Here is a 60,948-nt window from a genome sequence, read left to right as displayed (position 1 = left end):
TCAGATTTTTTTTCGGTTCTCCCTCTCAGATTGTTTTTTGGGTTTTGTATCTCGCCTCTCTCTCTCTGTCTCGCCTCTTCTTCTCCATCTTCCTCTCAGATTTTTTTTTTTTGTTTTTTATCTCGCTGCTCCCCCTCCCTCTCGCCTCTTCTCCCTCTCCCGCTCGGCTCTTTCTCTTCCTCTGCCACTCCCTCTTGCTCTATCTATCTCTCACTCGCTCTATCTATCTCTCTCTCGCTCACTCAATTATGGTGGTTGTGGTGGGCGGCGGTCGGAGAGAATTACAGATCTGCAAATTGCAGTGGTGATATATATGGCTCATGACGGTTGAGAGCGGCAGCGGTTGTCGTGTATTAGAGCGGATGGTTATGGTGGTAGATGGCCATTGGAGACGGTGGTGTGAGGTTAGTATACGGTGGGAGGTGGTTGCATCTAGGCCTCTTTGATGGTGCTAGGGTTTTGGTTGGCGGCTAGGGTTCGGTGGATTGAAGTTGGCGGCGGCGGCTGCGAATTTGTTGACGGCTAGGGTTCAACGACGGCTGAGAGTTGTTTTGCGGCTAGGGTTTGTAACAGTAGACCATAGTAACCTATAGTACACCGTAGTATACTATTGCACAAGTATGCTATTATAACCCGTAGTACGCTACAGTACACCGTAGTATACTACAGTATTAACAACAAATAAAATCAAAAAAAATATTTAAAAATATTTAAATTGAATTTAAAAAAATAAAAAAAAAAATATTTTTTTCGTAATCTTCAATATTATGAAGAGAATTTTTTTTTTAATTGTTTAAAAATTGCTAAGATGGAGAAGTAGAAAGAAAAATAAAATTAAACGTGTTTTGTATAAAAAAATATTGGTTGGAAAAATAAAAATATATTTAATGCACGAGGGCATTTTTGGAATGAATTTTATGAAGGATGTGTAGCAAATGTTTAGTTAAGGTTGTCATTTAGTTCTAATAAGGTTTGTCACTAGGGACCTATATCTTAAGGCCCCTTAATATAACACACCCTATAAGTAGGCATTTAAAGTAAACACCATAAACACCTTATTAATTTAGAATATGAAAACTAAATATATATTATTCGAGAGGGAAATTGGAACGAATTCTCAAATTATTTAGGTTGTTTTCACATATAATTAATCCTTAATAAGTTATAAAAATATATAATAATTCTGATAAAATAATTATATATTTAAAAAAATCAAAAAGTTTAAATACATTAATAAATTATATCATATACAAATTGAATAAAAAATCTATCAAACCTATTAAATTTCTATTTTTCATATTGTAACTAAATAAAGGTGTTCGACTTAATTTAAGAAAATAATATGAAATTTAAACGAATAAATTATTTTTGCACAATATCCCCCTTATATTGCAGAGCACAAAATCCCCCTCTGTTATGATAAAATGCATGAAATCCCCTCTATAGTTAACGGCGTTAACTTTTAACGGAAAAAAAGATTTCATGCAAAGTAAAAAATAAAATACAAGAGAGTTTTACGCAAATAAAAAAACATGGGGGTTTTATGCTGTTTAATTACCCTAAGTATATATATATATATATAACAGAATTAATTTAAAATATAGCCTGGAAAATGAAAAGGAAAAATAGAAAACGACAAGAAGGAAAAAAGGAGAAACAGTGAGTCGACTCAGTGTAAACGCATCCATTCCCCATTCCATTGTTACGCTACTAATTTCTGTCAGCTCCAGGACAAAATTCCTGTCCTTTTACCACTCTACTCCATCTTGGCCGTACACGTGTTCTCGACAATCCCCGGCCGTCCACTTTTCTCTCACCACATCGCCGCTCTAGTAGACCGGCACACACTGTATCAATATCCTTTGGGGCTAACTTAAACATGGTGCAAAAAACAGCTCACATTAACTTCAGCTCCCACTCCATCTGAACCGTTAGTTTGTTCCATTGATCCTAGGGTGAACTCGGTCGATTTTGAGGCATAAATGAACAATGTACGGGTCGAAGCGATTTCTAGAAGGCCAAAAATCACGAAGGTCGATTTTCGTCTCGATTCGATCGATTGATTCTGATTTCGGTTTCTAGAAGCGGTTTCAGTTTTATTCGTTTCAACTTTGGTTTTCATCATATATAAATAGGGTAAATTACAACCACACCGGATGTATGGTCAAATTACAAAAACCCCCTCTTGTCTGGGTAATTACAACCATTCCTCAACTATAAAACTTCTTACACGTCCACACTTGCGGCTTCAAAATTAGTGGAATCTTCGAGATTATATGGAATATTATCACTTTTGTACCCATTTTATCCCATTCGAACTCCACATTTTAAAGCAAGATGATCATAATATGTGTTTTTTGGCTTGTATATATCAGACTGTATTACATCATAAACTGTATTTTACACAAAACAGGTACAAACTAGAGCACATTCCACGAAATCTAGATAATTATGTTAAATTTGACACCATAAGGGTAGAAGTTTAAGAAAAAAAACATAGTTGAGGGGTAGATGTAATTATCCAAACAAGAGAGGTTGTTTCGTAAATTGACCATACCTCAGGGAGGTGGTTGTAATTTACCCTATATAAATATGTAAGGTGAACACAGATGGAGCAAGTTTTGTAGAATTTACACCTGGTGAAATACACTATGTGATTTTATATCATAGATTTACACATTAATTAATACACACATCCATGTGTGCGTGCACTTAATGAGTAATTATTTATGTAAATGTACGTCGTACGATTTAAAACCACATAGCGTATTTTCACCAGGTGTACGATCTCATAAGCTACTTCTACTCGACCCAACCATATTATTCTTGCACCGTATATTTGAAGCGGAAACGAGGCTAGGCGAAGTTTGATAATAACTTCACAATTTTATAAATGATCGAATAGATCTATTTAAAAATGAAGATCAAATTGATTGGACGCTTTTAATTGGACAATCATACCAAATTAATAAATATAATCATATTTTTTAATATATTTAAAATAATAATAATAATATAATACGATGAACCATCATACTTGTATAATAAATTTCAAAGTTCAAATTACTCATCATATATATAATAAATATCAATTTTTTCCTAAAGAAATTTACTATTAAACAAAATTTAATAGATTTATTCATATGATGTTTTGATTGAAACCCAAATTATAATTGATTTAAAACATATATGAAATAAATGTAGGGTGTAAATGAATCGTTTGTTTAATTTAAATTAAAATGAAAAATATCAATCAGCTTAAAATCATTTCATCTAACAATATCACATTCACATCAATAACATAAGGGTAAATTACAGTCACTTTCCCAAGATAAAGTTAAATTACGAAAAAAACTCCTTATGTTTGGGTAATTACAATCACTCCATCAACTATAAATCTTCTTACACGTCCATCCTTGCGGTGTCAAATTTAGTGGAATCTTTTAGATTATGTAAAATATTTTTCATTTTGTACCCATTTTACCCCATTCGAGCTCCATATTTTGAAATAAGACGTGTCTCTTGGCTTGTAAATATCAAATTGTTGTGCATCAGAAACTGCAATTTTACACAAAATGAGTACAAACTGCTGAACATTCTACGGAATTTAGAAGATTAAGTTGAGTTGAACAGCATAAGGATGTACGTGTAAGAAAATTTATAGTTGATGGTGTGTTCGTAATTTGACCATACCTGAGGGGTCGTCGTAATTTACCCATAACATAAACACAATTTTAATTTTTAAAATTAAATAGAAAAGAAGAAACTGGAGTTGAGGTGGCAATTGGCAAAGGCATGTTTGGGTCGAGGTACAAACAGCCCAATTGTTCCCTTCTGGCAAAAGCCATCTAATCTGCTTGCAGCACTCTGCCCAAACCCCAGCCGTCCGATTCAACTCGCTCCCACAGCCACTCATATGGATGCGCACACAGACAATTACTTCAGTGGGACCCACATTTCGGAGCTATTAAAAAAGTAGCTCACACACCATTGTTGCTGCCAGTTTGCCCCCACTTTTTCGTCTCTCTCATCAGTCTTCTCACTTTCTCCATTTGGTAAAAATAAAATATAAAAAAAATATTCATTTGCCCCCTCTCTCTCTCTACTCTCTCTCTCTACACTCTCTCTCTATACTTTCTCTCTCTACACTCTCTCTCTCTCTCTCCTTCGCGCACTGGGACTGGGTAAGCTGCTGCTGCTGGTGGCTGCTGCTACTGCTTCTCTCTCGTCTCTTTTTTCCTTATGAAGTAATTTTTTTAATTTACTTTCCTTTTTTCAATTTCACTATTTTTTTTTTCATGATTGTGTAATTGCTTTGTTTAATCAAATATGCAGACTGATTTAAACTATAACTGCTCTCTGCTCCTGGAAATGATTATTTATTGTAGACGAAGTGATTAATGAAGCATTGGAGTAAGCGAAGTTCCTTTTTTGTAGCTGCTATTTTTGGAGAAACAGAAGATTAAATAAAAATCCATGGAATTATTGGCTGATTTTTTAATTTTTTTTAATTTTTTTTTTCCGAAAATGTGATTTAGGAATTGAAAAATCGAAAAAGTAGTATTAGCGTTGGAAATTGGGGGAAAAGAAGATCTCTCTCTCTCTCTCCTCTTTCTCTCTCTACTTATTTTCCATTCTTCCTTTCCTGTGCAATTTTTATGGGTTATGGTGATTTCTGAGGTGTTTCCACGTCATTGAGGATGGGCAAAGCGACGTCGTGCAGTGTAGACCTGCGTTTTTTTGGGTTTTTTTTTTTTTTTTGGGGGGGTAAAACATTTTCCCTAGATGGGGGGGACCATAACTGCCTCCATTAACTACCATTATTTTTTTTTTAATTTATTTTGTGATTGAAGAGTGAAAAAAGCATCTGGAGCTAAAAAAAATCATTTTCTTCTTCTTTTGGTTATTAAATCAACAATTTTTTTTATGGTGGTTTAGTTTGGTTGGAAATCACTGAAAGATACAAATAAAGGCTTGATTTATATTTATTATCAATTTTTATAAAACAGATTGAGAAATATTTTTTGATTTCGTGTTTTTTTTTTTTTTTTTTCGGAGTTCTTAGTCGATTGAAGTAGTAGTGTGTATTTGCTGTCTTTATTGTAGAAGAGAATTGAGCATGTCGGTGATAGATAAAAGGAGTCTTTATTGTACTTGGAAAGTGTTGGTTATATACTAGTAGCAGTGAACAGTTAAAATCTTTCTGTTATAGATCTGCTGTATTAAAGACGGCTGAAGATAGAGAGAGAGAGAGACTATAGTTTCTTTCCACTTTCTTTTCTTTTACCAGAAATTAATGTTTTGCTATGAATGACATAGTATGAAAGGCTTTTGTTAGCTGGTTGAGCTGTAATTAAGAGTCTTTCTGTTTATCTGTTGTTGTGATCATTGGGAGAACGATAAATTTTAGAAAAAGAATCTGAATATCTTTGCTGCGGAAATATTGACTGAATCGAGCTTTTAAGTTGAAGAATGAGTGGTTATTGCTGTGATTTATCACATCATCGTAAGTGTTCGATTCACTTGTAGCCGTGACTTGTGGATTTAGGGGTTGAGTACTCTGTACTTCTGGTAATGCTAAAATCTTGATTTTTAACCCTTAGAAAAGTATGTGAGTTAACTTTTCACTTTTATGATTTGATAATTTCTTGAATCAGGGAACTGTAGTTTCTATGCTGGGTGATTTCCTCTCGCATAAGCAGCCTAATGTTTTGGATATTTTTTCATTTATTTGATCCTTCTAGAAAACTTGTGCTCGGTACTCTACTTGTTATGTGGGATTGCTTCTTCGATATTTTTTTTCCTTCCAATGCATATTTTTAATGGCGCTCCGATTTTGCATTTTGCAGTTCTTGTCTCTAGTTTATGATGCATTTGTGGTACAAGGATAATTAACAGAGCCATATAAACCGTACGTATTTTCTGAGATGGATTGGAATGCAAAGTGGGATTGGGAAAACATTGTTGCCTTTGGTTCAAAAGCATCCGAAAGTCCCAAGAAGCTGCAATTAGTAGACTGGATGATTGTGGACGATGGAGAAATCGATGCCGGATCTTTCAACCCCTCCATGTGTGGTGGCGGCAACAACAGCGGTGGTGCCGCCTCTGGCTCCGACGGTGGGCATGTTTCTTCTACTAAGAGCTCGATATCAGCTTCTACAGACTCTTCCACAAAGGATGTGATGCAAAGCTCAAACTTCAGGCTCATGACTTTCGACGGCTTTCCTGAAAATTTTAGCAACAAAATCGAGATGAAAGAGACTGAGGTTTCTGGTACTTATCCAGTTCTCGAGGCTTCTGTTGGATCCGTCGAACCATTAATCGGTCTCAAGCTCGGAAAACGAACATATTTTGAGAATAGCGGTGCTGGAGGCAATGTTAAGAGTGTTTCTTCTTCTTCTTCTGTGGTGCCTAATACATCCACCAGTTTGTTGAAGAAAACTAAGTCACCATGTCAAAATCTGCCTGCACCACGCTGTGCAGTTGATGGCTGCAATGCTGATCTTTCAACGGCTAAAGATTATCACAGAAAGCATAGAGTTTGTGACGGCCATTCCAAATGCGCAAAGGTTATTGTTGGAGGCCTTGAACGTCGTTTTTGCCAACAGTGTAGCAGGTTATTTTTTCAAAAGAAGAACTATATTCATAAATTAGATATCACTGTTTGCCATCTCATATGTATTTCTGACACATGATCTTATTAGCCAACTATATCTTCCAAGATGAACTGCTAATCCCTGCCCGTTTTCCCACAAATGCACACAAATATCAGCAAGTCTGGACAATAATAAAAAAGTTGATGTCTTTTTTTATTTGAAGGTTCCATAATTTGTCTGAGTTTGACGAGAGGAAGCGCAGTTGCAGAAGAAGACTCTCTGATCATAATGCACGGCGTCGGAAGCCACAGCAGGAGACTATCCAGTTTAATTCGACAAGGCTCTCATCATCGTTCTATGGTATTTTAAACAATTTAATACTCTTAGAATATGTTTTGCTACATTCCCGATTACCTGTATTGGAATATGCATAAAGAAAATGTACGCTTTTTTAATCTTTAAGTACTGATCTTATGATGAACTTATGAGGTCCATTTTGGAACCTTTTTTCTCCAAAAAAACTAATCATACTCATCTTGCATAATCAGGTGCTTGACCTTACTGAACCTTAGGGGGATTGTTTATGTTTGTTTACATTGTCTAGCACTATTTCTGTTAGAATACAGTTGGAACGGTTCGACAAGAGAAAAAAAAATCACTATTTGTGCTGCTAATAATTTGGTCTGCAAAAACTTTTTCATAAAGGCAGTAGTTTACATTTAGCTTCTTCCTGTAATTGTAAGATCTTCATAGTTCATTTTTGTCCGTTTATACAAAATGCCTCGAAGGTACAACACTCTCGTACCGAAACTCGAAAGAGGTAAAAAACTATTGGAGTAAGAAAGGCGATCAACAGTGGGTGATTTCTGTTTATGGTCTACAAGAAATCAGATTCTAAGTATGATACACTAATAATGTTTCTATTTCCGAAACCGAAACCCGAAACCCGAAAACCTGAAACAAATGGAGTAAGAAAGGCGATCAACGGTGGCTGATTTCTGTTTATGGTCTACTCGAAATCAGAGTCTAAATTTGATACACTGATAATGTTTCTATTTCCTTTGATAAGGTACAGGGGGAAGGCAGCAGACGGGTTTTCTGTTGAACAATGGTCCACTTATTCAGTCTGGAAATGCTGCTAATACCACATGGGGCAACACGTGTAACTCCAAGTTCACCCTAACAAAGGGTTATCCTTTCATATCTAATGGAAATGGTGTTTCTGAGGAGCAAATGCATATGCCAGGAATCAAACTGCCACATGCCACAAATATGCACGGTAATACATCCAATGAAACTTTTGGCATCGAATACTTTTGGGCTAACCTAAACGTATTATGTTATGTCCAGATAGTGTTTACTGTTACGTGATTGTTCATTTTATCATATCGATTTTATCGCTACACTCCTGTTGAAAATTGTTTGCACTGTCACTTATAGACTAGACTGAAGTTACTTAGTATTGACTGCCACTACTATAGATATCTTATTGATTAGGGGTTAATTTGTTGAGTTTTTGTTTTTACTTGAACAAGAAACTTTCGGGGCTATTCCATTTTGATGGATCTAGGTAAAATAATATTGATTACGAGTTGGGAATAAATGTTATCCTAAACAGCCGTGTGAAAAGTTAAAAAAAACTCGAGATTTGGGAGATACATGCTGTCACACGTTGGCATTTGCTGGTCCTTGATTCAAATTGGGATAACCGTGGATAGAAGATTTCGTGATTTCGTGTTGTTAACTGCACATGCATAAGCAAAATTGATGAAACTGAAAATTGCTATGACATATGGAACAACAGCCTGACTGACTGCTCATGGCTGTGAGATTACGCGCTTTGTATTTAAGTTGAAATTGGAATTAAATCGAAACTTATGTCCTAGGTCTATGTATAGTTTCCTTAATTGAATTTAACACATCGACTATGGTACATTTTTCACTTATTTGCAGTGGGAGTGTTTAAAGTTAATGTGAATCATGAGATTTGGACCAATAATCTAGTTTCTTTTCGATTCCAGGTTCGAAGGGATCACATATCTCTTCCCACTTAGATGCAGCAATGGAGTACCGCCGTGCTCTCTCTCTTCTGTCAACTAATTCCTGGTCTTCGTGTGGACAAGAATCCATGCCACTCCACAATCATAATAATAATAATAATAATCCCATGATGCACGAAAACGAGACCTTTGTAACTCAGCCGATGATGCACACAATTCCAGAAGGTATTCCACTCTCTGCTTCTGGTTCGGAATTCTGGCTCAGTACTGCTGGACATCAATCAACTCACCACCACCGTACCAACAGTAACAACTACGACGAAATCCAGCTTTCGGTTACACCGTACGAGCCCGACTTCTATTCTAACATCTTAAACTGACTACTATTCACTATTCGGAAAAATTATGTTCATGACTTATTAGTTGTGTTGTCTTTTTTTAACTTTATTTATTGTTGAACTTTGGAAGAAACTATGGTTGCTTAGTGGTAAATGGATAATAAATTTCTGACATTATTCTAGATATTAATTGTTTTTATTTTAATCTTGGTGAAATTTGATTGATGAATTTGATATGATTCCTCACTTCATTAATTAGTCATATCAGTAAATAAATTATAACTATACATTTTCTACACTGATTATTAAATTATTTTTCTCTTGAAATTGAAGGAAAGTAATTTTTTTTTTTATATATTTAATTTGCACTTTGCAGTGTTCCATAGACAAGTTTAAAGTTTTATACTGTCTTATTACTGTAAAAATTAGGGTAAATTACAAACACCCCCCTGAGGTATGGTCAAATTACAAAAAAACCCCTCTTGTTTGGATAATTACATCTACCCCCCTCAACTATGATTTTCTCTTACCTTTATGGTGCCAAATTCAACATAGTCATCTAGATTCCGTGAAATGTGCTCTAGTTTGTACTCTTTGTGTAAAAAATACAGTTTCCGATGCACCACAAACTGATATATACAAGCTAAAAATCACATATTATGGTCATCTTGCTTCATAATGTAGAGTTTGAATGGGATAAAACGGGTACAAAAGTGATAATATTCCATATAATCTCGAAGATTTCACTAAATTTGATGAGTTGAGGGGGGTGGTTGTAATTATCCAAACAAGAGGGGTGTTTTTGTAATTTGGTCATACCTCAGGGGGGTGTTTGTAATTTACCCTAAAAATTATATAACTGTATGTTTCTTCTTACTAAACGACTATCTTTAAAGTGAAGATTCAAAGTAAACTAACACTTTAATTTCCTTTTATTAAATGATATTCATTAGTTTTAAGTTATTATATTAAAGATTCCAATTTTTCAGTCACCTCTGATACAAAATACATAATAACATTAATATTACTAGTGTAATTTTTGGGGAAAAAAAAACTTTGGAACTTTCAAAAGTTATTTTATGAAATAAAAATCGATTTATTAAATCCCCCATGTGAAGAAACAAAGTAAGAAAAACACATAGTCAAAGTAATATATTGAATGGTCCCACTACTACATAGGGATGGGAAAATTGAATTACAATAATATTGGGCCCAAATATGGAGAGAACAACTGGAAACAAAGGTCTCACATTAAATATTTGCATCCACATCCCCTAAACTTTGACCTTTCGGTAAGTAACCCCAAATGTTTAACTTTTTGGCATATATATTCTTCAATTCATTTTTCCGTTGGCAGTCGTTAATTTTGGGGGTAGAGTAGAAAATTATCTTATATATAAAAGAAAAAAACGCTGGGCAATCCTAAAATGGCCTAATGATATTTTTTTAATTATTTATTTTTAATATTTTTTCTCTAATAATTTCTAGCTATTATTTTTAACAATTATCAAAATTAAAACTAACACGTGAAGAGTTCTACCTTATTGCTACTTATGTAATTATTTATTTTTAATATTTTTTCTGTACTAATTTTTTAATTATAATTTTCAACAATTATTGATCTCCTAATTTTCATCGATATATCTCAAATCTTAACAGATAAAGCTAGAATTCAATATGCATACTACAACATTATTAAATTTTATTATATTAGTGTACTATATTTTCTTATTATGTATTAAATTGATTATTTTTTTCACAATTTAAATAATATTTCGTGCATCGCACGGGGAAAACTGCTAGTATATATAAATTATAAAAAAAAGCTACTTTGCAAATTAACATTTACTCTAAAAGGGGTTTTTTTAATAGTTTTTTTTTCATAATAAGTTCATAACTGCAAGTAGCCTAGTAACATAATTGGTTTTATTTTTTTTTATTTTTTTGGTTATATCATCTACAAAAGTTCATCATGCCATATATGTAAATGTAGTATTGATTCGTTAAAAAAATGTAATACTGATTAATTGAATTATAAAATTTGATATGCGTACGTTAAAAAATAATATACATTACCCAAAGATGAAATTGGATGAAAGAAGCATCTTCCAACAAAACAAAATTAAAATAAAACGAAAATAACAATAATATATATATATATATATATATAATGCAAATTACTATATTATGTTCAACTTTAGGGCAAATGTGTATTTTCCACCAAAAACTAACGGAGAAATGGATGGAGGGGCTCTATATGTTAAAAGGTTAAACGTTTGGGGTGTGACCAAAGTTCAAAGGAGGTCGATGCAAATTGCCCGACATGTCATATTCAATCTTTCAGACACAAACATGTCGTGTGAACAACAACAAAAAACAAGACACAAACTACCAGGAAGGACCTAAAACTCCAAGATGCTCTTCGATTCATAGGTACATATAAACATCGGTGATTTGGTACGTACAAGTAGATCTAAGCACCAGGTTATTTCCGACTCGAGATATCTAACATTTTTTTTCTTTTTTTTTTTACGGTCCCTAAATAAGACGGTGTCTCAATTCACATACTCACCTCGAACACAACTGTTTCACTTGAAAATAATCGATTGCAAGAAAGCAACCCGAAAACCCACAAGACAGACAGACTTTACTCGAAGAGCAAATTGAATTCAAACTAATGAAGACGAAAAGAGAATTATGCCTCCAAATGATGTTATATCACACCACTAAAATGTGAGAGATACGACAAGTACACAATCCTAGATAAATAAACGATAACGAATTCAAAATCTAGCAGAACAATTCGGTGGACACACACACACACACGATGCAAACTCCATTAGGACAAAGACCATAAGATACCATTTAGGTTAAATACAAACAACTCGACGTTCGACACAAAACTGAAACAAAGGCAAAGTTTGACTTGACCAACCGCTGCAACAGGAAGACGACAACTGACCGACATTCAGACACCCAAACTGAGGAATTCTGGACCACAACTCTGGACCTTGTCAAACATTCCTAGTACTCACTGGAACATTAGACAACAACAATTAATAAACAAACTTGAAGCGAAAAAAAATGCACAGGCAAGCACTCCATGAATCGAAAGAAGAAAGTCAAAATAATACGAGCAATTTTGATAAATACTTGCACAAGAGATGGAAATTTTGAGTATTTATTGAGTTTGTTTTTGCTACATAGATACAAAGCACTGAAACAAATGAAATTCGAGGGAAGTTGTGTACAATAAAAAGGTATCGCACAACAGACCTGATCGTTTTCATCAGCTGCTTCGTGTGGGGATTTGTTTGTCTCGGAAGGCTTATCAGCACCGCAGTTCTGTCTGTTGCACTTTGTCCTGAAAGGATAGTTTATATTGTTGCATTTCTCACACTTCCAGCTTCCCTCCGGCATGTCTGGTTTTTAAACAATATTATTATAAGTATAATACTTACCGGAAAGAAAGATTGGATCTTTATTTTTAAGTGTAAAGGAAAATAACTATTAGGCCTCGTTTGGTTGCCAAGATAAGATTAGCCAAGATAAATTAAATAATCTAATGAAACCCAATTGTATTATTGGACCTTGGAAGATCCAATAAAAAACATGCCTAAAAAGCAAGATAAGGCATGATAATATAATATTTACGGGTCGATCCGGCAAGTTATTGGGGATACCAAACATCAAACAAAGTCCCACTATTTAGTTAATCATCGCTAATCTCCCCAACCAAACGAGGCCTAAGTGTATAATACTTACTGGAATTCTTGACTGATTTCGCAACCTGCATAATTATTAAAGAAAAATTCAGAGCACATTTTGAAACTACAGAGTGTGAAATTTCTATTAAAAGGCACAAAATCAAACCTGGGATCCAGGCTTAGGTGTATTGCACTTCCTCATGTTGCAAACTGTTCTAAACGAAAAATTCATATTGCCACACTTGGGACATGACCAATCATTATCGCGAGTTCCATCTAAAAAAATCGTAAAATAATTGGTTATCCATAGAAAAAACGAAGATTAAAATATACAAGAGAAATCACATACCGCCAGATTTCTTCTGAGGTGTATCCTCAGGAAAATATGCGGGCCTTTGACCCTGCACTCAATAACAATCAGGCAGTTAGTCAAGTAAAGTACACCATATAAAAGGACTCGTTAACTATAAGAAACATATTTTCTATTTTTTTGCAAAAGACAAAGCTGGAACCTTTTTTCCAGGAACATAAACTTGTAGTAACTTTTTAAAATAGAAACATACCATAGCAGGGCTCATCGGCAAAGCCAAACCATATCGATCGACGAGAGGTGGCACACGATACATCCCACCTACAAAAACATAATGGGACATTCAATCAAAAAAAAGAGAGACTATACCTGTAGACATTGTTGTTATACCGAAAATCGAATCGTAAACTGTGTTGTTAAATTTACAAATCGCTAATCGTAACAAATCATGAATCGTAATAGTTTGAACTTTTATTGAAAATTGTTATAAATTTAAATATATGTGCGTATTTAATGTTATAATCAGTAATAACACTTAGCAATGGCTAAACAGTGAAAAAGAGTTGAGAGTTGTAAGAGAAAAATTATATCTATAATTGGGTTTGACGTGTAAAGAAATATTTTTGACTTTTTTTACCAAGTATTTTCATAAAAAAATAGTGTGATTCAAAAAAAAATCTTATTTAATTTATGCTTTATAAATATTTTAGCTTATTTGATTTTATGTTAAACGAGATTTTATTTTTAACATAAAAAATAATATACATTTTGAATCATAAAAATCGTATAAAATCGCAGCAAATCGTTAAAAAACAACATAATTATGTCAAATCGAATTTTCTTAAGATTCAAATATGGAAACGAATCATTCAATCGAATAGTAAATCGTAAAACTTTGATACCATGCTTGTAGATGCCATATGAAGAGAAAAAAAATCTGAAGGATGGACATTAAGAACTGCGAGCATGCATTTTGAGAAATTAAACGCTGTTATAGGTAAATTGGACCGAAGAAAATAAAGAGAGAGATCATACCATTTCCCATCATTGATCCATTTGCGTAAGAAGGAGGGGCAGATAAATGCAAAGGCTGATATGGGCTGCCACCAGAAAGACGACCTCCATAGTTGTAATGATACGATGAGCCCCCAGAAAAAGGCATATCGTATGGAGGCATAGAATTTCTGTTGAACAGAGAAGAGCCATACGGAGATACACCCATGTACATTGAGGGTGTACCGGAGCCTACATATGGAGCTGCAGATGGGTAGCCCTGAAGTGCTTGCATTGGTCTGTGAGCAGATTTCTGAAATAATATCACATAAAATCTAAGATACTCGCGAAAAAACAATTGTACATGAACAAGTACAAAAAAAGAAAAAAGAAAAAAAGAATCTTCCAAAAATAGTCAGACCCTGAATCGCAGATGCTATTATTAATATAACTATAATGATGGGAGGAAATAAGATCGAGTTTTGATGTGATATTTGTTTTCTTGACAAAGATGGAGAAGATATCATATCGGTATTCGTGAAACAGTACAGAGAATATCAAATGAACCTCTAGCTAAAATATAACTTATCAAGAATACCGTACAAGGTAAAATTAACGATCTTAATTGCAGGAAAAATGATACAACCAGCCTTTTGTTTTGCAAATTTATGACTAAAGTACATTAAATTCTTACAGAGTTGTGATCCGCGGGTCTGGACTGGGTGCAGTTGCGCATATTACAAGTTGTCCTAAATGAGAAATTCACATTGCTACAGCTTGGGCACGTCCAGTCATCTTCCCTGCGGCCACCTACAAACCAAACAGGGCCAAATAAATACCAGAACCAAGGTACAAATATTAAATAGAAAATAAAGCATATCTCAGATTTGCGAGTTTCCATAATCTCGTAAAATTTGAAACATCATATTCCAAATCTTGTACCGATTAATACCATATAAGAAGGGAAGGAACTTTTGTACAGTGGAGGGAGATCAATATTCAATAAATGAAAAGATACGATTTCAGAACGGGAAATCCTATAGGCAAAACTCCATCATGCAGCGGCATAATCCGTTAGAGAAAAATATTGGACCTAAGCTTCCGAATAGTGAAATCTCCATTTTCGTTCTTTTGTACTAACATAAGAATCTAAAATACATATCATGAAATGCAAATGCATGTTTCTGCAGTCACATGGGATCTAATTGCACCGGAAAATAGATATATACCACAATATTTATAAAAAAAATCTTCAGACGTGCACAAGTTTCATTAGGAAATATTTACAAATAAAGATGACTGATTTTTCATGACGCAAGTACAAGAGCAATTCACATGCATATGTCAGTAGTCAAAAAGTTAATCCTCGAAACTCGACATTTCACATGCGTAAAACACTCGTCCATAATCCATATGTCGAAAATCATGCATATTTTCTTAAACGAGAAACATTAATCGACAAATTTATAATATCAACTGTTATCCGGGAGTTCTATCGAAACAAATAGATGCGAAACAGCCATATGAATTTATTCAACACGGAAACGAGAGATGTGCAAGAGACGGATTAATATAACTTTTAAAATGAAAATTAAATTCACAAAAAGAAGTGCATTTAGGTCAGGAAAAACATAAACATGGTAATTGATGAAAAATATACCATCTGTCCTCGCACGTTTAGCAGCTGAAGAACTTCTGCTGTCTACCTGTAATGCAACAAAAATAATTCAACAAATAGTACCAAAAAAATAAAAAAATCAAAAATCAAAAATAAATAATAAATATTCAAATTTCAATGCACAGATCTTTGTTTCGACTACATCCCACATATAATTTTACTCCAGAACACCAATTACCGACGTTTCAGAAAGATCAAGGGCGAAAACACCACATGTAAGAAGCGAAAATTAACAGTATAAAAAAAATCCAAACCTAATAAAATCAACGGAGAATTTAATAGAAATCAAAATTACCTGAGACATATCGTAGCCCAATTTAGAGGGAAATCAATCGAAATTTGAGAAAATCTTTTGTATAGTTTCGAGGGCTTGATCTCAGGCGAGAGAATTCGAAATTAGGGCACAGAGATGAGAGAGAGAGAGAAAAAAAGGGAGAGAGTTCGGCGATTGAATTTCGTTAAAATTGTAATAAGAAAATGAGTTTATTGCAATCAGAACCCTATGTTTGATTAAGAAATATTTGTAGGTACTTATGAAAAGAAAACAAAAATAAATTGCAAATATAAAAATAATCAAAATTAATTAAAAAGATTTTAAAAATAATTAGTTGATTTCAGATTTTTTTTTAAGTTGATTTATGGGGGAAAAAACCGGAAAAAAGCTAAAAGAAAAAGAATAAAAATTATTTTTTATTAGAATTTTTTTATTATTATTTTTTAACTAGCATTTTCCCCCGTGCGATGCACGGGATATTATTTCAAAGTGAAAAAGAATAATCAATTTAATACATAATGAGAAAATATAGTACACTAATATAGAAAAAAATAATAATGTAGTATTATAAATGTTACATATTAAGATTTAACAAATCGAAATTCTATCTTTATCTCTTACACGGAATATTATTTCAAAAGTGAAAAAGAATAATCAATTTAATATATAATGAGAAAATATAGTACACGAACATAGAAAAATTAATAATGTAGTATTATAAATGTTACATATTGAAATTTAACAAATCGAATTTCTATCTTTATGTCATAAGATTTGAGATATATTGATGAAAAATAGGAGATTAATAATTGTTGAAAATTATAGTTAGAAAATCAGTAGAGAACAAAAATATTAAAAATAAATAATTACAGATGTACCATTAAGGTAGGATTCTTCACGGTTTAGTTTCAATTTTGATAATTGTTGAAAATTATAATTATAAACTAGTAGAGAACAAAAATATTAAAAATAAATAATTACAGAAATTCCAGTAGGGTTTTTAGGGTTGCCCAGCGTTTCTTTCTTTTATATATAAGATAATTTAATAAATAAAAAATAAAAAATTAAAAAAATAACATTTATATAAATATAAAAAGTGATGAGAACTTTGTGGTGTAAATTGATTAGTAGGGAGAGATAAATTTTGAATATGAAAAAAACTGGACCTACTACCGATATTGAAAATGCCGATGGATTTACTCTTATTTAGAAAAAAAAAAAATTTAGAGGGATTATCAGCGGTAGTCTCTATTAATTATATTGATGAAATGTATTTTATTTTTTAATTTTATAGTTTCACAATAAATCACGCATAATGCACTCTATAAATAAATTTTCAAAGCTAGTAAAAGTAATTTAATATTTTTAGGATGTAAATTGTCTAACTCAATTTTTTTTATTTTTACCAAGGGTTCGTTCGGCTCTTTTGGCCAACTCGAGCTCGATGTCACGGACTTGTTCCCTTAACAAGGAACCGTGCGGCCTTAGCTCCTTCTCGCCCCTCCCGATAGCTAAGTCAGCCTCTCCCGAAAGTGTTGCGAATGCTAAGTGATGAAAAACGAAAGAAGAACTTAAGAAGATAAGAGAGTTTGTAGGAAAGTACTTTTATTGGCTAAGTGCTTGTTGGATTTCTTGGATGGTTACAAATGATGACCCTACATCTATTTATACTAGACCACCTCTTTAATGGACGATGGAGATCTATTTGATCTAACGGTTTGGAGTGGTTCACTAGAACACTCCAAATAATTCCTACAAAATATCTACAAGGGAGGGTTCTAGAATATTTTCTAGAATCCTCCAGGTATCTCTACTCCTCTATACATTTGGGCCAACTTGGGCCTAATCCTATTTGGGCTAAATCTTGGGCTTCTTAACCTCCCAACCCAAGGTAAATTGGCAAGTGGTTGGGCCAAATTAGCGGGCCGTGACATCCTCCTCCGCCTAATTCGGCGACGTCCTCGTTGCCTCGAACAAGTGGAGACGATCTTGAAATTGCCACAAGTCTTCCTTAGTCTCCCACGTTGCCTCGGACTCGGGTAATCCCTTCAACTTGATGAGGTATTGAATACTCGATGGAACTCCCCTACGTCGCTTCAATTGTCGGTCGACCACTTCCTCGATCTCCTTATCATATGACTTAGTCATGATGGGTGGTGCTCGGTGTGACTCTCCTCGGCTCGGGTCTTCCATGTCTTCGTGATAAGGCTTCAACATACTCACATGGAAGACCGGGTGGATTTTCAAAGAACTTGGAAGTTCTAAGCAATACTAAACTTTGCCGACCTTGGCGATCACCGGGAATGGTCCTTCGTACATCCGCACAAGTCCCTTGTGCATGCTCCGCAACGCCTTGAATTGTTGGGGCAATAGTTTCACCATCACTTGGGCCCCAACGTCAAATTCCCGAGATCGTCGTTTGTCGTCCGCCCACTTCTTCATTCGTCGCCTAGCCTTCTCAAGGCACGCCCGGGCTAAGTCGGCTTGTTCCTCCCACGACTTAGCCATCTTCAATGCTCCGGGATTCCTTCCATCGGTTGCCGTAGCCAATGTGTGTGGCGTAAGAGGTTGTTGTCCCGTCGCAAGCTCGAATTGACTCCTCCCCGTGGCTTCGCTCCGCTGCAAGTTGTAAGAAAATTGTGCCACGTCGAGGAGTTTCGCCCAATCTTTTTGATTGGCTCCCATGAAGTGCCGTAAGTAGCACTCGAGTAGGGCGTTCACCCTCTCCGTTTGCCTGCGGTTTGGGGGTGAAAGCTTGTCGAGAAGCAAAGCTCGGACCCCAAAAGCTTGAAAAGCTCCGTCCATAATCGCCTCGTGAAGCGTGGGTCTCGATCGCTTATGATGCTCCTCGGTAGTCCCCAATACTTGACGACGTTCTTGAAAAAGAACCGGGCTGCCTCCTCCACAGTGCAGTCCCTCGAGCAAGCTATGAACGTCCCATACTTTGAAAAGCGATTGATCACCACCATGATAGATCCGGACCCCTCAGATGTCGGCAATGCACTTATGAAATCCATTGAGATTGACTCCCATGGTCGCTCGGGGATGCGAGTGGTTCAAGTAACCCTGCTGGCTGTTTATTCTCCACCTTGTCTTGTTGGCACACAAGGCAAGTCTTCACGTACACATCGACAATATCCCGCATGTGGGGCCAAAAGTAGGCCGTCTCGAGCAACGCCATTGTACGCCTTTGGCCCGGATGCCCCGCCCACTTGGTGTCGTGGCATTCCTTAATGAGGTCCTTCCTCAAGCTGCCCCACTTCGGAACGAAGAGTCGTTGTCCCTTCGTGTAGAGTAGGCCGTCCTCTACCCAAAATTGCCTCGTCTTGCCCTCCTTGACGAGTCGGATTAGCTCCTTGGCCATTGGATCATGTTCGAGCCCTTCTCGAATCATGTCGACCAAGTTCCCTCTGGATGAGCTAATAGCTGCGAGTTCGGCCTTTCTACTCAATGCTTCGGCCACAACATTTGCCTTCCCCGGTTTGTACTCCAAAACGTAGTCGAACTCCGCCAGGAAGTCTTGCCACCGTGCTTGCTTTGACGAGAGTTTCTTCTGCGTTTGGAAGTAGCTCGTGGCAACGTTGTCGGTCTTGACCACGAACGGCGTGCCTAATAGGTAGTGTCGCCATACCCGAAGGCAATGGATGATGGCGGTCATCTCCTTCTCTTGGACCGTATAGCGCCGCTCCGTCTCGTTGAGCTTTCCGCTCTCGAAGGCGATCGAATGCCCCTCTTGCATCAAGACCCCTCCAATGGCAAAGTCGGAAGCGTCCGTGTGTAACTCGAACGACTTCCCAAAGTCCGGTAAGGCGAGGACCGGCTCTTAGCTCACTGCTGCCTTTAAGTCATCGAACGCTCGTTGACAAGAGTTGGACCACTCCCACGTCTTATTGAGCAGGTCGGTTAGTGGTGTCGCTCGTGCCTAGTACCCTTTTATGAACCGCCGGTAGTAATTGATTAAACCAAGGAAAGAACGTAACTCGATTACCTTCGTCGGCGGTTCCCAATCGGTGATAGCCTTGATTTTCACTCCATCCATTTGGAGTCGCCCGTGCCCGATGATATGCCCCAAGAATTGGACCTCCTCCTTGGCAAACTCGCACTTCTCCTTCTTCACAAAGAGCTCGTTCTCCCGAAGTACTTGGAAGACGGTGCGAAGGTGGTTGGCGTGCTCCTCCATGGTATCGCTATAAACGACGATGTAGTCCAAGTAGACCACCACGAACCGATCTAAGTATGGATGGAAGATCTTGTTCATGAGAGTGTAAAATGTTGCCGCGGCGTTGGTTAGTCCGAACGGCATGACGAGCCACTCGTAAGAGCCGTATCGAGTGATGCACGTTGTCTTTGGCTCGTCCCCTTCGGCAATGCGGACTTGGTAGTAGCCCTTTTGCAAGTCCATCTTCGTATATATCTTGGCTTTACCAAGTCTATCAAACAAATCGGTTATCAAGGGAATGGGGTACTTGTTCTTCACGGTTACCTTGTTAAACGCCCGGTAGTCCACGCACATTATCAAAGAGCCATCGTGCTTCTTCTGGAATAAGACCGGTGCATCGTAAGGTGCCTTCGATAGTCGGATCTTCCGCGTCTCGATGAACTCGTTGAGTTGCTTTCGGAGTTCCTCGAGCTCCGGCGGTGACATGCGATAGGGAGCCATGGCGGGTGGCTTGGCTCCGGGTTCCAACTCGATGGCATGATCCACCTCCCTCCTAGGTGGAAGCTTGTCTGGTAAAGTCGGTGGCATCACGTCTTGGTTGGCTTCCAAGACGGTTTGGATGATCGGTGTCACGTCCTCCTCTTTATTGACGGGCGGGTTGTCCTCCTTTAAAGCGGCTACGAATGTCGGCTCGCCTCGTCGAACTCCCTTGGCAACTTGCATGGCCGACAGTTGCATTGGTTGCGTTCTTTCTTCCTTTGTGGTGCCGTTGGTGGCCGGCACCATACAAGGTGTCCCCTTATCTAAGATACAAACTGAATTAAAATAAGGCATCGGGATAGCCATTACCTTGCGGAAGAAATCCATGCCTAGCACCACCTTGGCCCTTCCAAGTGTCTAAGTGTAGCTCCATGTATCGTGCTACACCGTTGAGTGGTTGTGCCTTAGCGTTGACGGCTTTAAGCCAACCGCCCGTTTGGTCCACCGTAGGCCACCCTCTTGGCCTCGTCCTCGGTGATAAAGTTGTGTGTCGCTCCTGTGTCCACCATCACCTTTGCTGGGGTACCGTTGATGCGGGCTTCCACGTACATCAGCCCCTTGTTCGATGTAGCCGGGATCGGATTGGCATTTAAGGCGTTCAGAAGTTGGAGCGATCCCATGTTGCCTAGCCCCTTGTTTGTGCCTTGCTCGGCCTCTTGTTGTTGTAAGAATGCCGACAATGACCCCATCTTGGGACATTGACTCATCGCGTGCGGACCCTTGCACACGAAGCATCCTCCCTTAGGCACAAACGACTTCTTCTTCTCCTCAAGTTGTTGGCGCGAGGATGGCTTGTCTCCTTCCCTTGAGGTTGACGCTCGCCTTGGGTCTCGGTTATCTCGATGGTCCCGACCATGATTGTCCCGTCTCTCTCCCCCACCTTTAGTCGGGTTCCACTTCTCCTTTCGCAATGAATCTCTCGGTTGGTATTCGGTTAAAGACTCGGCGGCGGCAATAGCTTCATCGACGGATTTAATGTCTCGTCGGTGGAGTTCTTGCTTGGCCCAGCCTTGTAACCCATCGGTGAAGTGGAAAAGGAGATCCTCCTCGGAAAGGTTTGGAATTTGAAGGGTGAGGGTGGTGAACTCCTTCACGTTCTCTCGGATTGAACTTTGTTGCTTGAGTTCCCTCAACTTCCTTCGAGCCTCATAAACGACATTATCTGGGTAGAAGTGTCGTTTGAGTTCCCTCTTGAACTCCTCCCATGTATCGATCCGGCAAGTGCCTTTCTCGATATCGGCATGCTTTCTACGCCACCACAACATAGCCGTGTCGGAAAGAGAAAGGGAATCAGTTCTTACCTTAGTCATCTCGTCGACTAAACCGATACCCTCGAAATATTGCTTCATCCTCCATAGGAAGTTCTCAACTTCCTTGGCGTCCCTTACGCCGTTGAATCCTGTTGGCTTTGGGCAGTCCACCCTTGGACTTGAAGTAAAGCTAACACTCCCATTAGTGGCGGCCTTTTTGCACAAGGCCAAGTCGTCGCGCATCCCCTCGATGCTCTCTTGGAGGGATTGGATGATGGCCTCCAATCGATCCAAACGTTCCTCCTGCAACGTATCATTGTCTCTAAACAAATGGAGTTGCTCGGCGACGTGATTCTCCAACACTTCCGCATCGTGCTCGAGCTTCTCGAATCGTTCGCTAAGCTCCGCTATGGCGACGCTATTCTCGAGCCTCTCAAGTCTTTCGCCATGATCTGTTAGCACGACATCATTAACGGTACTCTCCCCACGAGCCTTGCTATGGTCCTCCTCCTTCTTGTTGTTTACTTGGGCCTCTCTGCCACGTCCCTCGATTACGTACGTAATGTCTTCGACGTTCGTCATCGCTTGAGAATTCGATCAACACTAAGCCCTAGCCGGGCTCTGATACCACTTGTCACGGACTTGTTCCCTTATCAACGAACCGTGTGGCTTAGCTCCTTCTCGCCCCTCGCGATAGCTAAGTTAGTCTCTCCCGAAAGTGTTGTGAATGCTAAGTGATAGAAAACGAAAGAAAAACTTAAGAAGATAAGAGAGTTTGTAGGAAAGTACTTTTATTGCTTAAGTGCTTGTTGGATTTTTTTGGATGGTTACAAATGAGGAACCTACCTCTATTTATACTAGACCACCTCCTTAATGGACGGTGGAGATCTATTTGATCTAACGGTTGGGAGTGGTTCACTAGAACACTCCAAAGAATTCCTACAAAATATATACAAGGGAGGGTTCTAGAATATTTTCTAGAATCCTCCAAGAATCTCTACTCCTCTATACATTTGGGCCAACTTGGGCCTAACCCTATTTGGGCTAAATCTTGGGCTTCTTAGCCTCCCAACCCAAGGGAAATTGGCAAGGGGTTGGGCCAAAACTAGCGGGCCGTGACATCGAGCTCGAGTCCATGTTGCCGAGCTCGAGCTCGAGCTCATCGAGCCAATTTTTTTGGCTCGAGCTCGAGCTCATTTAATTTTTTTTATAATTATTTAATTTTTTTATTATTATTTAATTTTTTTATTAAAATCATTTGATTTTTTTATTAAAAAATATTTATAAGAAAATAAAAAAAAGTTATAAAATAAATAATGAACTCTAGTTAAATATATTTTTTATTTTTTCTATTATTATTATAATATATTATATTATTATGAATTATTTAAATAATATAGATTTGTTTCTATTTAATTACTAGAAATATTTATTATTATAGACTATTTCTTATTTAGTTAATAACAATAAGAATACGAATAAGAATATATATATATATATATATATATATATATATATATATATATATATATATATATATATATATATATATATATATAAAGGCAGCTCTCGAGCTGTCGAACAATTAATTTTGGGCCCGAGCTCGAGTTCGAGCCTTTGTCGAGCCGTCTCGTCGAGTTCGCGAGTCGGTTCGGCTCGTTTACCACCCCTACAGGTCTATATGTAATATGAGGTGCTATTGGAATTACTGAAATACTCCTAGGGGTCCTTTTATTTGTAGCATGTCAAATATTTCCACCCAGTTTTAAATTGGAACGTGCAGAACGAAATTCACAACTCTCATCTATAAATACATACTTCCCCGCCCGTGTGTGGTCACAAATTTTTTTTTTTTTTTTTTTTTTTTTAATTTGAATACCGTAGAAACGACGATTATTGATCGGAGTTCCGACTGCCGACTACTCCTTGGCCATTTGTGGCCCCAAAGTTGGTAGTTCCTTTCCGCGTAGTATTTTTGGATTGTATTTACTGTGCGCATTTGACATTTTAATTTCTCCAGGCGTTCGTAATTTCTGATTTGTTTCATGTTACAGTTGCGAAACTCCGTTCTCGATCTTTAAGTCAATTTCAGGGCGATCTGATTTTCAGTGTAGGTGAAATTGTCATTCTCGTTATGTATTTTTTTTTTTTTTTTTTATATTGTTTCTGGTTGTGGTGAATTTTCCAAAGAATGGCACAAAGGGTTACAAATGAGGATCCTACCTCTATTTATACTAGACCACCTTCTTAATGGACGGTGGAGATCTATTTGATCTAACGGTTGGGAGTGGTTCACTAGAACACTCCAAAGAATTCCTACAAAATATCTACAAGGGAGGGTTATAAAATATTTTCTAAAATCCTCCAAGAAACTCTAATCCTCTATACATTTAGGCCAACTTGGGCCTAAGCCTATTTGGGCTAAATCTTGGGCTTCTTAACCTCCCAACCCAAGGGAAATTGGCAAGGGGTTGGGCCAAAACTAGCGGGCCGAGCTCGAGCTCATCTTGCCAATTTTTTTGGCTCGAGCTCGAGCTCATTTTTTTTTTTTTTAATTTTTTTTTATTATTTAATTTTTTTATTAAAATCATTTGATTTTTTTATTAAAAGTTATTTATAAGCAAATAAAAAAAATTATAAAATAAATAATGAACTCTAGTTATATATTTTTTTAATTTTTCTATTATTATTATAATATATTATATTAGTATGAATTATTTAAATAATATAGATTTGTTTCAATTTAAATACTAGAAATATTTATTATTACACATTATTTACTATTTAGTTAATAATAATAAGAATAAGAATAAGAATAAGAATAATATATATATATATATATAGGCAGCTCGCGAGCCGGCTTGCGAGCTGTCGAACAACTAATTTTAGGCTCGAGCTTGAGCACGTCTGAAGCTCGAGCTCGTGAGCTCGAGTTGGAGCCTTTGTCGAGCCGGCTCGTCGAGTTCGCGAGCCGGCTCGGCTCGTTTGCCACCCCTACATGTCTATATGTAATATGAGGTGCTATTGGAATTGCCGAAATGCCCCTAGGGGTCCTTTTATTTGTAGAATGTCAATTATTTCCACCCTCTTTTAAATTGGAATGAAATTCGTGCAGAACGAAATTCACAACTCTCATCTATAAATACATACTTCCCGGCTCGGGTGTGGTTACAATTTTTTTTTTTTTTTTAATTCGAATATCGATTAAGCGACGGTTATTGATCGGAGTTCCGACTGCCAACTACTCCTTGGCCATTTGTGGCCCCAAAGTTGGTAGTTCCTTTCCGCGTAGTATTTTCGGATTGTATTTACTGTGCGCATTTGACATTTTAATTTCTTCCGGCGTTCGTAATTTCTGATTTGTTCCAGGTTACAGTTGCGAAACTCCGTTCTCGATCTTTAAGTCAATTTCAGGGCGATCTGATTTTCAGTGTAGGTGAAATTATCAGTCGTTATGTATTTTTTTTTTATTTATATTGTTGCTGGTCGAAAATCCTCCGCGATTCCTAATTTCTGAATTGTGTTGCTTTCTTCCTAATTTCTGATTATTTTTTTTTGTTTAATTTAGGTTAAAGTTGTGAACTCCGTTTTTGCTATTCAAGTCAATCTGTGATTTTGAGTGTATGTTGAATTTATTCGTTAATGATGTAATTTTTATTTTTTATATTATTTCTAATTGTAATATCTTGGGTCGATTCCTAATTTTTGAATTCTTTGGATTTCTTAGGGGATGTTTGGTTATGTTTTCAATGGGAATTTATAGTTTTCAAAATTTCTGATAAATAAAGTAGATTATTGGTTTTCGTGTAGAAAATGGGAATGTGTTTGGATTAAGGTGTATTTTTAGTTTTATGTAGGTGTAGAAATGAGAATATATTTGGTTGTGATGAATTTTCTCTACGAAAGTACGTGAACAAGTAGACTATAATGATTGATGATGATGATAGTGATTATTATTATTATTATTATTATTATTATTATTATTATTATTATTATTATTATTATTATTATTATTATTATTATTATTATTATTATTATTATTATTATTATTATTATTATTATTATTATTATTATTATTATTATTATTATTATTATTATTATTATTAGGGTAAATTACAAACACCCCCCTGAGGTATGGTCAAATTACAAAACAACCCCTCTTGTTTGGATAATTACATCTACCCCCCTCAACTATGATTTTTTCTTAGACCTCCACCTTTATGGTGCCAAATTCAACATAGTCATCTAGATTCCGTGAAATGTGCTCTAGTTTGTACTCTTTTTGTGTAAAAAATACAGTTTCCGATGCACCACAAACTGATATATACAAGCTAAAAATCACATATTATGGTCATCTTGCTTCATAATGTCGAGTTTGAATGGGATAAAACGGGTACGAAAGTGATAATATTCCATATAATCTCGAAGATTCCACTAAATTTGATGAGTTGAGGGGGGTGGATGTAATTATCCAAACAAGAGGGGTGTTTTTGTAATTTGGCCATACCTAAGGGGGGTGTTTGTAATTTACCCTTATTATTATTATTATAAATAAAGGAGGAAACCCTTGCGTGACGGTATCTCTATTAGAGTAAGAGACCTACTCGAACTCCTAACTCTTCTCCTTTTTTTTTTCTTTTTTTCCCTTTTTGTGTTGTAATTTTAGGGTTAATCGCAAAAAGGCCCATGACAAGGGCACTTAATTAAAAGATGGACATTCAACTTTTTTGTCTTTCAAATAAATCCAGTTCATTCAAACTTATTTGCAAATAAGGAAAATCCTTTTATATATACCAAAATTATCCACAATTCATTGAAATCCAATTTAACTCCAATTTCATGATTTACACCCCAATTTAGCCAAATTTCATCAATTAACCAATTTCAACCTAATTTCAATTTCGACCCGCCGGGGACCGCCGGTCTCCGGCGTTGAATTTTTTTTTTTAATATAATTTTTTTTTTTTTTTAAAAATATTTTAATTAATATTACTGTCTTGGCTGTTAAATTACTGTCTCCGGCAGTTATTTAACTGTCGAAGACAGTAATTTAACTGTTAATTGATTTTTTTTTTTAATTAATATTATTGTTCGGGAAAATAATCTCCCAAACAGTAATTTAGTAGCCAAGACATAATATTATTTAAAATATTTTTTTCCAAGAAAAAGAAAATTCAAAAAAGAAAAAGTCAACGGTGGTTGACCGGCCGTAAAAAAAATTTTGAAAAAAAAAAGAAAGAAAAAAAAGTCAACGCCGGAATCTGGTCGGAAAAAAATATTTTTCTGAAAAAAACAATTTGGGGGTTGATGTGATATATTTATTTAAATCCGGGGTCATTGTGTAATATTAAGGAAGTTAGAGCTAATGGATGAAATTGATAAGAATTATATTATGGAGGGTATTTTAGACTAAAGACATGGATGGGGATGGGTTTAATTGAGAGACTGATTTTTTTATGGACCAAAATGCATTTAAGTCCCATGTGATGGGTCTTTTTGCCATTCGCCCTTATTTTTAATTAGTTTTACTTATTTATTGGAAGCCCCTTTTCATCTTCAAATATATCCAAAAATATCCAACCAGTGTACAATGGCTTAATTTCACTTTATACCCTTGAAATGTAGCTTTTTGACACTTTGCACCCTCGAAACTAATTAATAGCAATTTCCACCATCGAAACACAATAAATAATGCATAATGCACCCCAAATGAATTTTCAAAGCTAGTAAAGGTAATTTAATAATTTTAATATTTTTTTAGGATGTCAAATCATTTGTTTTTATTCATCAATCATTTTGTAGTTATAAATTGCAAAAATAATAATACATCAAATCAACGTATTTAAAAATTAATACTTGTTATCGGAAAAAAAAATATTTGGGTACTACAAGCTTTCCCCATTTACCAACCTGAAATATACGGTTGGGTCGATGAGTTACCAATTTAGCGAAAATATTATTATAAATATTTATACATTAATTAAAAATTATTTTTTAATTTTTTTCGATTTTTTTTCGAACTTTGTTTATTTTTATTTTAAATTAATTAATTAAAAATTATTTTTTTTTCAAAATATTTTTTTTCCGATAAAAAAGTATTAATTTTTAAATACGTTGATTTGATGTATTATTATTTTTGCAATTTATAACTACAAAATGATTGATGAATAAAAAAAAATGATTTGACATTTGGCATACATAAAAAAAAAATACTATTGAAAATATTAAATTACCTTTATTAGTTATGTGTGATTTATTGTATTTCGACGATGTAAAGTGCTATTAATAAATGTGCTATTTCCAGCCTCAAAATATCTTATTTCACCTGCACCAAATTAAATATATTTCATGTTTTACCCTTTTCTGTCATTCACCCAAAATTTGTACAAAATCATAAACTATCTACCACCAAACTATATAATTAGAATATTCACAAAAATACTTCACCATTTTTCACTAGAATATTTACACAAAATTTCACCATTTGCACCTTAAGTGAACGATACTTTCGTCAGAGAAAAAAATACCCGAATGTCAAAAAGAGCAGGAGTAAACGTTCTCGAAAAAATTAATTAAGAACGCTTGTGTAGAAATAAATTATAAAAAAAAATTCAGAGATTTTTTATATCGTTATTTTCGGTGGATTAAAAAAGACAATAACTGAGGGTGATGATAATATAATGAACTCATTGCTCGTGACTTGAAGAGCATTCTTGACATCACGAAGGATTTGGGTACATGGATCTTTAAGATACTTCTATTAATGTGTATGAATGCTAGGAAATAGTGAAAACAATAATATTGTAATTGTTGATAGTTCATGGATATTTTTTGTACTTATGATTGAACTTTTTGTGTGAATGATGGAGAAATAAATATATTTTGTAATAAATTTCTATTCTAATAGAATAATTTTAGTCTCTATGCGTATTATTTTATTTATGATTTATATTATTAATTTTAAATCAGATGAGAATAAAAAAAATTATAATATTAATATTTTCATATTCTTTTAAAATTTCTAACGGCTATATTCGTTAAAAATTTAGCTACAAATGTTACAGTAGGAAACGTTGGAATACTAAATATTTCGTTGGTAAAAAAAGAAAAAAAAAACATCTTAAAACAGAGGAGGATTAAACAAATATAAGGGAGGGTGGTGGATTAAAAATTGAAGGATATTTACGATATTTTATATTAATTTGATGGTAAATTGAGATAATTGGGGTGGATACAACACCACTCCCTATTACTTGGTTTCCAGGATACGAAGTGCTAAAATCCTATATTTCAATGGTGCAAAGGCGGATTAAGTACTCTATTGTTGTGAAAGTTTGAAAATCTAAATTTACCACTCCATCCTTCTCATTTTAATAGCTACTTTAGATTGTTGCACACCAATTAAAAAAATTAACAAATTAAATATATATGTTGACAACAAAAGACAAAACAAATCACTAAAAAACCTTTGGCAGTGGCACTAATTGCTTCTCAACTAATTATCTTCCAATTAATGAAAAATGATTAAGGTCAAATTTGAAAAACATTATGCATTATTAAAATTCTAAAATGATAAATAATTTCAAACGAAGAAAATTATCCAAATAAGAAAATTAATCATGCATAACATTTGGTGTAATTATAATCTTTTTTTTTTCTTTGAGTAAGGTGTAATTATAATCTTAAAATCCCTCAAAACCAACCCCCCCCCCTCTTTCTCTCTCTCCTCCCCTCTCTCTCTCACACACAAAATGAGCTCGACCTACAGAATATTGGCAAAGGATTTCGAACTTGTGTATAATGACACCACACTGTCTTACTTCGCAAAACCTTTTGACAAATGAAACGATTGGTGATTGCGAATAAAAGTCGAAGTACTTGCTAATTTATAAAAGTTGAAGTGTTTGAAAGTGTCACTAAAAAAATAATTTATAAGTTGATTTGTTCGCGAGATAAACTTTAATTTTTAGCTTGTTTCGATAAATTGTCCATATGCCCTTAAAATTGGATCTAAATTTAAAGCGAAAAAAAAAAGGAATAGCTAAATAATAATAGCAAAAGCAACTTGCACATCTAAATGCAATGCAATTCAGTTTTCCAAGTAGTTTAATTAACACAAAAAAGCCAATAGTGGGAATTAAGCCCAATAACTTACACAAATTGCAAGATGAAGTACATGGTCTAAGGCCGTACCAGAAGACTAGAAAACAAAAAAAAAAAAAAAAGAAAATTACGCAAAATTAGAAGCCGATGGAACCTTCTAGAATTGACGATCCACCGGTGGGAAATGCGTGGAAGAAAAACGCGATGACGAGAGTGATGATAGGTACAGCTGTGAGTTGAGGCTTGTGCCGAAACCCGTCACCAGTTGAGGTGGACGATGGTGTCGCCGGAGTGGCCACGGGGGTGGTGGCGGTGGTGGAGGAGTTGTTGGTGAAGATGGCGGCATCGGAGGAGTTTGGTGGCAAGTGTAGCAGCTCTGCTCATTAATGAAAATAATTTAATTAAATTAAAAACACAAATTTAAGGGAATTAATTTACTAATTTACGGAGCTCTCGAAATAGTGTTTTGAGTTTTCTAAAGCTAGCGGAACACGAATCGAACTAGAGTAGTAGTTTTATTTTTGTTATATACTAGCAAATTAGCAATTCTTCACGGGGTAGCATTTAAAAAAAGGAAGAAATTTTAAATATTGATAATTAAATTGTATAAAAAACATATATTACACAATATTAAAATAATTAGTTGTCTAATTTAAATTGCCAAAATAACATTAAAAAAATTTCAAAATTAGGTAGGGCAAAACAATTAAAGAAAACTCCATATTGATGTGTGTAAGCTAGAGATATTTTGCTTTATTCTTCCGATAATTAAAATAAAAAAATTTCCACATCAGAGTGTGTAAAAAAAAGATATTAATTTCCAAAGAGATTACTAAAAGAAAGAAGAAAAAAACTATTATGATTTTGCAAGGCAATTTGCAAATCTAAATTTACTATAAAAGTCGAAAAATGCTGGAAATTAAAATCGGTAATGAAAAAATAATAATAATAATTAATTTTCAAAATTTACAGATATATTATTAGGGGTTTTTAGGTTGGCGTACCGTTTCTTTCTTGTATACAGTTAAACATCTATAAATTGTATGATACAGTCGGGTCTAGGGAAATTTTATTAATTTAGCGAATTATTAAATTATCGAGTTAATAATTTAACACGTTTTCACCGAGTGGGGACCGAGAGAAACTATTATTTAATCGAGATTAGTAATTTATCGAGTATTAATTTATCAAGGTTATCGAGATTCTACTGTATATATAAACATTTTATAAAAAATAAAAATAAAAAAAAGAAAGAAAAGAATATGAGTCGAACTCGAGCTCAATTAACTAATTTAATTTACTTTGATTTTAAGCCCTAGATTTCTCCATCACTATGCATTAAAATTATCAGACATACAGAATAATTATATTAAATAATACCCCTCCAAATAGCCCAACCATCATATATATATATATATATATATATATATATATATATATATATATATATATACACACATGCAATGTACATTTGTTTGTTTAGGTAAAAAATGCAGAAGTAACCCCACACACACACACACAGCAGACACGTCACCATCAGTATATGCATGCAAAAAAAAAGTCACACACACACACAGTGAAAGAATAAATGAATTGAAGAAGGAGAAGAAGTTACTGGGGCATTCGGCGACGCTGGCGTTAGCGAGCTTGCAGGAAGACGGCAGCTGCAGCAGCCGCGACTCCTGGACGCCCATGCTCTTCACGGCGGCGTTGGTGCCGTTGTGGATCTGCTGTATTATGTAGCACAGGCATGCCGGGTCGCTCTCCTTCAGATCCTCCACCGAGCTGCAGCAGTCCTTGCTCGGCGCCGCCGCCTTCGCCGTCACGAACGGCAGGCACGGCGTCACCTTCGTGAACTCCGACGAACACTTCACCGCCAGCGAATCCTCCGCCGCCGCCACCGCAAAGCAGAGGAGGAGTAGCGCCACAGCAATTATTTTCTTCTCCATTTCTTTATAAAATAAAGAACAAAAGAAAATTAAATTAAATTAAAAGTGTGTAGTAAAAGATTTCAAAAGATGGGATATATTTAGAAAAATTAAGTTGGGGGTGGTGGCCGGTGGGGGGTTGAGGAGAATTAATGACGGAAGAAAAAGTAGGTAGTTGGGGGAATTGATAGTAGTGAATGGCATTTAAGAGAGAGGAGAGAGAGAGAGAGATGTAGAGAGAGAAAGTGGATGTAATAATGTATAGTAGTATTAATATGACATGACTTAGGTGTAGGAATTAAAATTTGATCGGTTTTTTGACCACGCGGTGCCATTGTTGCCACGTGTACGCATATGACGACAGCAGAAGATTCAGTATATTGAAATTGACGTCTCTTTGTACTAAAACTGGAAAGAATTGATTGTGTCAGTGTGTATACAGTATAGTTAGGTTTGCTGCTTTAACTGGGCTTAAATAAATGAAACTTGATTTACACACTCTAGAAATATACTATAGCATGTGTAACACTTGATTACTTTATAAAGTATTTGTGCTAACAGTATAAAGCTTACATTATGTATTCCTTAACTATCATATTATATATATATATATATATATATATATATATATATATATATATCATTTATATTTGAAAGACGACAATATTGTTGGTAAAGATCACATAGACATATATAATTTAATCAAGGAAAAATAATCTTCTTATTAAATAATGAAAATAAAAAGGGCAAAAAAAATAAATAAAAAAGAAATAACACAAATAATACAAAACTAGAAAAAATAATGAACAAGGGCGAATAACACAGATTCGTTGGAAGATGAAACCCTGGTGGCGAATGCTCCGTTGAAGGCTTGATGGTTCGATTTTCCAAGATCTGTCCTTGTTCTCTCGCAGGCAACGTCCGAGATCAATTTTGGCAGCCTCCAACACTCAACGAAGCACAACACATAGTGTACATCTCGAGATTACAGCCCGAACCGAAACCCTAAATGAAAATCGCCAATATCACAGATTTTTCCCACATAAGGAAGTTTCGGATTCACATAAAGAATTGAGCTTTTCCTCTAACAAAAAGGGACTCTCTTATATATTATTATCAAATATTATATATACTATTGATATACATAATTGGCTCAATCCAATGGGCCTACAATTTCTTTATTTACTGGGTCACAAACCCAATATTGAAGATCAATACGACCGAGACCCAATCACCTTCAAGTAAGGTTTGAGCCCGACAATCTCAACTAAGGTATAAATAAATGTTTGAACTCATTCCTTAAGGTAGGTCCTATTATCTGAGTAATACTACTTTTCTGGACTATTTCTACTACCCGCACGTCTGACTTGAGCGTCAGAGGAGTTTCCGCCGGATCAAACCCCGGCCTAGTTCACGAGTTCTATGATCGCAGGTATCTCAAGGTCGTCAAGCTCGTGAGCCAGTGATCCACTCTGTTGTTCCAGCTCATCCAACTTCGACAGTCTAAGGTGATCTAAGTCTAGCATCATCAACTATATAGTTTGTTTTAAAAGTACCTGAATTAAAACATCGAGTACACATTTTTAAACTGTTATTGATGCAGGTACCTATCGATTTGCAAGACCACTTGGAGGTTATTTGAATTAGATATTCACTACTATAAAGATCCAATTGGAGCTTTCATTTGCCCGATTGTCAAATAATTGTGTACAATGATACTCAACTGTTGCATAGTGTGCTGAACATACCGTCTGCTAAACAAACAATGTTATTAGCTTGGTTTCGGGTTTGGGCTGTCGTCTCGAGTTATACATTGTGTGTGTGGTGCTTCGTTAAGTATTGGAGGCTGCCAAAACTGATCTTGGACGTGTACTGCGAGGACAACGGTGACTGAGCCAGGAAAATCGAACTGTCGTCGGAGCAGTCGACGTCGGAATTTCATCTTTCCACGAATCTGTGTGATTCGTCGCGGTTCATTTTTCTCTAGTTTTATACTATTTTGTGTTATTTGTTTCCTCCCCTTTTATTTTCAGTATTTAATTAGAAGATTATTTTTCGTTGATTAAATTATGGATGAATTCTTTTGTTACTCTGGACGGATGCCCAACAATGGTATCATAGCTTTGTTAGGGTTCGTCCGGAACGGCGTACGAAACCGTAGTGCTGAGGTTCCGCTTATGTATAACTTTTTGATGTTGGATTGAGAATTGGTGTGTTTATTGATTCTTCATGATAATTATACTTATTGGTGAATTTTTGTGATTCTTTCATTGATATTATGCTATCTTAGTGATATTTAAAATTTTGAATCTTTATGATTGTTTGAAAATTGAAATCTGTTTTGATTCAATTTTACTCAAAAAAACTAAAAATAAATGAAATTCAAATCTTTGTGACTCTACTTCGCGTCGATCCTATTTAAAATTTGATAATCTTTGTGATACTTGAAAAATTGGATACGTTTATGTGTTTTCTTTGCTCATTTCGATGAAAATATCGATTTTTCAATTTGGCAACATAAAGTAAAGAGTATATTAATTCAAAAAAAATAAAAAATTAAAAACAACCTTTCAACTTGATAATGGGCCGATTAGCCCGTTAAGTTGTAGTATTATTATCTAGGCCCTAACTACTATCTAATTATGATAATCAATTGGACCTAACTTTGAAATGGCCCATCGATTGAATTAATTGGGCCTAATTTATTACGATCCATTAATACGGATCGAAGAGACAAAAGAATCATTCAACTCTATGACGTGGAGGATTTGGTACGGTAACCAAACATTTGGCTCCATACCGTTTACAAACGGTCTATTGTGGCATTGAAAGATTTCATACCGTTATCGTATCAAAAATTGCGGTACGCCAACGTTCGATATGTTGTTATTTTGGTATTGTATAATTATCGGTTCGTGGTACTCTGCCGTACCTGATTACGCATGAATGATCAAAGAAAAAATGACAAGGGTAATGATATATGCAGGCCAAATTAAACATTCATGCATTTTTTTACCATGATTTTTTACCTTTTTACCATAACTATTTACCTTTTGTACTATTCATATGGACAAAATCGGACTTTTTTTTATTCATGTGCTCGTGTGAATTTACGCGAGCACTTGGCAAGTGCTCGTGTGAATTTACGCGAGCACTTGGCAAGTGCTCGCGTAAATTCACGTGAGCACATTAATAAATTTTTTTTTTTTTTTTTAACCCACTCGTGTGATTTCACACGAACAGAGAAGATATGCTCGTGTGAAATCACACGAGCAGAACGTCTCTGTTCGTGTGAAATCACACGAGCAATTAAAAAAAAAAAATTAACAAGGTCTGCTCGCGTGAATTTACGCGAGCACTTGCCAAGTGCTCGCGTAAATTCACACGAGCAGGCCAAAGTCCGATTTTTTTCGTATTTTTTTCCGGATTCGTAATCTACATAACAAGAGGATCGTAAAAACGTAAAAATTACCTCCGATCTGTTGACGATTTGCACGGGCTTTGCGAAAGAAAATCGAAAGGGTAGAGAGAGTTTTTGAGTTTTTTACCTTTTGTTTTTTGAGAAATGGTAAAAAATGTGCCTGAATGTTTAATTTGTGCCTGCACAAATCATTTCAGAAATGACAATGATAAAAGTACTTAATCTCCATTCTAAATAGTTCTAATTGCACTTATATTTTATTTTCTAAAGAGATGTGAGTATATAAATAAGAATAACTCACATAAAGAACAAATAAAAATAGAGTTATAAAATTTGATAAAATTTGTTTTCGCTAACAAAATAAAAATAAAATAGTTTTTTTTGCAATTCAATGATAGGAAACAAAATGACAATTTAATAGAACATATCAAAGTAAAAAAAAAAAAAAGGCAAATTATGGCCATCCATGAGATATGCTCAAATTACGAAAAAAATCCTTTTTGTTTGGATAATTACAGTCACCCCTCCTTTTAAATATTTTTACATAAAATTTAAGTTAAATCACACCCACACCTCTGAGATATGCTAAAATAACTTTAAGGTTTCTGTGGTATCAATAATTACACTCACCTCTATGAAACATAGTTAGAAACTCTAATAGGATAATACATTGGATACGTTATTCCGATAGAGTTCTAACGGATTATTATTTTTAGCTAGTGGTGGAGACAACAAAGATCTATGGATGATTTAAGAAATGTTGGGGCCGGGAGATGTCACCTCCTCACTCTATGTTGTCTCTACCACTAGCTAAAAGTAATATATAGTACGTTAGAACTCTATCGGAATAACGTATCCAATGCATCATCCCATTAGAGTTTCTAACTATGTTTTAGGGGTGTGAGTGTAATTATCGATATCATAGTGATCTTAAAGTTATTTTAGCATAACTCAGGGGTGTGGGTGTAATTTACCCTAAAATTTATGTAATTCGGTTATTTACCGAACCAAATCGTATATTCAGTTCGGTAAACGGTATGAAATGTTGGCGTACCGAAATTTCTGTTCGATTTTACCGATTTAACAACCCTAAATTTAAGTTTGGAGGGATTTTTTCATAGGATAATACATAGTCGAAACAGGTGGATGTAATTACTTAAACATGAGGGAAGTTTTCGTAGTTTAACCATAACTCAAGAGGGTGGCAGTAATTTGCCCAAAAAAAACTACATAATCTATAATTTATCGTGGATTGGAAATACAATACCACTGCGGTATTACATTGTACTTTAATTTGTAGTGGTACAATACTAAGACCGTACAGAAAACAACAGTAACCGGTCTTTCGATAATTTTTTGATAACTTTCTATGGGCGTTGGACATGGTCATTGGTAAAGGAAAAAAAAAAAAAAAAAAAAAAAAAAAAACCAATCCTACAAGCAAAGAAATATATATATACTCCAATCGAAAATTACCAATTATTTGTAGGATTGATTTTTTAAATTTTATATATATATATATATATATATTAAATAAAAAAAATTGGTATAAAAAAATATGTTCTAGTTGAGAAGAGAGAAAATATTGATAATGGTGCACGATTCAATGGCATCCCATCTTATTTGTTTATATCAAATTACCAATGCAATCAGTAAAAAACAAAATAAATAAATAAATAAATAAGTAACACCTCGATCTGCTTAATAATTTAACATTATTAACTTTTTGATGTATTAGAAAATATTTGTTTTGTACTCTAAAATAAATAAATAAATTGTGAGTTGGTATGACTGCAAATATTCAACGTTAAGAATAAGAATCACAGCACATGCATGCTTATAAATATTTGAAATTAAATTAAACTAGAAACACAAAAAAATATTAAAAATACATGGAAGAAGACTCTTAGGCCTTGTTTGGTTGGAAAAAATAATCATTATTAATTAATTGTATTTCGGTTAGTGTTTGGTATCCCTAATAACTTTAGTCGGTCGATCCGCAAATATTATATTATCATGCCTTATTTTACCTTTTAAGACTGTCGACATCTGAGGAATAATTGAGTTTTCATTATATTATTTAATCTTATCGTCACTAATTTTATTACGGCGACCAAACGAGGCCTTAGAATAATTGTATTTTCTTTTGACTCACCTTCCCCAGTGGTGAAAGATTCTGCCCAGTTAGAGAGAGACAAAGCCCTTAATTGTCCAATAATGACACCATTACTGAATCCCAAAATCGATATTATAAATTAGGTTTAGACATGTTGTCTCCACTTATGTGTTAATTTATTTAACAAATTTTGTACGCGTGCCTCATTATTTAGGTCAAAATCAAACGGATGAGATTGAAATTAATAATTTAGAAAGGAGAAAGGAATTTTTTTTTTTTTCTAAAAAAATTGAAAAAATTATAATTTTGAAATAAAAATTTGTGTTCAGAAACTGGGTTTTTTTTGGGATTAGAATCAGCGGGAAATCGGAAATTTTAATTTTTTTTTAATCATTTATAATATAAAATACGCAATTATGACTTTGTTGGTCGGAAAAAAAATGGTAATCGAATTTTGAATTCGTAATTGGATTGAAAATCAACAAATTTTAGAAATTTTGTTCTTATTCTCGTTCATACTCACTATGTTGCATCGGGGGTTACTGTTGTTTGGTGTTACTTTTAATGTATGTTGAAAAATATTTTTTAGGGAATGTATTCTTGTACAATAGTAGTACGGGTGTAAATGAACTGAGATGAGCCAAATGCATGGCGTTAAGTGTTTAAGTTTGTTTGAAAATTTATTGAAATTTATAAGTTTTATTTGAGATTGCTTCGACTTGTAATAATCGAATAGAATCGGAACGAGTTTTAATCGAGAAGGTATAATTTATTGTTTTGTATTGTGTTTTATAATTTTTTACAATTTAGTTTTATATAAAAAATAAAATTAAGTGTTTTCAATTGAAGAACATAAAGAAAAATAATAAATAGATCTAATAAGTAGGATAAGGAAGTTACGGATTGTGACTTGGAAACAGAGGCGAATCCACCCTTAGAAAATAATGGACTCAAGCCCACACTCAATTAAAAAAAGTCACTATATTACACCTATATATTTATTAAGTCCATTCAATTATTATTATCTAATCCACTTAAAATCTAAATTAATTCAAAAGAAAAATCATAAGTTCTTCTTTTTCTATCTTTTGATTTTGTCCAAAAAATAAAAATCCTAAAAAGAAATTCGGGGGCATTGCCAATATTGGAACAATCATTATCGTTGTTGTTAATTTCTTTATGTTAATCTTTAATGCATATTTACTTCGCCCCCGGTGATAAAATCCTGACTCTGTCGCTATATTTCAATTTGAATTTTGTTGTGATGATTGATATGTTGATGATTACTTTTGAATCCGAACATATTTTCCGATAGATTACCTTTAAATGGGAAAAGGATTGAAAAAATGAAACCAAACAAAGGCTTTCTATATTTTTCTTTAATTTGTGTTTTGAACATATTTTAGTGATTATTAGGATTGTGCATGAATCGGTTTTGAACTATTTTTAATTTCAAATTTCTATGTTATATTACATTTATTAAATTATTTAATATTGACCAAAATCCTAAAATCAATAAATCTAACATAATTATCTAATTTGAACTATTTTAATTTTAAGACATATAGCCTAAATATTTGGACGATTATTATTTGTTTTTTTTTTTTGAGTAAATTCAAGTCCATTACAAGGGGAAGTAGGGGAGGGGGGACTCGAACCCTAGACCGTTACCCTATTGGTAAAGGCTAGGTACCAACTCTCCTAATAAGGGTTGGTTATTTGTTGAACTATTTATGTTTAATTGCAATATATATGCGTGTAACGTTTTGAATCTTTTATTTGAATATTGTTGAACTAGTCACATTTAATTTATAAAAGATATAACGTTGTAACAACTAATAAAATATTAAAAATAAATAAAAAATATTTAGATGGATGATCCATCAACCAAACCACCAACCTACCGAATAAATTGGTTTTCAACCATCACCCAACCCATGTCAATTGGGTCGATAACGGTTTCCAATATTTACCAAAGTTGGTTGAATGAGTTGAGTTGGTTTTATAGCTGGTTTTTAACCGAACCAACCAAGGGACAGCCCTAGTGATTTTCAAAAAAAAAAAAAAAAAGGGACAACCCTAGTGATTATATAGGAATATGTAAATATAAAAGAAAAATATCCTAAAACTTTGTGTATACAGTAGAACCTCTATAAATTAATAATCTCGCTTAAATAATTATTTTTTCCGCTCCCGACTCGGTCAAAATCTATTAAATTATTGATTCGATAATTTAATATTTCGCTAAATTAGTAGAATTTTGCTAGTCCCGACTGTATTATTTATAGAGGTTTAATTGTATATGTATTTTTTTTTAATATTTTTGCATATTTTCATGAATATAAAAATACTTATATATAAATATTATAATATTCATAAGAACATAAAACACAAATAAAATCACTTATATTACTTTATAACATATTTGTGAACCAATTTTTTTTTTCTTTTTACTACAAAAAAAAATCCTTAAAGAAATAGAAAAGTTTCGTAAATCATCTTTTGGGTGCATTTGCAGGGGTTCGATTGCTCTTCTCTCGCTTTCTTAGTGGGTCCATTTTACCATCATATCTCAATCAAATAATCAAGGGGCTTACTATTCATAGTGCAATTTTTTTCCGGTTACAGTGCGAAATAATTCATTTGTCAAAAAACCCTTTAACATTTTTCGAAATCCTCTCAACCTCCGAATTTTAAAACTTACCAAATCGTCAAATTTGTCCGATAGTATCATTTAGAACACAATAATTATCAAGAAGTATGAAACCTAATTCGATTTTGAGATTAAAAAATGTTTTTTTTTGTCGATTTTCGACATTTTTATGAATTTCGTGTTCTGTTGCACGAAATGAAACACTCCATTTCGTGCAATACAACACGAAACGCTTTATTTTTCAGAATTTTGTATTATTTCGTGTTCTGTTGCACGAAATGAAACACTCCATTTCGTGCAATACAACACGAAACGCTTTATTTTTCAGAATTTTGTATTATTTCGTGTAAATTTACACGAAATGCAAGCTTGCATTTCGTGTAAATTTACGTGAAATACAAGCTTGCATTTCGTGTAAATTTCCAGGAAATGCAACGTGAAATCACTATTTTTTTTAATTACTCCATTTTTAACACTCAAATAAATACAAGAGAATAACAACAAACTTAAAATGAAATTCAAATACTAAATAAACTAAAATTCAAATGTAAATACAAATTAAAATAAACCTATATTTCGTAAACTACGTGCCATACTTTAATATAATAACGATATACACAAATCCATAAGACATTGCATAGTATTCATAACAAAAAATATATATTGCAAAATCTACAACCAAACTACAAAAATTATATGGTTTACATGCTAAAAAAAAAAAAAAAAATTAATAGTAAACAGACCAATTTCTTTAAAACAATAAAGAAAAAAGTTAAGTATTAAAAGTGTATGATTTATGGTCATTTAATTTGTAATATTCATCACTGTAATTATTATTATTATTATTATTATTATTATTATTATTATTATTATTATTATTATTATTATTATTATTATTATTATTATTATTATTATTATTATTATTATTAGGGTTAAATACAAAAACACCCCTATACTATCAACTTTGTATCATACACCCCCCTGTACTACACATAAATACAAAAAAACCCCTCACATTCCATTTTTTCCAAAGTATGACAAAACTACCCCTACTCAAGCATATAGTCATTTTCTACTATATATTTTACCATCTTCAGTCAATTTTACGTGGGAAATTTTGATAATTATTTTTTTTTTCTCTAAAACATCTAATTGCTTAGATTTTTTTAATTTTCTGAATAAATCTTTTATTTTTGTCGTTTTGAGTTTCTTCGTTTTTTTTTCTTAAATATCTTCCGGTAGTTCAAACATCCTAAGATTACAAGCATCTTTACAATGCTATGATCGTTGAGAATTTGAACTACCGGAAGACGTTTAAGAAAAAAAAAATGAAGAAATTCAAAATAATAAAAATAAATTAAAAAAATTCGGAAAATTAAAAAAAAATCTAAGTATTTAAATGTTTTGGAGAAAAAAATAAAAATATTAAAATTTCCCAAGTAAAATTACCCGAAAATGTTAAAAAAATATAGTGAAAATGGCTCAAATAAACCCTTATATTTATAGGCTTAATAGGGGTATTTTCGTCATATTTTGGAAAATATATAACAATAGGGGGGTTTTTGTATTTATGTGTAGTATAGGGGGGTATATGATACAAAGTCCATAGTACAGGGGTGTTTTTGTATTTAACCCTTATTATTATTATTATTATTATTATTATTATTATTATTATTATTATTATTATTATTATTATTATTATTATTATTATTATTATTATTATTATTATTAGGGTAAATTACAAACACCCCCCTGAGGTATGACCAAATTACAAAAACACCCCTCTTGTTTGGATAATTACAACCACCCCCCTCAACTCATCAAATTTAGTGGAATCTTCGAGATTATATGGAATATTATCACTTTTGTACCCGTTTTATCCTATTCAAACTCTACATTATCAAGCAAGATGACCATAATATGTGATTTTTAGCTTGTATATATCAGTTTGTGGTGCATCGAAAACTGTATTTTTTACACAAAGAGTACAAACTAGAGCACATTTCACGGAATGTAGATGACTATGTTGAATTTGGCACCATAAAGGTAAGAAAAAATCATAGTTGAGGGGGGTAGATGTAATTATCCAAACAAGAGGGGGGTTTTTGTAATTTAACCATACCTCAGGGGGTGTTTGTAATTTACCCTTATTATTATTATTATTATTATTATTATTATTATTATTATAAGATTTAGGATCGTATGTAACTAGTGTTTGTAATCAAAACCTATAATTTTAGCATAATTTAGTTTTATTCTTAAAATATATGTTTTTATAGCAAATCGAATCCTAAATCTTATGAATCAAATTGTGAGATTCTTGTTCTTGTTCCTACATAAAAAAAAAATCGTATTAAATAATGTGAAATCCCTTAAAAAAATGAAGTTATTTAATACGATTTTTTGTTATGCAGGAACAAGAACAAGAATCTCACGATTAAAGTATGGTCCGTAGTTTACGAAATAATTATTTTGATTTGTATTTACATTTGAATTTCAGTCTACTTAGTATTTGAATTTCATTTTAAGTTTGTTGTTATTCTCTTGTATTTATTTGAGTGTTAAAAATGAAATAATTAAAAAAAATAGTTGTTTCACGTTAATTTACACGAAATGCTCAAATAGCCTGTAAATTACCCTTTTTCATTTTTTTATTGAAAAAATATACACAAATATATTTATATATATTATTAATATTCCCAAAATAAATACGGAATTCTTTCTTGAATCGACAAAAAAAATTATTGATAAATACATTTACAATAATGAAAGAAAACAAGAAAGAATTAATAAAAAAAAAAAGAAAAATTCAATTCCGTTTATTTCGACTATAAAAAAGCTACTATTAATTTTTTTTTATTTTAGCATGTAAACCATATAATTTTTGTAGTTTGGTTGTAGATTTTGCAATATATATTTTTTATTATGAATACTATGCAATGTCTTATGGATTTCTGTATATCGTTATTATATTAAAGTATGGTACGTAGTTTACGAAATATAGGTTTATTTTAATTTGTATTTACATTTGAATTTTAGTTTATTTAGTATTTGAATTTCATTTTAAGTTTGTTGTTATTCTCTTGTATTTATTTGAGTGTTAAAAATGGAGTAATTAAAAAAAATAGTGATTTCACGTTGCATTTCCTGGAAATTTACACGAAATGCAAGCTTGCATTTCCTGTAAATTTACACGAAATGCAAGCTTGCATTTCCTGTAAATTTACACGAAATTCAAGCTTTTATTTCGTGTAAATTTACACGAAATACATAAAAAACTAAAATACTATGGTTTCGTACATCGTAAAAAAACACTATTTCGTGCTTCTTTGCACGAAATGCTTCTATCCATTTCGTGTTAGGGAATACGAAATACTCATGCACGAAACACGGTTGGAAAAGGGTTTGAGAGAAATGTGGTTTTTTTCTTGGAAAATTACAAATGAAATAAAGTCGCACTGCAAGCCGGTAAAAGTTGTTTTATGAATAGCATTTCAGAATAATCAATTATATGATCTAGCAGATAGTCAATGTGTGGTTCAATTTAAAACATATCTTTTTGTTTTTCAAAATATTTTAAAGGGTAAATTACAAACACCCTCTGAGGTATGGTCAATTTACAAAAACACCCATCTTGTTTGGATAATTACATCTATTCCTCTCAACTATGTTTTTTTTCTTACACCTTCACTCTTATGGTGTCTAATTCAACATAATCATCTAGATTTCGTGGAATGTGCTCTAGTTTGTGTAAAAATACAGTTTCTGATGCACCACAATCTGATATATACAAGCCAAAAAACACTATCATCTTGCTTCAATATGTAGAATTCGAGTGGGATAGAACGGGTACAAAAGTGATAATATTCCATATAATCTCGAAGATTCCACTAAATTTGAGGAGTTGAGGAGGTGGTTGTAATTATCCAAAAAGAGGGGGTTTTCATAATTTGATCATGCCTCAGGGGTGGTTGTAATTTACCCTATTTTAAAAAACAAATATATCAGGGGTCAAATTCATTTGCATCCTTGTACTATGGAAGATGTATCATTTACCCTCTATGTATAGAAAACATCAAACAACCCCATGCCATTAACCTTTTTACTGATTTCGTTAGTCAAACCTTTTGGCGGACTGTTGCAAAGAGTTGTTGGCTCTTTTCGACCAAAAAAATCCCAATAAAATCTTTAGGCTTAGTTTTCGCCATTTTTCATCAAACATTTTACTATTTTCAACCATTTTTTTACTTTATTTAGTCATCTTTAAGTATTTTCAAAAATTTTCTCTTTCGTTTAGGCATAAAAAAAACTGAAAAATCAAATCAATAAAAATATAGCTTTGCAGATTATGAATGCAAAAATCCACAAAATAGAAAACTGAATATCCCTAAAATCTAAAAGAAACCCTAATTTAAAAAAAATGTAAATTAAAAAAAAATTGCGTTTCATATTATAATCACAAAAGAGAAAACTGAATACTTTTAAAGTCAAACACTAAAATCGACAAACAACCGTAACTTGAACGAAAGCAAAAAATAGTCAATAATCCTAGAAATTGAAACAACCTAGAAGAAAAAGGGGATCCTATCAAACATAAAGCGGGATAAAAGAGTCATTGCACTCTCAAATTTAACACGGCAAAAAGTTTGATCATTTACCATAAAAAATAGAAGATTATTTGATGTTTTCTATACACCAGGGAGTAAATGATATATCTCACATAGTACAGGAGTGAAAAAAGAATTTTACCTCTCTCTCTCTATATATATAAGCACTACGTTGTAATATAAAATATTGATGATGTTGATCGAAATTAACAAGATCTCACTAGATACTAACATCTCACTGGAAATAAAATAAAATATGGTATTGTAGCATTATTCTTCAAATTATGAAAGTTAAATAAATAAAAATCATGCAATTATACTAAAACTATAGAGACAGTACGTGCATTCCACTCCGAGAAATCAATGCCGACATACATTTATTTTATTTTATTTTATATTGAGAACAACACCCCATACATATTTCTTCATCAATTCCAATATATTTCTGTATTTCCGGTCTCCTCTGAATAATTTTAATAAATTAATCGTCAATGTCTCATCAGTTTTCAAAGTCTTTCATCTTAATATTATTATTTGTAATACATATCCACCTCAAATGTAACTTAAAATTTAAAATATAATAATATATATTTTTAAAACATAATATAATTCGTATAAGGGAATTGTTATTTGCTAACAAAATCCCCCAAAAAACACTTTATTCCACTAAAATCCCAAAACTTCCTAAAACAATCCAAACCCCACCCCCCCCCCAACAAAACGCGTAAAAGTCCAACTTGGGCGCGCAAGCTGCATTTGGGCGCTCGAGTTGGGCGTCCAGTGCAAAAAAAAAAAAATCTTTTTTTTTTTTAAATGTTCGAACGCCCAAGATGGGCGCGCAAGGCGTGTACAAACGCCGGGCGTTTGTACACGCCTTGGGCGCCCATCTTGGGCGTTCGAACATTTTCTTGCGAAAAAAAACCCCTACAAATCGATTTGTGGGGCTTTTTAACATGAAATTGGTTCCGTAATCGACCTACCCAATGCATATTACACATAAAAGAGTCAAAATTACATCAAAAAATTCGAAGTCCAACCCTTCTTCAAGCTTGATTTTGAATTTTGAATTTTGATTTTTTTTTCTTGCTATTTGCAGTTTGGGTGGTTTTTTGATTTTTTTGAAAAGTTTTTGGGGGGTATTGTGAAAAACCGCAAATAGCAATTTTGTAACCGTAAATAGCATTTCATTTTGTATAATTATGAATGAGAACGTCCTTAAAAAATATTGAGCTAAAATAAAATTAAAATACTTAGGATGACTATTAGTTATGTATTGATTTTTTAAAATTTATTATAAATATATTGATTTTTTTAAATTTATTATAAATATATTGCATACACGACGAAATTAATGATGTATAAATTTATACAAAAATAGTTATTTGAGATTTTTTGATTTTTGAACATTTCTTCTTAGCCGTGAGTAACTTAATTTAGAGTTATTTTTCAATTCTTTGATTCAATAAAAAATAGATGTTAGGTATTAAATATGTTACCAACGAGATATATTTTTTTTTTAAATTTTAAAATGTTACATTTTTTCCAATAGATATAGTTTAATTATTCCTTCCAATAGAAGAGAAATTTTATGAGTATTAAACTTTAAAATACAAATTTAATGATGATTGAGGGGGGCAAGTGTCACATAAGTATAGATTAGGGGGTGTAAATTGTATTTAACCATAAATCATTAAGATGTGATCTACAAAACCATTCAAATATCACTTAAACCAACAAAATATCTGATCTAATAAGTTTTTTCCAATCCCATGTTTCGTTTTCCCAGAAAAAATACATAGAGAGAGAAAAAAAAAATAAAGAAAAAGGAAAAATCTAAAACAATGCAGAAAAGTCTAAAGCCCGAGAACCCGTTGTTTCTGGGCCTGGCGGTGGTGGGTTTGATCGGCGGCGCGTTGCTCGTCGCCTCCTTCCTGCGTACCAACACATCCTCCCCACTCATCTGCGGCGGCGCGTGGGGAATCGGCGGAGGAGGAGATAACTCAACGTCGCTCCTGCTGGAGGCGGTGGTCCACTACGCGACGTCGCGCGTGACACCGCAGCAGTCAATCGGGGAGATCACGGTGTCGCTCGACGTGCTCCGGTCAATCGGGCCGAGCAATTTCCTGGTGTTCGGGCTGGGCCACGATTCGCTGATGTGGGAGGCCATAAATCCACGTGGCAAGACGCTATTCCTGGAGGAGGATCCGAAGTGGGTCCAGACGGTGTTAAAAGACGCTCCTGCCCTCCGCGCCAACACCGTGCGCTACCGCACTCAGCTATCCGAGGCCGACAACCTACTCCAGCATTTTCGTGCTGAACCGGACTGTTCGGCTGAGCTCTCTTTCCTACGTGGCAACGATAAATGCAGGTAATTAATATATTAATATATAAAAAGAAAAAAAGAAAAAAAAATTGTAAGATATTAATCATATTGGGCCCAAACTTTTTTCTTGCTTGGGCTCTATTTGGCAGATACTTCTAGTTCTCTCCCCATTCCATTACTTTCTTTTTTAGATTAAAATCATATAATTTAGTTTAGGGTAAATTACAAACCACCCATGATGTATGGTCAAATTACGAAAAAACCCCTCTTGTTTGGATAATTACATCTACCCCTCAACTATAATTTTTTTCTTGCACCTCCACCCTTATGGTGTCACATTCAACATAATCATCTACATTTCGTGGAATGTGCTCTAGTTTGTTCTCGTTTTGTGAGAAAATACAGTTTCTGATGCACCAAAATCTTATATATACCAGCCAAAAAACACTTATTATGTGTCGTTTTTCACCTTGGCACGAGTCTTAAGAATCTCAATAAATAAGTCTTGATTTTTAGAAATTTTTAGAATAGATATAGATAAACGAAAATACGCTTGTCTACTAATTAATGCAGAAAGAGTGTTGGAGAGTTAATAAGGGTATAATTGAAAAATATGTAATTAATGCAGCGTTGGTGAGTCAATAAATATGTCTTGATTTTAGAAAAATAGATATAGATAAACCGAAATACCCTTATTTACTAATTAATGCAGAAAGAGTGTTGGAGAGTTAATAAGGGTGTAATTGAAAATATGTAATTAATGCAACATTGGAATTGTAAAGTGACAGATAATATAGAACAAAAAAATTCTTAAAAGATACAGATATTGTGGAACAAAAAGAGTAATTAAGAGTGATAAGAGGCAAAATTAAAAAAAAAAATACAATTAATGTTTTATTATAACTCTGAAATGATAAATAATTTGTGAAAAAAAAACACCCAAAAAGGCATAATAAGGAACAAATGGAGTAGTTGCTAGTAAAATTATTTTGAACATGTTTGTAAGAAAATATATATAAAAAATTATATATAAATAAAACTTATATATGTTTATTAGCACATTTATAAATGTATCTATATACTTTTAATATTTTCATATTTCTCCCAAACTCCTGTATCCCCATTTTTGGGACATGCTACATAGATCTTTCCATTCCACGTGTCCGTTTTCCCGTATCGTCGTTATCGTGTCCGTTCTACATAGATCTTACCATTTTCTTTACTATTTTGTCTTTTTTTTTTTACTGCAATTATGATATGCTTTTGACGTTTTTCACTTCAATAAATAGTATTCAATACTAAAAATACATTTATAATTAGAAATTTGGGGTTCTATTTTACATCTTTGATTAATCCTGCGCAGGTTAGCACTAAACATGCTGTCGGATGAGGTGTACGATACGGAATGGGACATGATAATGGTGGACGCGCCGCGGGGGTACTTTGCGGAGGCGCCAGGGAGAATGGCGGCTATATATTCGGCGGCGGTGATGGCGAAGAACAGGAAAAAATCTGGTGTGACGCACGTTTTCGTGCACGATATGGACCGCAGGGTCGAGAAGATGTACGCCGAGGCGTTTCTGTGCAAGAAGCATTTCGTGAAGGCGGTTGGGCGGCTGTGGCATTTCGAGATACCGCCAGCAGCTAACGTGGGCCGCAACTTCTGCTAGGATGCGCATTGCTTGTTGTATATTGCCGCTATACTACCAAAGTAAAAAAAAAAAAAAAAAAAAAAAAAACCCACACAATTTTCTCTCTCCTTTTTTATTTACATGATGGACAAGTGGTTTTTTTTTTTCTTTTTTTTTTTTGGGTTTTAAAATTTATTTCACATGGAGCAGCTCATACCTCATAGATTTCAATCGTACTTCCCCCTTTTTTTCTTTCTAAATACACTGTCAAGTCATAGATGATTATTGATCTGAATTGCTATTATTAATGCGAATTTTATTCGCTTGCAGTGCGACTCTATTTCGTTTGTAACTTTTAAATCAAAAATCATGAATCTTACAAACTCTCAAAAAAACAAAAATCCTTTCAAACTCTTTTTGAACTCTCGGTAATCAATGAGCAATTACGACAATGATTTGAGGTAAATCATTATTTGTTTACGTAAATTTAACATCGTAATATTGTTTAGTTAACAAATTGGATTTGATTAGATTAGGCGTATTGTTGAATCAATTGAATTGGGAAATAATAGGGGTTTGTTTCGTGCTACGAAGAACGGACTCTAGCACACAATAGGGCAATGTATTTTTTTTATGCGTTTCGTGTAGATTTCCACGAAACAGAAGGTTTATTTTCGTGGAAATCTATACGAAATGGTTCAAAATTTGATTTTTTTTACATTGTTTAATGTGTTATTCCACAGATGGCAGACGAGGGGAAGTCATGTATGTGACCATTTGCTTCGATGGCCCAATGGCGGAAGCGGATGATTATGTCGGCGTGACGTAAGAGAGTTGCGGAGAGATGTTGATACGAGCACTGTAAAACTTGTTATGAGACTCAATAATTTTACGCGGAAGCAAGAACAGAACGTCAAAAAACAATGGATTCGATTGACGTAAGCAAGGAATATTGACTCCGTAGCTATAGAGGGTCGAAACTATAAACAAGTATTATCAAGTTGAGAGTATTGACCCCGTGATTATAAGGAATCAGAAATCAATACTATGTAGCTAAGAACAATTACAAGAATCCACTTGCAAATATCGTGAAGAGCTGTTGTAGAACAACAAAGAAGAATTTTAATCTCTCAAAATTAATGCTAAAACACTTCCAAATAATAATGACCAAAAAACAATCTATTGATAAAGTCTCAAGGAGACCTAATCTAACAATGTTAATAACTCATAACTTATCTATAATCAAGAAATAACCAAATAAACTAAATTCAGTCCAACTTTTACTGTAAATAGAAATAAATAAAGTGTTCAAAAATAAAATACGAAAATGAATAGTAACACGTCTTCTCAGCTGAATGATTAGACGGGCTCAAGTCTTTGAGCTCAGTTTGCCTCATGACCTGCTTTGTTAGCTCACTCCAATTCATGATCTCGACTGGGACCAAACTATGCATAATTAGTTCTTCATTTTCGAGCTCGTCTTTCACTAACTTAAGCATGGGTGCTTTAATTCCACAACTTATTATATGGTTATTACTACTAAGTTAGAAGTATTTAATGAAAATTAACGTTTAATACTAGATTGATTCTCATAGACACGACTGTGGGCCCGTTCGATTCGAAACTGGCCTGTTGACTGTTTGGAATCGACCCAAAGAACGGAAGCATGTACCCGTATGGAATTTACAGGCTGGTTTCAATTTATGATATATGAAGCCCATAACCGATGGGTATACCCGCTCGTTTAACCCAAGTAACCAGAACTGACCCGGAACCGGTTTATTTATTCTGCGAAAATGCGCCCAAAAATGCATCGGGTGAGGATCGAGCATGAGACATATGGAACTTGGAATACAAGAGTACTTACTATTGGGCAAAATCAATTTATTTTAAACTATCTAACAATAAGTGTAAAAAACAACAACGTAAAATGATTATAATACTTATATGCATAATGTAAAATAAACTATTAATTGTCATATTAATCGTAAGATTTGAATCGATTAAACTATTTGGATCGTAAGATTTTAAAAATACTGACAAGAATGTATTAATTGAGTTAACTATTTATAATTAAATTCTAATATCTTTTTAATTGGATTTTATCATAAAAATAATAAAATTTAATTCGTAAAAATCATAAGAATCAAGTAGTAAATCATAAAATTTAGAAAATTCGCAAGCTTTGAATCGATTAAGCTCAAGTCCTTTCAATTCGTAAACATTACTCAGAGATATGAATTGATTAAGCTCAACTATTGACAATAACATATATACTAATCGATTTAACTATTTATAATTAAAGTCTAATATTTTTTAATTCAATTTTATCATAAAACCTAATACAACTTAATTCGAAAAAATCGTAAGAATCAAATATCACAATTTTTTCATAAAAAGAAAAAAAGAACCATCAAACACCTATGCATAAGTTGATGCAGCAATGTCAAATGACTTGTTCCTCACCAAAAGACACGTAATTATCGAGGGCTGAGCACGGCCTATCTCCACCGTACAAATCACGAAATCCGGCCGGTGAAGCGCCAACGCCACCCGATCGCCGCCCTTCCCCACATCCAATAATCCGCTCGCATCAAGAAGCACGTGCCAACAATTCCTGTGAGCCTCCGATATCCAATGCATCGAAGAGCGGTCCCCACTAGTACAAGCCGGATACGCGAAAAGTCCCTTAGGGTTGTGCTTGCACTTCCTCCTAAAATACTGGCTAAGTTGTGATCCTCTTATCCTCAAATCCAACCACGCCTCCGGTGCCGCAACGACCTTCGAATCCTTGTACGAAACAAACTCTCGTATTACATCGTCGTTCTCGCTAAGAACCGACATGTAATAATTCCCTCGGAAGAAGGGGTACGCTTCTCCGACCATCATCATTGCTTCTCTCACACTAGGTGCGAACACGACCGTGTAGTCCTCTTCGGCCAACCCGCAATTCTCCAAGGCTCGATTCCGTGCCTGGATTTCCGGGATCGAGACGAAATTGCCCTCGAAGGAGGCCTTCTTTGCGAGAACATCGAGCAATTTGGAGGGCTCTAATTGGATTTTGCTCATGTCGGAAGTATTAGCCACCGAGGAGGGCGAGAAGGAAAATGACGCGTTATTGTTCTTTGGGGAGCTCTTCGACGTCGATAGTTCGGATGATGATGATGATGATGATGATGATGATGATGATGATGATGATGATGATGATGATGATGATGATGATGATGATGATGATGATGATGATGATGATGATGATGATTCGTCTTTTTCATTGATGCAAAGGCTGCGAAACAAATCGGGATTTTGTTCGTGGTCGACAACGAGGCCGTTGGAGTACTCGGGGTACTTTGCAAAGACGTATTGTTGGACGTATTTTCTTTCGGTAGGTGTGATAGGGCCCGACCATCTGAGGTCGAGCCCGTGGAGGGTTGATATGGCTTCGGCCACTAGGTGTGCTGGAATCACTGTGTGTGCTTTCTGTTTCGATCGTTTTTTACAACAACAACAACAACAACAACAACAAAAATCGACATTCAAAATTCGATAACACGAACTAATTTTTTTTTTTAAATAATATAAAGTAATTTTAGATATTTTCATAAATAGGAGGATTTGAGACTTGCCTTGATGATCATGCTGGTTGGCCTGCTGTTTTGGTTTGGTGAATTTGGTGATAACAAAGATTCTTCTACTTCACATTCTATAGTGGCATGCTAGTAATAATAATAATAACACCATAAAATTAGATATATTTTCAGTTTCAAATAAAGGGTTTTAATTTTTATTTATTTTTAATTAAATTTAATTTGGGAGACGAGAAATATATATGATTATTTACCTTGGATTCTCCATTAGGAAATGCCTCTTCTTGATTGGTATTTTGTACCATGACTCAAACTGAAAGAAAGCTAGAAGAGAGTGCAGAAAACAGGAAGAAATGAAATTGATTAATGAAGATAACTAATTAATTAAAGAGAGATGTATGGAGATTAATTAACAATTAATTGATGGAGGCAATAATTATAATTAAAAAAGAAAAATCATTGACATAAGCATTACTTGTATATTTACATGTTGGTTGGTTGCTAGACTTGGTTACTAGCTAGTTCATATTAAAGAAACCATGCGACAAGTAGCGAAACGTCGACATTGACGACATCAAAATGACCCACACGGTAAATTACGAATAAACCTCTCCTATTAGGGTAATTACAATCATATCCTTTACTAGATATTATCTTACGAAAAAACCCCTCACCCATTTTGTAGGTAAACTTAACACCTTTAGCTGAAGTATTTGACATACTTTATAGTTCCTAAAATACAATTGTGGTTCATTATTTGTGCTTGGCCATTAAGCTAAGGTTTTTGGCGCAAAGTTACCGGCGTTAATTGTATTCGATACCTTATATTATATCGATTGCTAAAATTATTATCCTTCAATTGTTAATATTTAACTTAATATTCGATACCTTATATTTACGGGGTTCGAGGGTAAGCGTATTTGATTTTTTTTTTTTTATTTATAATTAGGACCTACATAATGTTGACAATATTCGTGCTAGAGAGTTGGAGTATTTGTCAACCTAAATTTGGAGTAGCATAAGAAAATTAGGCATCACTACATATATAAAATTAGTTTTAAAAATAATAATATTGATGATTGGAGCCTTAATTAGTTGTTTAAACATGAAATGAAATTTTAATATTTTCTAGCACGCCTTTGTACTGATTGGAAGCATCTTTCATTTGCAAACAGCCAATTGGTCCAAATCAAATAATTATTTTTTGTATTTGGTATTAATTAGTCATATGGTGACATTCTCCAGCCATATTGCGGTGATAATTATATTCTCTCTTCATTTTGAAAAGAACTTCAACTAAATTGCATAAATTTTTTATTTCTAATTTGCATATATATATTGATATGCCTATTGGCCCAGCCCAATAGCCCACATTTACTGGACCACAGGCCCAACTCAATAGTTATTTCTACAGAGGCCCAATCAAACCCAAATAAGGTTGGGCCCGATAAATTGTCTCGACCCAATCAATAAAGTATAAATAGAACTTAAATTCATTGAATGAAGGTACGTTATTATTATTCAATCAATTCTTCTTGAGGAATTCTCTCTACAATTACCAATTATCTTCACGTCTGACTTGAGCGTCGGAGGGGTTTCCGCCGGATCAACCCCCGGCTTAGATTACGTGTTTTCTGTTCGCAGGATCCTAGAGCAAATTAAAGTTCTCAGGACTATCTAGCTCGTGAGCACGTGACCTACTTTGCTCTCCCAGCTTCAACACACTAGGTGATTTATTTTTTACGTCATCATTTTGGCGCCGTCTGTCCCAATAGCCCACATTTACTGGACCACAGGCCCAACTTAATAGTTATTTCTACAGAGGCCCAATCAAACCCAAATAAGGTTGGGCCCGATAAATTGTCTCGACCCAATCAATAAAGTATAAATAGAACTTAAATTCATTGAATGAAGGTACGTTATTATTATTCAATCAATTCTTCTTGAGGAATTCTCTCTACAATTACCAATTACCTTCCCTACGGTTCCAAAGGTCATCTCGGTTTCTACAATCGACTTTCGCAGGATAATTTTCAACTGTTTCACCTTCACCGTTTGGGACATATAAATTCTTCTATCTGAGGATCTTCTCACCCCAGAGAATATATTATTTTCTACAACGGAGTATATGGAGCAAAATATGTTACGGAGATATATAAAATAAAAAATAGTATTACTCACCCATATTTATTCGACGTGGTTCTTGATACTCCTCTCTCCTGCTTTCACAAGGAATTACCTACTCCTACGCACAAATTTATATTTAAAGCACTTTAAATATGAATCCGCTCACCGATGGGACAACAAAATAATAATAAAATTTTATTATTATCCTCACCTCAACGACACAAGCAAGTAATTGAAATCCAATTCTACTCTCGACACGATCCGGCACCTCTCTCCAATTCGATCCCACATCGATTCGAGAGTGGGGGACTTAATGATATGCCTATTGGCCCAGCCCAATAGCCCACATTTACTGGACCACAGGCCCAACTTAATAGTTATTTCTACAGAGGCCCAATCAAACCCAAATAAGGTTGGGCCCGATAAATTGTCTCGACCCAATCAATAAAGTATAAATAGAACTTAAATTCATTGAATGAAGGTACGTTATTATTATTCAATCAATTCTTCTTGAGGAATTCTCTCTACAATTACCAATTATCTTCACGTCTGACTTGAGCGTCGGAGGGGTTTCCGCCGGATCAACCCCCGGCTTAGATTACGTGTTTTCTGTTCGCAGGATCCTAGAGCAAATTAAAGTTCTCAGGACTATCTAGCTCGTGAGCACGTGACCTACTTTGCTCTCCCAGCTTCAACACACTAGGTGATTTATTTTTTACGTCATCATATATATATATATATATATATATATATATATATATATCCCATATCACATGTGACAATGAGATTGAAATTCACCCAATACGTAGATGGGGGAATTAGATGCTACACCTGATTATTTACACCGGGTTAACCATAGATCTACATATAATTACACATACTTATTTGTATGTATACTTAGTGGATAGTTATTTAATCAAATCTACGAATTAATCCACCCGATATAAATAACAAGGTGTAGCATCTAACTCCCCGTAAAGCTGATGAATAAACATTGTACGAAAATACCTCGAAATTACTATTTATTCTTACATATGTACTAAAAGAAAGTGTATGTATTTTATCGATAATCTTCACACAAAAAATATTGTTATGTGGTCGAGGTGTTTACTAATTTGTTTTCAAGTTATTACCTATTCTATATAATAATTACCTAGATTATGAATTTTAAGAACTAACAAAAACATCTATGAGCCTTATTACGGGTTCTCGTTCGATAAGAAGAATGTGATTACGTTGTTTATGATGTTTATCCGTATGTTAACTGTTGTCCATCCACTCAGGTAAGGTCAAATTACGAAAAAAACTCCTCTTGTTTTGGTAATTACTACAACCACCTTTCAAGTACGAATCTTCTTACATGTCCACCCTTACAGAGTTAAATTCAACATAATCTTCTAGATTTCGTAGAATGTTCTCTAGTTTGTACTCGTTTTGTATAAAAATGTTGTTTCTGATACACCACAATCTGATATTTACAAACCAAGAGACAGATGTTATGATCATCTTGTTTAAAATGTGGAGTTTAAATAGGGTAAAACTAGGGGTGAGTTCGGGACGGGATTTCGGGAATTCGGGATTTTCGGGATCGGGATTTCGGGATTCGGGATAGAAATTTTAAATCCTAATCCCGTCCCATACTATTAAATCCCGGTTATATCGGTATCCCTAAATATTTCGGGAATCGGGATTGGGATCGGGAAATCCCATATTTTGCCTAAAAACTAAGAAATATTGCATCTTTTTTTCATTAGTATTATTTTATACACTAAACCAACTTGAATATATTATATACATACTATTGTTCTTGCCTTATTTATTTTTGGGGAAATTTGCTAGACACCCCTTATTTTGGACTTATATGGCTAGAGATCCTAGTTGTTAGATGAATATAGGCATAGGTCCTTTGACCCAATAAATTAATATAAATAAATTAAAATAATTAGTATATAGACCATAACACCCTTAATTAATAAGAAAACAAATCTTATATATCATCTCTCTCCAATCTCACGTTACTTTCCCCTATATAATTCCTTCCCCATCTCTCTCCTTCTGCATCTCAATTCTCACGCATCTCTCTCTCTCTCTCTCGTGCTTCTCTCTTTTTTTTCTTTTTCGTTTTATTTTTTTTAATGAAGAAATATTATAGAGATGAAAAAAAACAAGGATCTGTTTAGATTATGAGAGGATTTCTTTGTAAAAGAATTAAAGAGGACGACAAACATCCCCTCCCCAAAAAAATCAGAAATCCAAAATCCTAACCAAATTCGCATTGTGTTTTCCGTAGAACCTCCCATCGTTTGTTGTTAGCAATTTCCGTTTGCAGTTGGTTTAATTTCGTTTGTTGTTTGAAGAATTGTGTTTGATGTTGAGATTCGATTCCTCTGGTTTACACACTACAACAAAAGATATATATTAGGACACTTCAATAGAGACACTTAATTTTAAATGCCTCAAATTTATTATATTAGGACAGTTAAGAAATTGTGTCCCAATTAAAAACTAATTGGGACACAAGTTGGATCTCAATTTAATTTTAAATATTTTTATTTATTGGCAGACGGTTCTCTTCCTTGTATATTTTCCTCAACCCTAGCCCCTTTCAATCTATTCACCGTTCACTCCCGTTGTCAGCACAGAGAGTTGTTTTCCCTCTCAAGCTTTTACACCACCATGAGTTCTCGGATGAAGAATGGGAGTACCCTTTTGAAGGTCATTTTCTTTCTTCTTTCGTTTTCATTTACGCCGATTGATTATTATTGTAGTCGTCAATTTTTATTAAAATTATTTATCCCATCCAAAAAATTAAAGCCCTAATCCTGTTATTTGTAATTGTAGAGTTGAATATGTATTTGCATATATACATCGAAAAACGAAATCGGAATACCAGGGAAATTGGTTTACAACAATTATCTCTGATTGGGGGTTTTTGGTCGCGATGGTAAGTTTTTATTTTTATTATATTTGTTTTTGAGCAGGTCACAAGCTAAAGCTCAAATAGATTTATTGGGTTGGTGTTCTTGATTGTGTAGTACAAAATTCTGTATCCTTATTTTTCCTTATTTTCTTCCTCTGTAAATGTCCTATTTTTTAAGTGTGCTTCTTCACATTTGATTTAGGGAGAACTTCATGAAGGGTTGGAGCTTGATGTAAGGTTTTCTAAATTCTGATGGTGGCTTTAACAAAGTCGTTCTCTATATTGTATATTCGGAAGAGAATAAGAATCTGTCTCAAAAAGATCAAAAACCGAACAGTCAAGATAATCCAGGTATTGAATTATCTGTTGATATAATGCCTTGAAAGATGTTCGTGATCATTTAGTGTTACTCAGTAGTTTGTTAAACTTGCTCATTCGTCTCTATGTTCTATGAATTATATGTTCTGTGAGATCACAATTTGAGGCTTTTCACTAATACTATAAACACTGCAAGAGATAAGTATTTATATTTGCTTTGTTTTTATCACCTTGCTGATCTTGTTTGCAATGATGAGTTGACTTATCTTCCCTTTTTCTTTTGTCTATTTTTTTTGTGCAGGTCGCAAGGGTTAACCTCAAATTTATTTGTTTTGTAAAAGTTCTTTGGTTTATGTATTATCAAGCAAGAAGTGTTCTTCATTTCTGTCATCTATAATTGTCCCGGTTTTCTAGAATGTGTTTTTTGATTCTTTTTAATATTTGATCATAGAGAAATTCGTTAAGGGAGCAAGATGGTAGATTGGCGAATGCTAAGAATGGCCTGATAAAGAACTCCAAGGGTTGGAAACTTGAAGAGAATAACAAGTTATCCGAGAAATACGCACAAAACCTTCAATGAAGACAATTCAGGTGTTATTTCTTTTCAATTTTAGTTTTTGGCAATGTAAATCTATTTGTGGTATGTTCTTTAGGGGCCAAATACTATTAGAAACGAGACAAGAAATTCGATTAGAGTTTTATTAATCTTCTTTCATGCCTTGTTCATATTCTTCTATGTTAATTTTTGTTTCTCTTTGAAGTGCATGTCTATATATTTTTTAAACTTTTCTGAGTTTATGGCTCTTATGAATGTTAAAAACACTATTTGAGAGATTTAATATTTTGTATTTGTGGATGTTATTACTGATATTAACAATAGTATTGTACTTATAACTTGATTTCTTGCTACTAATTGATGTATATTCTTGTGCATGCATGCAGGTTATTTTGGATGACGAGATTAATTGTTGATGCCGCCTAAAAAATGATGAGAGCTAAATTTACGCCACTGGATTTTATTCAAGACATTTTCTCATTATTTTTTAGAAAACTAGTGTTAAGTTCTAGATATGATAATTTTGTATTTTAAGACATGATTGATTATTGAGAGATTCATTGTAGCAGAGTGTTAGTGTTTGTTTACGGTAGTGATTAAATACAGTTGAAAATTGTGATGAATGAAAATTGAGAATCTTTCTTTTATTTGATTATTTATTTAGAATTTTATTGTGTATGTAATTTTAGTATAGAAATATTGTAGAAACAAATATAATATTTAAATTTTAATGGCAAAACGATTTTGTGCAAAAAAAATGTCATATTTTTATACGGCATATATTTGTGTCTCCAAAATACTCTAATGGGTCACAAATATGTATCTCGAGAAGAAAGATTTATTGGGGCATATAATAAGTGTCCCACGATCTATTGCAACACGCAACTATGCGACATATATCTTATTTGCCTCTAAAAGTATAAGTGTCCCAATATGGTATATATTGGGACACTTTCGTGTGTCCTAATAAATGATTTTTGTTGTAGTGACAATTTGCAAGGTATGTCTTAAGTTACATTTTACAAACATTTTGTTTAATATTTTGTTGTTTGCAAATTGTTCTATAGACAATTTTTTGGTTGATGTTTTTAATGATGCTGATTTTTTTTAGTTTTTTTTTTCATTTTGCTGTTTGCATTTGGCAAGGTCATAGGTAGTTTATTGCTTGCAATTCAATAATGCAAGTTTTGCTGAATGTTTTTCTTCAGTTTGCTGTTTGCATTTGGCGAAGTCATAGGTAATTTTTTGTTTGTAATTTAGTAATATAAATTATGAATTTTGTTTCTTTAGTTTGTTGTTTGCATTTGGCGAAATCATAGGTATTTTGTTGTTTGCAATTCAGTAATATAAAATCTAATTTTCAGTTTGCTATTTGCAGTTCGCGGAGTCATAGACGTCACAGTTTCCGGATCATAGGCGGTGGTGGGGCTGCGGTGACGTTTTTAGAGTATGAGTTTGTAAAATAAATTGTATATTTTTGTTATGAATTAATTTATTTGTTTTAGTTAATATTTGGAAGAGAGATGTTTGGGAATTTGTTATGATAGAGAGATTTTTAGGGATTTAATTTTATTTAATTAAGGGTATTTTTGCCATAATAAATATTATTAATTTATTAAAACATTAAATTTTGCTTGGATTTACACACATAAATTATAATATAGAGGGACCTATAGCAAATTGCCCCTTTATTTTTACCACAAAACTTGGAACAACTAAAATTTTAAAAATGTAAAAATAAGTTGAAACAATATATATATATATATATATATATATATATATATATATATATATATATGTGTGTGTGTGTGTGTGTGTGTGTGTGTGTGTGTGTGTGTGTGTGTGTATTTATTAGTTTTTTTTTTCGTTTTTTCCTAATTCGGGATTAAAATATCCCGATCGGGATTGAACCAATTCCCTAATACCGATCCCGTATTTGTTCCTAATCCCAATCCCGAATCCCATAATCCCGAATTCCCGAAGTTTTAGTCCCAAATAGTAAAATCCCGATCGGGACGGGACGGGATCCCGAATCCCGATCCCAAATGCCCAGCCCTAGGTAAAACGGGTACAAACTGGAGAATATTCCATATAATTTAAAAGATTCAACTAAATTAGCCACCGCAATGGTGGACTTGTAAGAAAATTGACAGTTAAGAGAATGGTTGTAATTATTCAAATATGAAGAATTTTTTTTGTAATTTAATTTTACCTCGTGGATGGCCGTAATTTACCCATAGTTATATTTGACATGAATATAAGTAAGCCTTCATATTAAGTAGGGGGTTTAATTAAAAATGAAAAAGTTTGGGAATATGCTTGAATTAGTTTGAGATGACGATGAAGATGATGGAAGTGGTAATGAAAAGAAAGTATTGGTACGTATAAGGGTCAAAAAGTCAAGATTGTTTGGTCAAAGATGCTGACCCACTAACAACGATGCCTATAATTTTCTTACATCCTTGGAATTTTGCTAAATCGGCATCTTCTGGAATTACTTTCTCCAAACTCATATTTCCTCTCTTCAACAAGTATTATACATTGATCGCATGCGATGATTTAGCAATTGCAGTAAGTGAGCATGTATTAATTGTTCAAAGTTCGAATATCTTTGTCAATGGTCGTGAGATGGAGCTAATCACAATGATTAGCTCAATGTAGTTTAAGTCTCTCGTGTGAGTTTGCAAGCTATTATACGAGAGTGTAGGTTTTACCCAGTACACGCAATATAGTTGGTTGCGAGTTTCTTCATTACTAGAAAACAACAAAGTGCAGAGCCAATAATTGTTAATTTTTGATTTTGGAACAATAATCTA

At 33.9% G+C, this 60,948-nt stretch overlaps 5 protein-coding genes and 1 long non-coding RNA gene across 14 annotated transcripts; 3 read left to right on the top strand and 3 right to left on the bottom strand.

Annotated features, from left to right (window-relative positions):
* The first annotated feature begins 3,998 nt into the window (after nt 1-3,998).
* On the top strand, nt 3,999-9,118 carry LOC105962382 (squamosa promoter-binding-like protein 2). Of its 9 annotated transcripts, none has more exons than XR_016034215.1 (6): nt 3,999-4,247; nt 4,336-4,413; nt 5,850-6,616; nt 6,820-6,956; nt 7,666-8,399; nt 8,495-9,118. XR_016034215.1 is itself a non-coding variant. In XM_088825210.1 (6 exons), the coding sequence occupies exons 3-6, from the start codon at nt 5,928-5,930 to the stop codon at nt 8,974-8,976; spliced, it is 1,389 nt and encodes a 462-aa protein (XP_088681336.1). In that variant the 5' UTR covers nt 4,002-4,247; nt 4,336-4,413; nt 5,850-5,927; the 3' UTR covers nt 8,977-9,118. The 9 variants fall into 9 exon arrangements, 7 of the variants coding, with proteins under 7 accessions (XP_088681337.1, XP_012842137.2, XP_088681336.1 ...); XM_088825210.1 differs by having other exon boundaries at nt 4,002-4,247; nt 7,672-7,875; nt 8,618-9,118; XM_012986681.2 differs by having other exon boundaries at nt 4,002-4,247; nt 7,666-7,875; nt 8,618-9,118.
* A 2,462-nt stretch (nt 9,119-11,580) lies between these two features.
* On the bottom strand, nt 11,581-16,126 carry LOC105962380 (Ran BP2/NZF zinc finger-like superfamily protein). Its single transcript, XM_012986679.2, has 10 exons — nt 15,918-16,126; nt 15,605-15,650; nt 14,639-14,754; nt 13,987-14,257; nt 13,205-13,272; nt 12,991-13,042; nt 12,808-12,917; nt 12,700-12,724; nt 12,211-12,356; nt 11,581-11,968 (listed from the first exon to the last, which is right to left on the bottom strand). Exons 1-10 carry the CDS (start codon nt 15,924-15,926, stop codon nt 11,966-11,968), a joined length of 846 nt encoding a protein of 281 aa, XP_012842133.2. The 5' UTR covers nt 15,927-16,126; the 3' UTR covers nt 11,581-11,965.
* A 13,784-nt stretch (nt 16,127-29,910) lies between these two features.
* Nucleotides 29,911-32,151, bottom strand: LTPG1 (glycosylphosphatidylinositol-anchored lipid protein transfer 1). Its single transcript, XM_012986677.2, has 2 exons — nt 31,564-32,151; nt 29,911-30,324 (listed from the first exon to the last, which is right to left on the bottom strand). The coding sequence occupies exons 1-2, from the start codon at nt 31,895-31,897 to the stop codon at nt 30,086-30,088; spliced, it is 573 nt and encodes a 190-aa protein (XP_012842131.2). The 5' UTR covers nt 31,898-32,151; the 3' UTR covers nt 29,911-30,085.
* A 14,255-nt stretch (nt 32,152-46,406) lies between these two features.
* Nucleotides 46,407-48,956, top strand: LOC105953399 (arabinogalactan O-methyltransferase 1). The gene is made up of 2 exons (XM_088825475.1): nt 46,407-47,041; nt 48,360-48,956. Exons 1-2 carry the CDS (start codon nt 46,515-46,517, stop codon nt 48,664-48,666), a joined length of 834 nt encoding a protein of 277 aa, XP_088681601.1. The 5' UTR covers nt 46,407-46,514; the 3' UTR covers nt 48,667-48,956.
* A 2,035-nt stretch (nt 48,957-50,991) lies between these two features.
* Nucleotides 50,992-52,717, bottom strand: LOC105956762 (uncharacterized). The gene is made up of 3 exons (XM_088825281.1): nt 52,466-52,717; nt 52,251-52,340; nt 50,992-52,104 (listed from the first exon to the last, which is right to left on the bottom strand). The coding sequence occupies exons 1-3, from the start codon at nt 52,514-52,516 to the stop codon at nt 51,049-51,051; spliced, it is 1,197 nt and encodes a 398-aa protein (XP_088681407.1). The 5' UTR covers nt 52,517-52,717; the 3' UTR covers nt 50,992-51,048.
* A 4,474-nt stretch (nt 52,718-57,191) lies between these two features.
* LOC148766829 (uncharacterized) lies at nt 57,192-58,717 on the top strand. Its single transcript, XR_016034331.1, has 4 exons — nt 57,192-57,282; nt 57,461-57,609; nt 58,028-58,167; nt 58,519-58,717. It is a non-coding gene; the product is annotated as an uncharacterized LOC148766829 (long non-coding RNA).
* The last annotated feature ends 2,231 nt before the right edge of the window (nt 58,718-60,948 follow it).

Source organism: Erythranthe guttata, chromosome 11 (genome assembly GCF_056151865.1).
Source record: "Erythranthe guttata isolate IM_541 chromosome 11, IM_541, whole genome shotgun sequence".
NCBI classification, from domain to species: Eukaryota; Viridiplantae; Streptophyta; class Magnoliopsida; order Lamiales; family Phrymaceae; genus Erythranthe; species Erythranthe guttata.
This window is presented reverse-complemented; position numbering and strand designations above follow the sequence as displayed.

Coding starts and splice junctions, on each gene's coding strand:
- LOC105962382 (XM_012986683.2), top strand. CDS start 5,928: ATGGATTGGAATGCAAAGTGGGATTGGGAAAACATTGTTGCCTTTGGT. Junction 6,617..6,819: donor TTTTGCCAACAGTGTAGCAG/GTTATTTTTTCA, acceptor TTTTATTTGAAG/GTTCCATAATTTGTCTGAGT. Junction 6,957..7,665: donor GCTCTCATCATCGTTCTATG/GTATTTTAAACA, acceptor TCCTTTGATAAG/GTACAGGGGGAAGGCAGCAG.
- LOC105962380 (XM_012986679.2), bottom strand. Junction 12,918..12,990: donor ACCTCAGAAGAAATCTGGCG/GTATGTGATTTC, acceptor CGATTTTTTTAG/ATGGAACTCGCGATAATGAT. Junction 12,725..12,807: donor CACCTAAGCCTGGATCCCAG/GTTTGATTTTGT, acceptor ATAATTATGCAG/GTTGCGAAATCAGTCAAGAA.
- LTPG1 (XM_012986677.2), bottom strand. CDS start 31,897: ATGGAGAAGAAAATAATTGCTGTGGCGCTACTCCTCCTCTGCTTTGCG. Junction 30,325..31,563: donor CAGCGTCGCCGAATGCCCCA/GTAACTTCTTCT, acceptor ATTAATGAGCAG/AGCTGCTACACTTGCCACCA.
- LOC105953399 (XM_088825475.1), top strand. CDS start 46,515: ATGCAGAAAAGTCTAAAGCCCGAGAACCCGTTGTTTCTGGGCCTGGCG. Junction 47,042..48,359: donor CGTGGCAACGATAAATGCAG/GTAATTAATATA, acceptor AATCCTGCGCAG/GTTAGCACTAAACATGCTGT.
- LOC105956762 (XM_088825281.1), bottom strand. CDS start 52,516: ATGGTACAAAATACCAATCAAGAAGAGGCATTTCCTAATGGAGAATCC. Junction 52,341..52,465: donor TTCCTAATGGAGAATCCAAG/GTAAATAATCAT, acceptor TATTATTACTAG/CATGCCACTATAGAATGTGA. Junction 52,105..52,250: donor CAACCAGCATGATCATCAAG/GCAAGTCTCAAA, acceptor CGATCGAAACAG/AAAGCACACACAGTGATTCC.